Below are 70,245 nucleotides of genomic sequence, written 5' to 3'. Positions count from 1 at the left end.
GCCAGCCGGGTCAGTCCAATGGCCCGTGAGCCCGTCTTTCTATCATGAACACATGAAGCTGCCTTATACTGAATCGGACCCTTGGTCCATCCAAGTCAGTATTGTCTACTCAGACTGGCAGCAGCTCTCCAGGGTCTCAGGCAGGGGTCTTTCACATCACCTACCTGCCTAGTCCCTTTAACTGGAGATGCCGGGGATTGAACCTGGGACCTTCTGCATGCCAAACAGATGCTCTACCACTGAGCCACAGCCCCTCTCCATGGCTCTCTAGGGTCTCAGGCGGAGGTCTTTCACATCACCCACCTGCCCCGTCCCTTTAACTGGAGATGCCGGGGTTTGAACCGGGGACCTTCTGCATGCCAAGCAGATGCTCTACCACTGAGCCACAGTCCCTGCCCATACAGGAACACATGAAGCTGCCCTATACTAAATCAGACCCTTGGTCCATCAGGGTCAGTATTGTCTACTCAGACCAGCTGTGGCTCTCCAGGATCTCAGGGCAGAGGTTTTTCACATCACCTACTTGCCTGGTCCCTTTAACTGGAGATGCTGGAGATTGAACCTGGGACCTTCTGCGTGCCAAGCAGATGCTCTACCACTGAGCTACGGCCCTATCTTCCAAGGATGGTCAGCCTCAGGCAAAGCTCACAAGCATGGCAGGAAGGATAAGCGAGGATGAGGAGGGAACCCCGAGGGGGCGTGCACAGCGGGAATCTCAGGAAGGAGGAACTGGGGAGAGTTTGGTTAGGTATGGGACCTCCTTTGGTGAGAGAGAAGGGTATTTCTGGGCTTGGCTTTGAGCAAAGAGGTTGGGGGATGATGTGGAAGGACCCACTCTAGTTGGAATCTGCTTTTGGACTAGGTGGGCCCTGCTAGGCCTTCAGTAACATCCTCTCTACGTGCTTCTGGCCTTTTTGCGTGTTGTGACAGAGCCGCTACGGATTAAATACCGTTTTGTTGTGTTTTCCCCCCCTAAGTGATTTATTCTGCAGCCCTTGCTTTTAAGCTATTTCATTGTGCCATCGTTGTAAGAACACAGTGTGTGCTGTTGGTGCTGAGGATATTTGATATTCTTTCTTTTTTAATTGCCTTACAGTGCAATCCTAGTCAGAGTTACAGCCTTCTAAGTGCACTGAAGTCAATGGGTTTAGAAGGGTGCCAATCTGTTCAGGATCACATTGAGCGTTACGGATGGTATTTTGCCGGGAGCTCATCGAGTTGAGAGCGTGCCTGAAAAAGGAATTTAAATCAATGATGTTATAGTTTCTGTGTGTGTCAGTGAATTATTAGATTTTTTTTTAATAGCAAGCTTCTCTCGGCACTAATGAGAAAAGCAGGGGGTATAATTTTTGCTAAATAATGAAAACGATTAATCTGCGGATCCTGCTTTTAGTCCCCGGCTGGATGAAATACCATGCGGTCCTGTGCAGAGTTACTCCAGTGTAAGCACGGTTATTTCAGTGGGGTTACACTGGAGTAACTGCATAGGAGTGCGCTGAGAATCATTGCAGAATTTGTACTTCTGACTGTCTTGCCCTGCAGTTCACAGCAGACGCATTTACACATCGTATCTTTAGGTTTTCAGTGTTTCACCCGGACCTGCAGTCTCCCCTCTCCAGTGCTATTTAACAAAGGAATCCTTTGCAGAGTTACTCCAGTATGATTTTCACCAGAGTAACTCTGTATGGGATTGCACTGAGAAGCATCGAATGCAGAATTTGTACTTCTGTCTATATTGCCTCACATATTTACACGTCGTATCTTTAGGTTTTCAGTTTTTCACACAGACTTGCAGTCTCTTCTCTCCAGTACTATTTAACAAAGGAATCCTTTGCAGAGTTCCTCCAGTATGATTTTCACCGGAGTAACTCTGTATGGGATAGCACTGTCCAACTCACCCCACCTCCCAGCACAAGATTTCCGCAGCTAGTCTTGTTTTCTCTGAATGCATACCGTCTACACTTTATGGTATTTAACCGCAAGCATTGACGTGTGTGTGTGTGTTTGGACAGAGTGAAAGAGTGAATAGTTTTTCACAATTTCTTTATTTAATTTAATTTTTCAAAATCCATATCCCATCTTTCTGCCTATGCAAAGCCAACAAGGTGGCTAGCAAATTAGGAAGAATTTCCTAACAGTCAGAGTGGTTCCTCGGTGGAACAGGCTTCCTCGGGAGGTGGTAAGTGCTCCTTCCCTGGAGGTTTTTAAGAAGAGATTAGATTGCCATCTGTCACCCTTAGGCTGATTATGAGAGGGAGGGCATCTTGGCCATCTTCTGGGCATGGAGCAGGGGTCACTAGGGGTGTGTGTGTGGGAGGTAGTTGTGAAATTCCTGCATTATGCAGGAGGTTGGACTAGATGACCCTGGTGGTCCCTCCAACTCTATGATTCTATGAAATTAGCACATAACAAAATCGCATTTTAAAACCAATATAACCAACCCCCCAAAAAAGAACCCACACACAATTTCCTTTATCAACATCCGTTTCACAACTTGTGCGCTGCCAGATGAATGCAACCAAGATGTGCTGGGCATAAAACAGCTTGTCTGTTTTCAGCTGGAATTTGTCTCCATGCCTGACACTCACCTAACTTGGGCTCAATAGAGAGTGGGAGTCTATCTTTCTCTCTCACAGACCCTTGGTCATGCTTTGTCAGTTTAACACCCGTGATTAGATCTTTCTTTTAACCAAGGTGGTTTTATGCCGCAATAATCCTCTTTGTATTTGGTAAAGAAATTGTTTATTTATAGGCCGCCTTTCAACCAAAAGTCCCCGAGGCAGTTGACAAAACTGTAACATACAATAAATCAATCAAATGCCCTTAAGATACAGTAAAAAAAATTCAATTACTACAGTAAAGGTCAATAAAACACTACAGAAATCCATAAAATGCCATCGAACCAATCAAATATAAAAACTCTGCTAGCACCAATCTCCTAAAATACTGTAGTGGAAAAGAGCAAGAGTCCAGTAGCACCTTAAAGAGTGCTGTAGTGGTTAAGAATGGTGGTTTGGAGAGGTGGACTCTGATCTGGAGAACTGGGTTTGATTCCCCACTCCGCATGAGCAGTGTAGGCTAATTTGGGGAACTGGATTTGTTTCCCCTCTCCTCCACAAGAAGCAAGCTGGGTGACCTTGGGCTAGTCACAGCTCTCTTAGAGCTCTCTCAGCCCCACCTACCTCACAGGGTGTCTGTTGTGGGGTGGGGAAGGTGATTGTAAGCCAGTTTGATTCTTCCATAAGTGGAAGAATCAAATCCAGTTCGCCAGATTAGCCTCCGCCACTCATGTGGAGGAGTGGGGAATCAAACCCGGTTCTCCAGATCAGACTCCACCGCTCCAAACCACTGCTCTTAACCACTACTCCACGCTGGCTCTCAATGAAGGGTCACCATAAGTCAGCTGTGACGTGACAGCCCTTTACACCCACAGACAGGGTGGGAAAATGCCCTGACCTGGATGGCCCAGGCTAGCCTGATCTTTCAGATCTCGGAAGCTAAGCAAGGTCAGCCCTGCTTAGTACTTGGATGAGAGACCAAGTAAGAAGTCCAGAGTTGCTATGCAGAGGCAGGCAATGGCAAACCACCTCAGAACTTCTCTTGCCTTGAAAACCCTGGGGGGTTTACATAAGTCCACTTTGACTTGATGGCATTTTTGCCTTGACCTGTATGGCCCAGGCTAAGAAGAAGAAGAGTTGGTTTTTATATGCCAACTTTCTCTGCCACTTAAGGGAGACTCAAACCAGCTTACAATCACCTTCCCTTCCCCTCCCCACAACAGACACCCCATGAGATAGGTGGGGCTGAGAGAGCTCTAAGAGAGCTGTGACTAGCCCAAGGTCACTCAGCTGGCTTCATGTGTGTAGGAGCAGAGAAACAAACCCAGTTCGCCAGATTAGCCTCCGCCACTCATGTGGAGGAGCGGGGAATCAAACCCGGTTCTCCAGATCAGACTCCACCGCTCCAAACCACCGCTCTTAACCACTACACCACGCTTGCTAGCCCTATCTGGTCCACTCTGGGAAGCCAGGCATGGTCAGTCCTGGTTAGTCCTTAGATGGGAGACCACTGAGGAAGCCCATGGTTGCTACGCAGAGGCAGGCAATGGGAAACCACCTCTCTTTGTCTCTTGCCTTGAAAACGGTACGGGGTCGGCATAAATTGGATGTGACTAGACAGGGAAAAACATTAAAATAAAATAAAATGTTGCATATTATAATTAGGATGGCTAAAATAGTCAATTTATTGGATAGGGTTTTGGATAGATTCAAAGGTGCTCCTAATTAATTGGGCAACAGATTTTTTAGCTATTTAAAATCTTACTCCTAATGTAAGAGTTTGATTGTTTGTTTCATACAATTATATACTGCCTTTCTACAAACTTTCTACAATAAGTTAAAAAAGACCATTAAAACTCTTTAAAACACAATTCATCCTGTACACCAGCAATAAAAAGATGAGAGTAAAAGCTAAAACCATCAGCTATAAAACCAAATCAAAATAAATAGGAATCATGGGTGGCAGATTCTGTCCTAGAAGTGGCATCTCTCATTCTATGACCTCAGGACAGAATTCCTCTTCTCCTTTATCCCTTAGAAGCTCCTTGATCTTGAGCAGCGTGATTTTAAATCTAATGTTTGAGGGATATGAGGACTGAAATAAATCTTGCCACTGACAATGTAGCCTTGGGTTCCCTGTCACTTAATAAAAAAGGCATTATGTCAGATGCAGAGGCATTTGATTTACATGTTACAAGGGGAGAGATATAACGTGATCTAAATTCCTCATAAAAGTGGTGTTCCAAGAGGGCATGGAGCTAATGAGTCAATAGAGCCAGAAGAGCAAGGACAGGTCCTGTCTGGGTACGGTACATTGAAAATTCTGCCTTGCATGACCATAGAGGGGTTTGCATTCAGTCTAGCTAAGCAGAAGGCTCTAGAAAGACGAGGAGTTGTCAAATGATAAGTATAAGCGGGCAAAACAGCATGGTGGTGGTATTCCGAAAAACTGAGATGAACAAACACGGCGAGCACGAAAAGTAGTGCTGTTATAATCATGCTCTTTAATGCGCTTTTTAATTTTGGCGAAAGCTTCAGTTTTCCCAAGATCTGAATTCCTCTTCTGTGCATCTCAGAATTTCCCTTTGCCTCACTCACAGAAGGGAATGCCTTTTATTGTACACATTAGCAGAGGCATTCTCCTTTCTCTCACATACAGGAGGGGATTCTTCTTCTTTTACCTGTCAGCAAAGGTATCCCTCCTCCTCTCTGGCTCAGGGAATGCCTCTCCCGAGATGTGGTTTGGGGTGACCCTTGGATGCCTCGTCCCAAATGGAACGCCTTCTTTTCTCTCTTATAATGATTCTTTTCCTCACATGTGCATCAATGCCAGTTTAATGGGTTCAGTTAAAGCTCACTTGATCAATTAACTAAGATTTCTTTAATTGAAATCAACTAAGATTTCTTTTGAAGCAGAGGCTAGATGGCCGTCTGTCAGCAATGCTGATTCGGTGACCTTAGGCAGATCATGAGAGGGAGGGCACCTTGGCCATCTTCTGGGTATGGAGTAGGGGTCGCTGGGGGTGTGGGGGGAGGTAGTTGTGAATTTCCAGCATTGTGCAGGGGGTTGGACTAGATGAGCCTGGTGGTCCCTTCCAACTCTATGATTCTATGAATAAGAGCCCCAAACATTATTCAGTGAACACCCTGAATGAGAAATTGCTTCCTAAAAGAGAGACGTGCTTATTCAATCTTCCCTGGTATACTCCTCTTTGGCTGGTACGGCATCATATTTAAGTTGCTGAGCTGCGACCAAACATCTTGCCCGTCTGATAAACTCACTTGGTGGTCTTTGCAAGCTAACTTCTCTCATCTCAGTTTCCCCCTCCCCACCATCCTCACATCACTGGGCTAATAATTCTGGCCTACCTTGCAAAGTTAGTGTAAGGATTACATCTAATGATGCATATGAAGTACCTGAAATATTCACTAGCCCAAGTTAATTCATGCCATGGAATTCCCTATTACTATGTATGGGTGCGAAAGCTGGACAATGAAGAAAACTGACAGGAAGCAAGTAGATTCCTTTGAAATGTGGTGTTGGAGGAGAGTATAACAGATACTGTGGACTGCCAAAAAAACACACCAATCAGTGGGTTACAGATCAAATCAAGTCTGAACTGACCCTAGAAGCTAAAATGACTAAGCTGAGGCTGTCGTACTTTAGTCAGATCATGAGAAGACAGGAGGCACTGGAAAAGACAATCATGCTAGGAAAAGGTGGAGGCAGCAGGAAAAGAGGAAGGCCCAACAAGAGATAGATTGACTCTATAAAGCAGAGGTTCCCAAAGTGGCCAGTACCACCCCCTGGGGGAGCTACCTAGGGAGCAAGGGGGCAGCAGGGGGGTGCTAGAGGTAGGCCCCTTCAACTGTGTTGTTCACTAATTTACAATAGATCAAGCTATGGCACCATACAGGCAAGTTTGGTGGAAACGATCTGAATTCCCCCCCCCCCAGACTTTGAAGAGCTGGTGCCACAGAATCAAGTTCATCAGTTTTGCAGAATAAATTTCAACTAAAAGTTTTAATTTGATTTTGAAGAGATGTGCAATTAATTGTTACTGTTTTGAAATTTTGTTGTTATTATCTTCTTTAGTGCGTCATGCAAACCCCTGTTTTGAATAATGCTTTTTATAGGATAGGGAAGGGGGTGTGCTGGGATTGAGTTTGTGGAACCAAGGGGGCGGTGGCCCGAAAAGTTTGGGAACCACTGCTATAAAGGAAGCCACGGCCCTCAATTTGCAAGATCTGAGCAAGATAGGACGTTTTGGAGGACGTTGATTCATAGGCCATGAGTCGGAAGCGACTTGACAGCACTTAACACACACACACATTGATTTTCTAAGGGAGAGAAAGCAGTGAAACCTGTCTTTCACATATAGCAACAGGAGAGAGAAAAGAGGTGAGGCAGAGTGGCAGAGAGTGATCACTGGGTCTTCAGCAAGCCTTGGCGGTAAAGGAATGCTTATGATACAGGGGGTTTAATGGGGCTGCAGGGGAGATCCTAGCGCCAGCAACCTTACTGTGTCTTCAGTCAGGATTACTTCCTGCTTCCATTATTCCCCTCCACTCTTCCCCTTTATGTGATCCAGTTTTTTCCCCCCTTGTCCTCTTGCCTTTGTTTTCTACATTTAACTCCTCTGGTGGTGGCGTAAAGTGCAGTCCGGTTGCTGCTGACCTATGACGACCCCATAGTGTTTCCAAGGCAAGAGACGAACAGAGTTGGCTTGCAGTTGCCTTCCTCTGTGCAGCAACCCTGGACTCCCCTGTGGTCTCCCATCCACATACTAACCAGGGCCAATCCTTCTTAGCTTCTGAGGTCTGATGAGATTGACATCAGGAAAATCACACACTCACACACACACACACACACAAAGCACCCCGTGTATTCTTACATGGAGATAGATCACGAGGATAGATCTGAAGAATAGATAGATAGGAGATAGATCTGAAGAAGTGAGCTGTGACTCAGGAAAGCTCATACCCAACAGAAATTTTGTTAGCATTTAAGGTGCTACTGGACTCTTTCTCTTTTCTGTGTCTTCTTACATGGGCTTGACTCATTCATAAGTAGGGTATAATTTGGTTTGCCAACTGCCTGGAAAGGGGGGGGGGGGAGTCCTGTCCCTTTAATAGAGGCTTACTAGAATGTTATTTTACCAGGGGATATTATCAACAAAAGGGAGACAGCAGCCAAGAAATCAGAAAGAGATTGAGACTGGGAAGGGCAGCCTTGAAGGAGCTTGAAAAGATTCTTAAGTGTAAGGCTGTGTCACTGACAACCAAGATCAAGTTAATTCATGGCCATCATATTCCCTATTACTATGGATGGGTGTGAAAGCTGGACAATAAAGAAAGCTGACAGGAAGAAAGTAGATTCCTTTTAAATGTGGTGCTGGAGAAGAGTTTTACAGATTCCGAGGACTGCCAAAAAAAAAAAAAATCAGCTCAAATCTACCGTAGATTTGATCAAGCCTGAAAGGACCCTAGAAGCTAAAAAGACTAAACTGAGGCTGTCGAACTTTGGTCACATTATGAGAAGACAAGAGTCACTGGAAAAGACAATCATGCTAGGAAAAGTTGAAGGCAGCAGGAAAAGAGGAAGACCCAACATAGAATCATAAGAGTGGGAAGGGACCACCCAGGGTCATCTAGTCCAACCCCCTGCACAATGCAGGAAATTCACAACTACTTCCCCCCTCATCCCCAGTGACCCCCTACTCCATGCCCAGAAGATGGCCAAGATTCCTTTCCTCTCATCATCTGCCAAAGGTCATAGAATTAGCATCGCTGACAGATGGCCATCTAGCCTCTGCTGAAAAACCTCTAGGGAAGGAGAGCTTGAGGAAATAACTGGGAAAACTGAGGCATCCAGCTGAAAACAAAACCCAAGGCACAGAGATCCCCCAGATTTGTCAGGAAAAGGCACAGAGATGGATCGACTCTATAAAGGCCGCCACGGACCTCGGTTTGCAAGACCTGAGCAAGGCTGTTAATGAGAGGACGTTTTGAAGCACATGGATTCATAGGGTCACCATGAGTCGGAAGCGACTTGACAGCAGTTAACACACACATTATTATCTCCATGCCATGCAAAGCTTCCTCTGCCCATTTCCACACGTTAAACCTCCATGAAAGGACAGGGCATTTTTCTCCAGATCTGTTGACAACCCTGTGTAGAATTAAGGGGAGGCATGATAGAGGTCTATAAAAATTATGCATGATACAGAGAGGTCTTTCACGTCACCTACTGATCCGTTGAACTGGAGATGCCGGGGCTTGAACCCGGGACCTACATTCTACCACTAAGCCATGGCCCCACCTCCAATCGGAGGACTGTTGTCTGCTCAGCTGGTTGCAAGTGACGCAGGGGCCTTGAAAACCCAGAGGGTTTTTTAAAACTCAAGTAGAAAGAGCAGGGACAGATTCTGTGGGCGCTGGGCCCAAAGGTCCATTCATCAGTCTCTCCCCGATGAGTCCATGAGGCATCCTGGCAAGCGCTCGAGGTTGGCACCAGAAGGAGATCCGCGGGTGACGGCACATGCTCCCTCCTTGTCCTCGCTGGAAATATATTTTCCGTACAGAGCATTATGAACCACCCTCCAATCCCGGATCAATACTTTAACAGGCCTCTTCATTCAAGCGAGGCCCGTATTTTGTAGCTCCCGTCAACCCACTTCCCCAAATTGCAATTAAGCTGTCAGAGAGCAGGGAAACGTTTGCGTTTACAGCTTCGCCGGGAAAGGGGTGATAAATCGCAAAAAACTGGAGTCGCAGGGGAGAAGTCTGGCTGACTTTCCCCTCTCTTCCAGGGCTCCCAAGCCAATGTGGTATACTGGTTAAGAGTGGTGGTTTGGAGCTGTGGGCTCTGATCTGGAGAACCAGGTTTGATTCCCCCACTCCTACACACAAGCGGCGGAGGCTAATTTGGTGAACCAGGTTGGTCTCCCCACTCCTACCCATGAGGCCAGCTGGGTGAACTTGGGCTAGTCACAGTTCTCTTAGAGCTCTCTCAGCCTCACCTGCCTCACAGGGTGTCTATTGTGGGAAGGGAAGGTGATTGTAAGCCGGTTTGATTCTTCCTTAAGTGGAAGAGAAAGTCAGTATATAAAAACCAACTCTTCCTCTTCTTCTTCTTCTCCTCCTTCTCCTCCTCCCCCCCCCATAGAGGGGTACATATGGGAATATTCCAGGATCAGACCAAAGGCCAGAATCCTGTCCCACAGTGCCTAACCCAAGCCTCCTGCTGGTGTTTTCACCACAGGAACTGCTAGTCAAAGGTACACTGCCCCTGAACATGGAGGTTCTAATAGCAGATCGCCCTCTCCTCCTCCATGAATTGGCCTGATCCTCTTTTAAAGCCATCCTTGCTAGTGGCTACCAGCGGTCATACGACATTGAATTGCATGGGTTTATTGGGTTGTTCTGATCTGTATCAATGGCTACTGTCCATGTGCAGAAAGGCAGGATACCATTACATGCCTGCTGCTGGGGGTGGGGGCTTTCTGCCCTGCTTGGTCGGCTTCTCAGAGGCACACCTGGCTGTCCTCTGCTGGAAACAGGATGCTGGACTAATGCGGTCAGCCCAAAGTCACACCCTATGACGTGTTTCAGAAGGCAGCCGAGTTGGTCTGTAGTAGAAGAGCTGGATTCAAATCCAGTAGCACCATCAAGAGGAGGGAAGGCAGCATGGTACAGCCCGATCTCGTCAGATCTCGGAAGCTAAACAGAGTCAGCCCTGGTTAGTATTTGGATGGGCGACCACCAAGGAATACCGGGGTTGCTGTGCAGAGGAAGGCACTGGCAAACCACCTCTGTTAGTCTCTTGCCATGAAAACCCCAAAAAGGGGTCGCCATAAGTCGGCTGTGACTTGACGGCACTTAACACACACACAGCACCTTAAGAGGCCAACAAGATTTTTGAGAGTAAAAGCTCCCTTGGTCAGACACCATATCTGATGAAGGCAGCTGGGTGAAAACGCACGGTCGCTTTAGCCTCCTTTATTCCCTGTTTCAGCCAGGATTTAGCCAGGATCGAACGCATGCGCGTTCGATCCTGGCTAAATCCTGGCTGAAACAGGGAATAAAGGAGGCTAAAGCGACCGTGCGTTTTCACCCAAAACTGTTGAAAAATCTTGTTGGTCTCGAAGGTGCTGCTGGACTTTGATCTAGCTTATCCTAGGACATGGAAACTATTCCTGCCTAATCCCAGATGTAGGGGGACTGACTGTGCCTGGGGAAAGCACTTTGCAATGAACTTGGAGGTTCTCTTTATTCTCATTCTCATCTTCTCGAACTAAGCCCTGACACACACAATATATCAAGAGTCTTAACTTTTCTTCTTTCCTGGCAAGGTGGCGGGGTGGCTCCTATGTCCTGGACCCATTTTGCCCAGAGTGCATAATTAACCTACGGAACTCACTGCCACAGGATGTGTGGATGGCCACTGGTATTTTTTTTAAGGTTAGGGATTTCATAGAGGAGGAAAGGTCTCTCCAGTGGCTACTAGCCATAATGGTACTTCCCTCATCAGAGGCAATCTACCTCGGAACACCAATGGCTGGGAAGCAAACAAGAAAGAGTGCTATAACCTTTTTGGGTGGTTGATGTGGTTTCTGAAAGTACCAACATAGTGTAGTGGTTAAGAGCGGTGGTTTGGAGTGGTGGTCTCTGATCTGGAGAACTGGGTTTGATTCCCCGCTCCTCAACAGGGTAGAATGCCATAGAGTGCCATTTTCTCCAGGGGAACCGATCTGGGTCAATTGGAGATCAATGATAATAGCAGGAGTAGGGTTGCCAACTCCAGATTGGGAAATATCTGGAAATTTTGGGGGGCGGAGCCTGAGGAGGGTGGGGTTGGGGGAGGGGGGACTTCAATGCCATTGGGTCCAATTGCCAAAGCGGCCATTTTCTCCAGGTGAACTGATCTCTGTCGGCTGGAGATCAGTTGTAGTAGCAGGAGATCTCCAGCTAGTACCTGGAGGTTGGGGAAGATCCAGACAGCACTCACAAATTGTAATACAAAGGTTTAGCTTTATCAAAGTGTGAAATAGTGCAAAAGGTGCAAAATATATATACAAGGATGACGAGGATACACTAGTGATTATGCACTAGTTCAGCTTGAGACCTATAACTTGCTCTGGTCCTGTTAGAGACTTTAATGAAATTTTGCTGTGCATCCTTTTGATACATGTTGCTGATGAAGCCATGTGCGAAACGTGATTTGAATCTAGACAACACATCCGGTCACCTTCCCTTTGTGGTTCTCGCCTGGGACATCTGCTCCTTCAGCTGTCTATAAGTACAACAGAAGTCCATGCTGGATTATAAATATTGACTTACCTGATTTTCAGGATATTTACTTACTTTGTGCCTTTGGACATTTGAACTTGATATTATATTGGACTTCCATTATTTATTTTGTATGTGTATCCTTGTCATCCTTGTATATATATTTTGCACCTTTTGCACTATTTCACACTTTGATAAAGCTAAACCTTTGTATTACAATTTGTGAGTGCTGTCTGGATCTTTCCCATTATCCATACAGCTCTGAGCCTTTATCTTTTCCAGCAGTACCTGGAGGTTGGCAACCCTAAGCAGGAGTTCTGCAGCCACCACCTGGAGGTTGGCAACCGTAGGTGTCATGTGGGTGCCAGGATCGAAAGAGCCGACACACACACACATCCCCCACTTTGCTCAGCTGCAGCCCTAGCTGTGAAGGAGGGTTGCCAGACCAGGAGGGCCATAATTCTGAGCCGCTAGGAGCCAGTGACATTTTAAGGGCCTGTCGAAATGTACTCATGAATGCCCGGATTAGCTATTCATCAGGAGCTGAGCTTGGAAAACAGCCCACTTGGAGAGCCTGGTTTCTGGTCAAGAAACAGCCAGCCCTCAAACCCGGTTTCAGAAAAAGCTCACCTGGAGTGCAGTTCTGGAGGCCCCACTTCAAAAAGGATGTGGACAGAATGGAGCGGGTGCAGAGGAGAGCGGCGAGGAGGATCAGGGCAGGGGCCTGGAGACCAAGCCCTTCCAGGAAAGGCGGAGGGAGTTGGGAATATTTCGTCTGGAGAAGAGGAGGTTGAGGGGGGACAGGATGGCTCTCTTGAAGCATTTGAAGGGCTGTCACTTAGAGGAGGGCAGAGGGCTGTTCCTGCTGGCAGCAGAGGAGAGGACTCGCAATAATGGGTTTAAATTGCGGGCGGAAAGGTACCGGCTGGATATCAGGAAAAAATATTTTACAGTAAGAGTTGCTTGACAGTGGAATGGGCTGCCTAGGGAGGTGGTGAGCTCCTCCTCTCCGGCAGTCTTTGAGCAGTGGCTGGATGAACGCTTGTCAGGGATGCTGTAGGCTGATCCTGCATTGAACAGGGGGTTGGACTAGATGGCCTCTATGGCCCCTTCCAACTCTAGGATTCTATAAGTCTTTAAGTCTTCTATAGTTCTCATTTTAACCAACTTTGCTCCATTTTTACTATTACTACTACTACTATTTTACTAAAGCATTTGGAGAGGGGCCGTGGCTCAGCGGTACAGCATCTGCTTGGCATGCAGAAAGTCCCAGGTTCAATCCCCGGCATCTCCAGTTAAAAGGATCAGGTCATAGGTGATGCACAAATAGGATTGCCAAATCTGGGCTGGGAAATGCCTGGAGATTTGGGGGTGGATCCTGGGGAGGGCGCAGTTTGGGGAAGGGAAAGACCTCAGTAGGGTATAAGGCGATAGAACTCACCTTCCAATGCTGCCATTTTCTCTAGGGGAATTATCTCTGTTGTCTGGAGATCAGTTGTAGTTCTGGGAGGTCTCCAAATCCCACTAAGGGGCTGGCCACCCTATGTGAAAGGACCCAAACCCTGGAGAGCCACTGCCAGTCTGAGTAGGCAATACTGACCTTGATGGATGAATGGCCTGATTCAGTATCTGGCAGCTACATGTGTGTCTCCAAGGAAAGCCATCACTGTGTGTTCTTAGGCCAAAACTGACAGATTGGAGTTCATGTACAGAGTTGACACTCAGTCCTGGGCTCAATAGAGACTGGGCTGGTTAGCTCACTCGACAAAGTAATTATTCCTCTTTAATTGTTTCTCTATACGATTCAACTTGTTCTGCCCGTCCATTACCGCTTGGGAGCGGCCCAAGTGGAATCCTTTGGTCTGGCGCTTCTGTTTATTGCATTAGCAATCTTGCATCCCTGTCTCCAAGAGCATTAGGACTTCCAGACTCATTTTGGAATTAACTTCTCCCTCCCTTCTGGTTGTACCAGAGCATTTGTGTACATATACACAGAGCTGCCATGGACACTGGTGCCCAATCCATCTGATAGCTAGGGTTGCCAACCTCCAGGAGGGGCCTGGAGATCTCCTGAAATCAGAACTAATCTTCAGGCGACAGAGATCAGTTCTCCGGAGAAAATGGCTGCTTTGGAAGATGGACTCTATGGCATTATTCTCCGCTGAGGTCCCTCTCCTCTCTAAACCCTGCCCTCCCAGGCTCTGATCACCAAATCTCCTAGAATTTCTGAACTTAGAGTTGGCAATCCCTAGAGTTGCCAACCTCCAGGTACTTAGTAATCAAAAGCAGGCAACAAGTACACAAAGGAGAATGGAAACTCAAAAATATGTACTCGTAGAAAGCTCAATAAAGCAGCTACAACACAGATGGTAAATTGCTAAATAGGATATATTAAGAGGAGCAAGCCTCTAAAAGACAAGAGCAACAAGGGACAAAGTCCAATAAATACAGACACAGTTCTAACATCCAAATAATCAGGTAAGAGTTACAAAAAACAACGGGGTTTTTAGGCGCCAAGGCGCTCACAACAAGAGGGTGTAGATACACAGGTGAATATCACACAAAGCAACGGAGTAAGTTTCAAATGCAATGGGCTTCCGGTAGAGTCCCCATTTCACAGATTTTTTTCAAGCTTCAAGTGCTATTGTCCTTCTGAATAAAGAAGACGATATCAAAGAAAATCTCAGACAACTTTCAGAATCTAGGGTTATAAAAAATTGTTGATAGATCCTACAAATCAAATCAAGCTCAGTATAAAAACAACTGTAAATGAAGGGTTGGCTTGGGATTATATCACCAAACGTGAAGCCGATTTACCATCTGTGTTGTAGCTGCTTTAATGAGCTTTCTTCGAGTACATATTTTTGAGTTTCCAACCTCCAGGTACTAGCTGGAGATGTCCTGACACAGACACATGACACAGAGGTACATCTTGGGTTGCCAAGTACCTCTTTGCCACCGGCGGGAGGTTTTTGGGGTAGAGCCTGAGGAAGGGGGTTTTGGGGGAGGGACTTCCCTAGAGTCCAATTGCCAAAGCGACCATTTTCTCCAGGGGAACGGATCTCTGTCACTTGGAGGTCAGTTGTAATAGCGGGAGATCTCCAGCCACCATCTGGAGGTTAGGAAAACAGTACAGGTCTTTGGAATCATTTCTGCTTTATGCAGATTGTACATATTGTATATATTTGTGCTTTGTATGTGTCATGTATATGGTCCTTGTTTCATCTCAGTAGCTTATAAAATTTGCACTTTGTGTATATATATCATCCTGTACTGTTTTCCTAACCTCGTGGTATTAGTACAGAGGTGCCTTTTTTCTCCCCACCATCTGGAGGTTGGCAGCCCTAGTTGGACCTGGCAATGGCTGGTATACAACGAAAAGAACAAGACCCTGCAGGGGGCAGCAAGAAGACAATTTGAGAGGATAGTGAGCTCAGCACCTTTTCTCCTGTTAAGTGTCATCCCTTCTCCATCTCCAGATTGCTCCCCGTAGGGCAATAATGGTCGTAGGTGCATGGGAGTTTTACCTGAGGTTCGTTGCTCGCTGGATCCACACTTTAGAGTTGCCAGCCTCCAGGTACTGGCTGGTGATCTGCTATTACAACTGATCTCCAGCCGACAGAGATCAGTTCCCCTGGAGAAGATGGCCGCTTTGGCAATTGGACTCTATGGCGTTGAAGTCCCTCCCCTCCCTAAACCCTGCCCTCCTCAGGCTCCGCCCCCAAAACCTCCCGCCAGTGGCGAAGAGGGACCTGGCAGCGCTACCACTTTTTTCTGTTGGGAATCTATGCACCAGCAGTCTCCAAGCTCAAATCAAGTCCCCGCCCCTTTAAATGCTGCTTTATAATTGTAGAGCTTACTCACTGGTCTTTTACGCTTGGTAATTAGCAGCATGTTCCAGCCTGAAGTGCCCCGCATATTTTTTAAGTTTCTTCACAGTGAACCGTCATTCCAGACATCCCTGTGAAGCTGGCGCATACCTGCTTCGCATTTCTTAAGAACCCCTTTAACGCGACCTTTTGTATTTGCTCCGCCCCCTCATCCAAGCATTCACTGAGGGAAGCATGCAGAATCCCAGCCGTGAGGCTTAGCTATGCAAACGACCATTGCTAATGGCTATGCAAATGAAGGAAAGAAGGAGCAGGTGAATGGGGGTGTGTGTGGAATTTGTTTGACTTTCTTCTCTTGTATCGGGACCGTGAATAGTCATTTTAAAGGTCGGGTTTTAAAAAATCAGCATTGAGCGAGGAGCAGAATTGACCCTGCATAAATGGCCACAATCAAGTATGATAGTTCCCATGTGAAGCCCTATCGACGCTTGAATCGGGTCGTCGTGCCCCTTTGCGGTGTGAATTACTCCGCCAACCGCCAGGGCTCTGTCTCCTCGGCAGGGAGCCTGGGGACGGACACGGAGGAGCGGCTGGTGGAGCATCTCCTGGACCCGTCCCGCTACAACAAGCTGATCCGGCCAGCCACCAACGGTTCCGAATTGGTCACGGTGCAGCTGATGGTGTCCTTGGCCCAGCTCATTAGCGTGGTGAGTACAGGGGTGGTGGTGGTGGGAGACAAGAAAAGCCAAACCCTGCAGCTAGTGTGGGGGAAGCCTGCCCTTTGTGGGGCGAACCTGCAGAGGATGGAGACAAGCTGGAACGTCTCCATAGGAGGGCAACGAAGATGGTGAGGGGTCTGGAGAACCAGTCCTATGAGGAAAGGTGGAAGGAGCTGGGTACGTTTAGCCTGAAGAGGAGAAGACTGAGAGGGGATATGAGAACCATCTTCAAGTACTTGAAGGGCTGCCATATAGAGGAGGGTGCCGAGTTGTTTTCTATTGCCCCAGAAGGTCGGACCAGAACCAACAGGTTGAATTTAAATCAAAAGAGTTTCCGTCAAGACATTAGGAAGAACTTTCTAACCGTTAGAGCGGTTCCTCAGTGGAAAGGCCTCCTCGGGAGGTGGTGAGCTTTCCTTCCCTGGAGGTTTTTAAGAAGAGATTGGATGGCCATCTGTCAGCAATGCTGATTGTATGACCTTAAGCAGATCAAGAGAGGGAGGGCATCTTGGCCATCTCCTGGGCATGGAGTAGGGGTCACTGGGGGTGTGGGGGAGGAGGTAGTTGTGAATTTCCTGCATTGTGCAGGGGGTTGGACTAGATGACCCTGGTGGTCCCTTCCAACTCTATGATTCTATGATTCTTGCAAACCTGAAGCTCCTCCCCCTAAACTTGCAAACTCCACACCTTTATGATCTGGGGCTGAGTAAAGGACCAACTGCAGGATTTCCTTGATTATTATATTTTTTTGAAGGGGGGGGTCTGAAATCTGAACTAGGGACTTCTTAGCGTCATTGCGCCAGGAACCGCAACCCCATGTCTAGGGTTGCCAGCTCTGGGTGGGAAAATACCTGGAGATGTTTGGGTTGGAGCTTGAGGAGGGCGGAGTTTGGGGAGGGGAAGGACTTCAATGTCATAGAGTCCAATTGCCAAAGCGGCCATTTTCTCCAGGTGAACTGATCTCTATCGGCTGGAGGTCAGTTGTAATAGCAGGAGATCTCCAGCTACTACCTGGAGGTTGGCAACCCTACCTATGTCTCACACCCTTTCCTTTCACTTTACAGTGTGTTGGGTTGCCAACATCCAGGTGGTAACCCAAACAGCACGTAGGCTCACACTATAATTTTAAAACTCCAGATTCTCTTAGATAAATCACAAAAAAGGATTGTTCGAATCTGTTGCATTATAAACTAAATGACAAACTAAACATACCAGAATATGCGCACATAATACACCTTATATGCACTAATATACTCTAATAATAATCTACCACTTAAAGCAAAGATTTATTAGAGTATATTAGTGCATATAAGGTGTATTATGTGTGCATATTCTGGTATGTTTAGTTTGTCATTTAGTTTTTTTGTGATGATTTATCTAAGAGAATCTGGAGTTTTAAAATTATAGTGTGATCCTACGTGCTGTTTGGGTTACTAACTTTGTTATTGCAGCATAGGTATCTGTTGTTGTATTATTAACATCCAGGTGGTGGCTGGAGATCTCCCGGGATTACAACTGATCTCCAGCCGATAGAGATCAGTTCCCCTGGAGAAAATGGCCGCTTTGGCAATTGGACTCTATGGCGTTGGAAGTCCCTTCCCTCCCCAAACCCCCTCCTCGGAGACAGTACCACTGACTACCCTTGTCTTTTGTTCTCTCGGCAGCACGAGAGAGAGCAGATCATGACGACCAACGTCTGGCTGACGCAGGTGAGGACCATCCCCTGGATCCCTCCATCCAGCGGGCGTAGAGCAGGGGTCCGCAGACGACAGCTCTGGAGCCACCTGGGCTGGCTCAGTGTGGAACAAAACGTGGCTGGTTAAAAAAAGAAAGAAAACCAGATCTGATAGAGAGGTTTAAATTTAACGTTATTTTGGACACCATGCCATATTTCAGATTTATTTGTTTGCTTTATTTGTATATCGCCTTTCAGCCCAATCGGGGCCACCAAGGCTCTTTGACCCATCCATGAATCCACTTAACTGCATGGTGGACTTTAGAACCAGAGGTTCTGATTTTTAGAATCAGAATCAGCATGGTGTAGGAGAGCCAAGGCAGTGTGGTGGTTAAGAGCAGTGGTTAGGAGCCGTGGACTCTAATCTGGCGAACCGGGTTTGTTTCCCCACTCCTCCCCATGAAGCCAGCCAGGTGACCTTGGGCGAGTCACAGCTCTCTCAGCCCCACCTGCCTCCCGGGGTGTCTGTTGTGGGGAGGAGAAGGAAAGGTGATTGTATGCCGGTTTGATTCTTCCTTCAGTGGTAGAGAAGGTCGGCATGTAAAAACCAACTCTTCTTCTTTTAAGGGGGAATGCAGGACAGAACAAACCCACAGGAGAATGAAAGGAATTGGACTGGGGGAGGGGGGAGAGAAGGAAACATCAGCTCATTTGTAACGTTGCTCCAAAGAGAAGAAACCCCCCCCCCACCAAACCTTTTCATTTCCAAAATTGGCATGCACTTAAACAAAACTCTGGACTTATATTCATTTTCAGCTGCCGCCATTCTATCCACCTACAGATATAAACAGGGAGGGAAGGCGGTGTGGTATAGCCCAATCTCGACAGAGCTCGGAAGCTAAGTAGGGTTGGTCCTTGGATGGGACACCACTAAGGAGGCTCTGCAGAGGAAAATAGTTTCAGAGGTTCGCTGTGTTGCAGTAGGACCACAAGATACTGCAGTAGGATCTGCAGTAGGACCACAAGATTCGAGTCCAGAAGCACCTTCGAGACCAACAAGATTTTGGGGGTATAAGCTTTTGAGGAGCTTTGACTCTTGAAAAGAGAGCCAGCATGGTATAGTGGTTACGAGCGGTGGTTTGGAGCGGTGGACTCTGATCTGGAGAACCGGGTTTGATTCCCCACTCCTCCACAGGAGCGGCGGAGGCTAATCTGGTGAACCGGGTTGGTGTCCCCACTCCTCCACACGAAGCCAGCTGGGTGACCTTGGGCTAGTCACAGCTCTCTTAGAGCTCTCTGAGCCCCACCGACCTCACAGGGTGTCTGTTGTGGGCAGGGGAAGGGAAGGTGATTGTAAACCAGTTGGATTCTTCCTTAAGTGGTAGAGAAAGTCAGCATATGAAAACCAACTCTTCTTCTTCTTCCCTGACAATCTTGTTGGTGTCTAAGATGCCCCTGGACTCGAATCTAACTTTTCTGCAGAAGGCACTGGCAAACCACCTCTGCTTCTCACTTCCCTTTAAAACCCCTTGCTGGGGTTGCTGTAAGTTGGTTGCAACTTGATAGCCCTCGCATGCATAGATATAAATGTCTAGATCAGGGGTGTCGAACTCAATTGTTACGAGGGCCGGATATGACATATATGTTTCTTGCTTGGGCTGAGCCATACCTTGCCAGCCTCTGGAGGCCTCACTTCAAAAAGGATGTGGACAGAATGGAGCAGGTGCAGAGGAGAGCGACAAGGATGATCAGGGGCCTGGAGACCAAGCCCTTTCAGGAAAGGCGGAAGCAGTTGGGAATGCTCAGTCTGGAGAAGAGGAGGCTGAGGGGGGACAGGATTGCTCTCTTGAAGTATTTGAAGGGCTGTCACTTAGAGGAGGGCAGGGAGCTGTTCCTGTTGGCATCAGAGGAGAGGACTCGCAATAATGGTTTTAAACTGCAGGCGGAGAGGTACCAGCTGGATATTAGGCTGGATATTATTTACAATAAGAGTTGTTTGACAGTGGAATCGGCTGCCTGGGGAGGTGGTGAGCTCCCCCTCTCTGGCCGTCTTTAAGCAGAGGCTGGACATGCACATGTCAGGGATGCTCTAGGCTGATCCTGCATTGAGCAGGGGGTTGGACTAGATGGCCTTCTATGGCCCCTTCCAACTCTAGGATTCTATGATTTTTGCCCTGATTGAGAGCGGGGTGGTGGTGGCTGCCTCGGCTGGCTCGCAAGCCGGATAAGAGCTCTCAAGGGGCCGGATCTGGCCCGCGGGCCTTATGTTTGACACCCCTGGTCTAGATGCTGCCTTATATAGAGTCAGCCCGCATAACTCAGTACTGGCGAATCTGATTGACTGTGGCAACTGTTCACCGGGGTCGAGAGAAAGGCCTCTCAGCACCTGAGACCATTTCACTGGAGATGCCAGAGAGTGAACCTGGGCTATTCTTCTTCCAAAGTGGGGGGGTTCTGGGAAGGCGTTCCAAGTGCAGTGGGTTGTGGGGGTGGGCTCAATCTGTGCCTGGCTGCCAGCTGGCTTCCTCTGTAACCCCCCTGCAGGAATGGGAAGATTACCGCCTCACGTGGAACCCCGAGGACTTTGACGACATGAAGAAAGTGCGGCTACCCTCCAAGCACATTTGGCTTCCAGATGTCGTGCTGTACAACAAGTAAGGTCCTTGCAAGTTCTCTTTCCGCTACCCAGGATTTCCGTATATGGACAGAGCAGAGATGTAGCGGGGGGAAAGGGAAGGGGTCTGTGGACAATGAGGTTTTATGAGAGAGTGGACAGAGTTGCCATCTGGGAGATCCCTTTCTGATGAATGCCTGCGAATGTTTGTGGCAGAATCCCTTCACACTTCAAAAGAAGCAGTGCTATTTTCTAGAGAATGGCCAGCGTTGTGTTGTGCAAAGGGAAAGTTGTCCAGGGGAAGAACGTACTTCGTTTTCTCTGAAATTCCCGCAATGCGGGAGAACATAGATTTGGGTGGGCCAATTTTTTGGGGGAGCTGCCATTGGTTCAAGGACTTCAACTGTGCCTGTTGACCAAGGACTGTTGCTACTTTCTGGTCCTTATCCTCAGGGGAATTACTATCCTTATTATCCTTTATTTCCCTTTGAGGGGACTGTTGCTACTTTATCTTGAACACACAACACATGAAGCTGCCTTATACTGAATCAGACCCTCGGTCCATCAAAGTCAGTATTGTCTACTCAGACCGGCAGTGGCTCTCCAGGGTCTCAGGCAGAGGGTCTTTCACATCACCTACTGTCTTGTCCCTTTAACTGGAGATGCTGGGGATTGAACCTGGGACCTTCTGCATGCCAAGCAGAGGCTCTACCCCTGAGCCACAGCCCCTCCCCTCTCTTCTATATCCTTTGGGGATTACTGTCCTTATTATCCTTATTTCCCTTGAGGGGACCACAGCTACTATCTGGTCCTTATCCTCGGGGGAATTACTGTCCTTATTGTCCTTATTTCCCTTTGAGGGGACCAGTGCTACTTTTTGGTCCTTATCCTCGGGGGAATTACTGTCCTTATTGTCCTTATTTCCCTTTGAGGGGGTCAGTGCTACTTTTTGGTCTTTATCCTTGGGGACTTACTGTCCTTATTATCCTTTATTTCCCTTTGAGGGGACTGTTGCTACTTTTTGGTCCTTATCCTCGGAGGAATTACTGTCCTTTATTGTCCTTATTTCTCTTTGGGACTGTTGCTACATTCTGGTCCTTATTGTTGGGGAAGCAATGTCCTTATTTACCTTTGGGGGACTGTTAAGACTTGCTGGTCCTTAAGCTTGGGGAATTACTGTCCTTCCTGTCATTCTTTGCCTGTGTGTGTTGTTACTTTCTGGTCCTTATCCATGGGGCATTACTGTTCTTTTTTGCCTTTGGGGGTAATCTTAATGCACTGTTAGCTTGACGTACTGGATGTTTTAATAGATTGATCCAACCAAGGCATTAACTAAACCTTGATGCCCTACAAATTGCTGATTGATATATATTCCTTTAAAGAAGTGGTGTGGCCAGAGGTTGAAAGGGTAATGCATAGCTAAAAGGAGGAAGGATACAGTTAGTGGACCAACCATTTCCTGCAAAACATATTCCTCCTTGCCTTGGCCGACTTATTATAAACAAGGGCAGATATAGGGCAAGGGCAGATATAGGGCAAGGGCAGATATAGGGCAAGGGCAGATATAGGGCAAGGGCAGACAAGGGCAATATAAACCTTGGGCAGATGATGAGAGGGAGGGCATCTTGGCCATCTTCTGGTCACTAGGGGTTTGGTGGGGGTGAGGTAGTTGTGAGTTTCCTGCATTGTGCAGGGGGTTGGACTTGATGACCCTGGTGGTCCCTTCCAACTCTATGATCTATGAAGGCTTTCTCCTCTTCTGCAGTGCTGATGGAATGTACGAGGTGTCTTTCTATTCCAACGCGGTGGTGTCCTACGACGGCAGCATCTTCTGGCTCCCGCCCGCCATCTACAAGAGTGCCTGCAAAATCGAGGTGAAACACTTCCCCTTCGACCAGCAGAACTGCACCATGAAGTTCCGCTCGTGGACTTACGACCGCACGGAGATCGACCTGGTGCTGAAGAGCGAGGTGGCCAGCTTGGACGACTTCACGCCCAGCGGCGAGTGGGACATTATCGCTCTGCCGGGGCGGCGCAACGAGAACCCCAACGACTCCACCTACGTGGACATCACTTACGACTTCATCATCCGCCGCAAGCCCCTCTTCTATACCATCAACCTGATCATCCCGTGCATTCTTATCACCTCCTTGGCCATCCTGGTCTTTTACTTGCCCTCCGATTGTGGGGAGAAGATGACCCTCTGCATCTCGGTGCTGCTAGCCCTCACCGTTTTCCTCCTCCTCATCTCCAAAATCGTGCCCCCCACCTCGCTGGATGTGCCCCTGGTGGGCAAATACTTGATGTTCACCATGGTCTTGGTGACCTTCTCCATCGTCACCAGTGTCTGTGTGCTGAACGTGCACCACCGCTCGCCGACCACCCACACCATGCCACCGTGGGTCAAAGTGGTGTTCCTGGAAAAGCTGCCCACACTCCTCTTCATGAAGCAGCCGCGGCAGAACTGCGCACGCCATCGGCTGCGGCAGAGACGTCAGAACCAGGAACGCACCACCAGCAGCTTCTTCCGGCGAGAGGGGGCTCATTCTTGCTTGCGTTACATCAACCCTGCCACCGTCACTAAGTTGGGGACAGGAAGCAACGGTAACAGTGGTGCCGGCGCCAGCAGCAGCGGAAGACCCTTCACAGAGACATCCGAAGGGGTCAACGGTTACCGAGACAGGCCGGGTCAAGTGGCGCCCCCCGGCTCTTGCTGTTGTGGTCTGGAGGAAGCTGTGGATGGGGTCCGTTTCATTGCAGACCACATGAAAAGCGAGGACGACGACCAGAGCGTGAGTAGAGCCGCTGGGGGGAGTGAGGGGTGGTCTTTGCGGCTGACTTTGGCACACGGGGCTGTTCTCAGCAAAGGCCTGCAGTGCAGTTTGTCTGAGCATTTGAGTCTGAGTGGCCAAGTTGAAACTCAGAAAGATAAAACTATTTATGTAGAAGAACAAGATTCAAGTCTAGTAGCACCAACTGAATTTCCAGCCTGTAAGTTTTCCAGTGTCAAAGCTCCCTTCGTGTGCTATAGTGGTTAGGAGTGGTGGACTTTAATCTGGAGAACCAGGTTTGATTCTCCGCTCCTCCACATGAGCAGTGGACTCTAATCTGGAGGACCAGGTTTGATTCCCCAAGCTGGAACGTGTCCAGAGGAGGGCAACAAAGATGGTGAGGGGTCTGGAGACCAAGTCCTATGAGGAAAGGTTAAAGGAGCTGGGTATGTTTAGCCTGAAGAGGAGAAGACTGAGAGGGGATATGATAACCATGTTCAAGTACTTGAAGGGCTGTCATAGAGAGGAGGGTGCCGAGTTGTTTTCTGTTGCTCCAGAAGGTCAGACCAGAACCAACGGGTTGAAATTAAATCAAAAGAGTTTGTATCTAGACATTAGGAAGAATTTTCTAACAGTTTGAGCGGTTCCTCAGTGGAACAGGCTTCCTCGGGAGGTGGTGAGCTCTCCTTCCCTGGAGGTTTTTAAGCAGAGTCTAGATGGCCATCTGTCAGCAATGCTGATTCTGTGACCTTAGGCAGATGAAGAGAGGGAGAGCATCTTGGCCATCTTCTGGGCATGGAGTAGGGGTCACTGGGGGTGTGGGGGGGAGGCAGTTGAGAATTTCCTGCATTGTGCAGAGGGTTGGACTACATGACCACTGTAAGATGGTGTGTATATGCGTCCCAATTCCTCCACCTCAAAACATCAGCAGAAAAAAATGGTCCCTGCCGGCTGGTGGATCGATCAAATCAATGTTGAGCTGATTCTGTTTAATCTGGCAGGCTGGCGAGAAAAGGAACATGCAAAAAGACCCTGACCTGTTAACAGAGAAGCTGCAGAAACATTCCCTCCCCAAACCCACTCGCAGGGAGACGCGGACCCCTCCCTCGGCCCGCCAAATCACGCCAGAGCAGTGAGTCAGGGAACGCTGTCCTTTGCTGACCTGCCTCTCTCCCCGCCGCCACCCTGGCTGCGCCGCAGCCGCTCTCGCCAACCTCGCTGCAAAGCTCCAGAATCGATATTTCCCTTCTGCTCGGCTGGGTCTCCGTGTTGAAGGCCCATGAAATATTCATGCACGGGGAGGTGCGCGTGTGCGCGCAGGGAGGTGAAGCGAGCGGAGAGAAAGGGACTTTGCTCTGCTCTGTGGCATGTCGGCCGGCTTAATGGGCACTGCCATCTTGTCCCGTGGTACAAGGACGCGATTATCTGGGAGCTGTCTGATACCCCCTTCCCCCTGGAATCTGACCCCCAGGCATCGCACAGGTTCCCGTCTCCCCCAGCAAAAGCAAATCACCTCATAACCCTCCAGGCCTTGCCAGACCCCCCCCTTTTAGTGGTGCAGTTACGTTAGGGTTGCCAACCTCCAGGTACTGGCTGGAGATCTCCCGCTATTACAACTGATCTCCAGCCGACAGAGATCAGTTCCCCTGGAGAAAATGGCCGCTTTGGCAATTGGACTCTATGGCATTGAAGTCCCTCCCCTCCCCAAACCCCGCCCTCCTCAGGCTCCGCCCCAAAAACGTCCCGCCGGTGGTGAAGAGGAACTTGGCAACCCTAAGTTACTTTGTGGATGCTGGAAAAGGGGTGCCAAGCTTTAAACGGTCGCCAGAGGAACCAGGAATGGAGACTCTGGAAACGACTGGGTGATGAGGCGGCACTGTAAGATGGCAGTTATGAGCAAAGAAATCAGAAGGAGATCGAGACTGGGAAGGGCAGCCATGAAGGAGCTCAAAGTAGGGTACAATTAGGGTTGCCAACTGCCTGGAGGAAAGAAATGTCTGTCCCTTTAATAGAGGCTTAGTAGAATGTCACTTAAAAGGTAAAGGTCCCCTGTGCAAGCACCGGGTCATTCCTGACCCATGGGGTGATGTCACATCCCGACCTTTCCAAGGCAGACTTTGCTTACGGGGTGGTTTGCCAGTGCCTTCCCCAGTCATCTTCCCTTTACCCCCCAGCAAGCTGGGTCCTCATTTCACCAACCTCGGAAGGATGGAAGGCTGAGTCAACCTCGAGCCGGCTACCTGAAACCGACTTCCGTTGGGATCGAACTCAGGTCATGAGCAGAGCTTGGACTGCAGTACTGCAGCTTAACCCTCTGTGCCACGGGGCTCCTAGAATGCCATTTACCAGGGGATATTATCAACAAAAGGGAGACCTCCACCAAGAAATCAGGAGGAGATTGAGACTGGGAAGGAACTAGAAACTATTCTTAAATGTACATAAGAACATAAGACAACGCTGGATCAGACCCAGGCCCATCAAGTCCAGCAGTCTGTTCACACAGTGGCCAACCAGGGGCCTCTAGGGAGCTCCCAAACAAGACGAGTGCAGCTGCAATTATCCTGCCTGTGTCCCACAGCTCCCAGTATAATAGTCCTGCTCCTCTGATCCTGGAGAGAATAGGTATGCATCATGACCAGTATCCATTTTTACTAATAGCCATGAATAGGCCTCTCCTCCATTAGGATAAGGATGTGTCACTGGCAACCAAGATCAAGTTAATTCATATCATACTATCCCCTATTACTATGTATATGGATGTGAAAGATGCATCTGGAGATCAGTTGTCATTCCTTGAGATTTCCAGGCTAGGGATGCCAGGCTGCAGGTGGGAAAAGGTTGGTTTTTATATGCCAACTTCGTCTACCTTTTAAGGGGAATCAAACCGGTTTACAATCTCCTTCCCTTCCTCTCCCCACAACACACACCCTGTGAGGTAGGCGGGACTGAGAGAGTTCGGAGAGAACTGTGACTAGCCCAAGGTCACCCAGTGGGCTTCATGTGCTGGAGTGGCGAAACCAACCCGGTTCACCAGATTAGAGTCCACCGCTCTTAACCCCTACGCCATGCTGGGACTGGGGATTCCCCCGGAAGTACAGCTCTTCTCCAGACTACAGAGACTGGCTCCCCTGGAGAAAATGGGTGCTTTGGAGGGCGGGCTCAATGGCATTGTACCCTACTGGGGTCCCTGTCCTCCCCAGGCTCCATCCCCAAATCTCCAAGAGTTTCCCAACGTGGATCTGGCGACCCCTTCCCCCAACCCCGCCGGTGGCCAGGGGGGACCTGGCAACCCTAGACCACCAGCATAAATCTGATAGACATAGCTCTGCTCCCCTGCGATCCCAAAAGCAGATGGGCCAGCAGAGCCAGCGTGGTGTAGTGGTTAAGAGTGGTGGTTTGGAGCGGTGGACTCTGATCTGGAGAGCCAGGTTTGATTCCCCACTCCTCCACATGAGCGGTGGAGGCTAATCTGGTGAACCAGGTTGGTTTCCCCACTCCTACACATGAAGCCAGCTGGGTGACCCTGAGCTAGTCACAGCTCTCTCAACCCCACCTACCTCACAGGGTGTCAGTTGCGGGGAGGGGAAGGTGATTGTAAGCCGGTTTGATTCTTCCTTAAGTGGGAGAGAAAGTCGGCATGTAAAAACCAACTCCTCTTCTTCTTCAGTGCAAAATGGCCACCGCCGACTGGTGTTGACTCTGTCTTCTTGTTCTCCGGTCCAGGTGAGCGAAGACTGGAAGTACGTCGCCATGGTGATCGACCGCCTCTTCCTGTGGATCTTCATCTTCGTCTGCGTCTTTGGCACCGTCGGCATGTTCCTGCAGCCGCTCTTCCAAAACTACGCCTCCAATACCCTCCTGCAGCTCAACCACGGGGTCCCAGGCTCCAAATAGCAGGAGGGCACCCCCATCTCTTCTCTGCCAGCCCTCAGTAGAGAAGAGACACCCGCTGGACCCTTCTAGGGACTGTCGAGAAGGGACCGTGGGCCCTCCCCTCCCTTTGGATCTTGCTTTAGTACCAGGAACAAAGCCTGTTTGGGTAAGGGGGGATCCTATCAAGAAGGACGCCATCGGAGCGCACCAGTTCCTCGCCAATGGCCGCAGGGACTCATCAAAGTTTCGCGACAGCTCTTAGTATGCGTTTGATAGTGGCCGGACAGTCGCTTCTATGGGGGTCTCGCTGCCACATGGGACATTTCGGAAGAGGACTGTAGCGTTCCCCATCCCCACCGCGCCCTGGCTCGTGCCAATTATGGGGTACCAGCTCCCAAGCTCAGGGATTTTTTTAAAAAAAACCCTACATAGTCAAGAAACAGCAACCGAGTTGCGTAGGGCAGGTTTCTGCCCCAGAAGATCCAGCGCCGCACTCGCTTCGGCGACAGCCGCGGCTACCTTCGTGGCGGCTTCGCCAAAGGGGCATTTAGTAGCCCCCCCCCGGGGAGTCTAGGGGGCTCCCCTCATTTCCCATGACACGACCAGTCAAACTGCAAGGTAAGGGGGTGAAGGAAGAGTCTGCTCCACCCCCGTCCCCTCCCTAGTTTCTTCCATCTCCCTGACCAGATTGATGCCAAGGTCAACCTTACCCGGAGCGCCCTCTTGGATGAATAGATACAAGCGCTCCGGTTCTCCCAGGAACAGAGGATTTCGCCACCAGACGACCACCAGCGGCCTCGGCAGAGAGACCAAAGCGTTATCACCACATAGCCATTGACTGTGCCCCCCTCTCCCCCCCCCCGAAGCCGACGCTGTCACAGCTAAACCAATAAAATAGGTCACGTAGAAGGAACCTGGTCATCTTTTTGGTTCAGATTTTGGGCGAGGGAAGGGAATCTGAGGAGGGGGGTTTGAAATCCTGCTGAGGGTCACTGGTTTCATAGTTGGGGGCTACGCTTCATAAGAAGAAGAGTTGGTTTTTATACGCCGACTTTCTCTACCACTTAAGGGAGAATCAAACTGGCTGACAAGCGCCTTCCCCTCCCCACAAAAGACACCCTGTGAGGTAGGTGGGGCTGAGAGAGCTCTAAGAGAGCTGTGACTAGCCCAAGGTCACCCAGCCGGCTTCATGTGGAGGAGTGGGGAAACAAATCCAGTTCACTGGATTAGTGTCTGCCGCTCATGTGGAGGAGTGGGGAATCAAACCCAGTTCTCCAGATCAGAGTCCACCGCTCCAAACCACCGCTCTTAACCACTACACCACGCTGGCTCTGTCAGTGGGATGAGCCAAGCTCTCAACCACACACAGATGCACAGATAACGGCTGTCTGTTCTGAAGGTCTTGGCTCTTACACGTTTTGCTTTAAGTTTCTAGTCCTCAGTGTTGTAAGACAATTCTTGAAAATGTGGAAATGGATTTTAAGGGGGGATTTTAAGGGGGGGCCAGAAAGGGGTTGTGAGCGTAAGAAATCCCGTCAAGTCCTTTGGCATGACAGCCGAAGGATATGGAAAGAAAGAAAAATTAAAAGAAGTTACCTCCAGATTTAGGAAGGATTATAAGCAGGGCCTCACACCCTCTGTGCTAAAATAAATAACACAAAAAACATAAATTATAAACTCCTGGACCATTAAAAAAAGGAATTATGTGGCCTGCATTAGTTATGCCCAAAGAAAATATGCCTAACCCTGGCGTAAGAGCGGCAGACTCTAATTTGGAGAACCGGATTTGATTCCCCACTCCTCCATATGAGCGGCGGACTCTAATTTGGTGAACCAAGTTTGTTTCCCCACTCATCCACCTGCAGCCTTCCAGTTGATTTTGGGCTAGACACAGTTCTTTCCAAACTCTCTCAGCCCCACCTACCTCACAAGGTGTCTGCTGTGGGGAGGGGAAGGGAAGGTGATTGTAAGCTAGTTTGATTCTTCCTTAAGTGGTAGAGAAAACCGGGGTATAAGAACCAATTGTTCTTCCAGCACCTCCTTCTTGCATTAGCAGCCCCCTCCAAACTTTCAAAAGATTCAGAATCCCTCCTTCACTTTGACCTTCCAAACTGCTGCATTGCTCACTTCCTTCCAATCGAAGCCATCAATCATCCCCCAAACCCGGAGCATGTTACAAGCCCCAGCCAAGGCACCTGGAAAAGGGCCTGCTTTGCCCTCTCCCTTTCCAAGGTGGTGGCAGTTTCCTGGCCTCTCTGAAAGGCAGCAGATGGCTGGCAGGGCTTCCTAAACTGCTGTCGTTTCCCCGCTTCGGTTCAGCAAGCCAAGGCGCTCCAACACACCCCAGGTAACCTGAGACCCCCACACATGAACACAAGAACACATGAAGCTGCCTTATACTGAATCAGACCCTTGGTCCATCAAAGTCAGTATTGTCTACTCCAACCTGGCAGCCGCTCTCCAGGGTCTCAGGCAGGGGTCTTTCACATCACCTACCTACCTGAGAGCCAGTGTGGTGTTGCGGTTAAGAGCGGTGGTTTGGAGCAGTGGACTCTGATCTGGAGAACCGGGCTTGACTCCCCCACTCCTCCACATGAGCGGCGGAAGCTAATCTGGAGAGCTGGATTTGTTTTCCCGCTCCTCCACATGAAGCCAGCAGGGTGACCCTGGGCTAGTCACAGCCCTCTCAGCCCCACCTATGTCACAAGGTGCCTGATGTGGGGAGGAGGAGGCGATTGTAAGCCAGTTTGATTCTTCCTTAAGTGGTAGAAGTTGGCATATAAAAACCAACTCTTCTTCTTCTTCTAGTCCCTTTAACTGGAGATGCCGGGGATTGGACCTGGGACCTTTTGCATGCCAAGCAGATCCTCTACCATTGAGCCACGGCCCCTCCCCACATCCTGTGCCTGGCCAGCTTTGCTATCACCGGAGTTCCACTGGGACCGATTCTCCAGCTGAGCTACGGCCTGGCTCACTTCCACCCATCCGTGAGTGGCATCGGTTTCTGGGCCCGTCCTTCTACTGGCTGAATCCGTACCAAACGCAGCTGGGCCGCAGCTGGGGCCACTGCAGCCCTGGAGGCGTTGGGGCCAATAGGATGGCTTGAACTGGCCCTGGGGGCTGCTTTAGCTCGCATGAAGGACAGCAAGGGCTGAGTTATAAAACTATAAGCCCCCCTCCTGCATGGTGCAGCTGTTCAGTTTCTACTGCTTCACGTATAAGGTGAGATTGAGGAGGGAGAGGCAGATGGAGGAAAAGGACTTGTCCTGGTCTCCCTGCTAGGGCAGAGAAGAGACGGTCATGCCTATGTACGGTCTGTGGCAGCTGAAAATGAGTGCCAGCGTGGTGTAGCGGGTAAGGTGTTGTGCTAGGATCTGGGAAACCCAAGTTCGAATCCCCACTCTGCTATGCCATACCCTTGAAGTACTTGAAGGGCTGTCATATAGACGATGGTGCCGAGTTGTTTTCTATTGCCCCAGAAGGTCAGACCAGAACCAACAGGTTGAAATTAAATCAAAAGAGTTTGAATTAAATCAAAAGATGGTGGCAGTTCTACCCAAAAGCTGAGGATCCCTAATTAGTAGGCATCATACAAGAAGGCGTCTTGTAATGTACAAAGTGGGAGAACCACCCTCTCCCCTGAGGAATCTGGGGAAACTATAGATCTGTAAGAGGGAGGAAACCTCTCGACACTCCACTGTTAAGAAAATTCAGATTGGCTTATCAAGAAGGGGCTCTTGGATGTCAGCGTACCACACTTGTGATCAAAAGGAAGTGCCAGCATGGTGTAGTGGTTAAGAGCAGTGGTTTGGAGCAGTGGAGTCTACTCTGGAGAACCGGATTTGATTCCCCACTCCTCCAGATGAGCAGCAGACACTAATCTGGAGAACCGGGTTGATTCCCCACTCCTCCACATGAGCGATGGAGGCTAATCTGGCGAACCAGATTTGCTTCTCCACTCCTACACATGAAGCTAGCTGGGTGACCTCAGGCTCTCTCAGCCCCACCTACCTCACAGGGTGTCTGTTGTGGGGAGGGGAAGGAAAGGTGATTGTAAGCTGGTTTGATTCTTCCTTAAGTGGTAGAGAAAGTCGGCATATAAAAACCAACTCTTCTTCATGTCTGTGTCCAATGGAAGTCTGCGAGTGACAACCGATAGTACGGGTTAAAACTTTTTTGCTGTTTGCATACTTCAGCTTTTAAGTAAAAGAAATTTAAGTTTCTAGCCACCTTGCTCCAAATGGAGCTCCTAGACACCCAATTCCCCCCTCCCCTCCTATTGCAATTTTTTTAAAGACAAGCCACCCGCTGTTATCTTGCGCATCATATGGGCTTTGTGCTTTCATTACCTGAACTGTTTCCCAATCATCTGATGGGAGTGTCTTTTAGCACACCTGCCTCCCTGCCAATTCACACGTTTTTGCAAAGGGGAAACCTGACCCCTTGTGGGAAGGAGCGAGCACCGCACCGACGAAACCTTGAACAGGTGCTGTGGGAATGGGCCGCAGGGGTAACCAATGATCGAGCAGACGCATTGGAGCGCTGCGAGGTTTACATCAGAGGTGTCGAACTCATTTGTAACAACGGCCAGATATGACATCACTGTCACTTGGTTGGGCCAGGCCATGCCTCGCCAGCCCGGATCCGGCCTGCGGGCCATATGTTGCACACCCCTGGTTTAGAAGAGTTGGTTTTTATATACTGACATTCGCTACCACCTAAGGAAGGATCAAACCGGCCTATAATCACTTCCCTTCTCCATACAGACACCCTGCGAGGTAGGTGGGGCTGAGAGAGTTCTAAGAGAGCTGTGGCTAGCCCAAGATCACCCAGCTATCTTCATGGGTAGGAGTGGGGAAACAAATCCAGTTCATCAGATTAGCCTCCTCTGCTCATGTGGAGCAGTGGGGAATCAAACCTGGTTCTCCAGATTAGAGTCCACTGCTCCAAACTACCGCTTTTAACCACACCACGCTGGCTTTCACTGGTTTAAATGGTTAATCTAGCTGTGGCTCCTAGTGTTTTTCCTCTGCTGCTCCAAAGTTTCAATATTTTATTAACTTCATCTATACCCAATGGGGACTCAAAAATGGCTTACGTCATCCGCCCCTTTAATTCGATCCTCACAACCATCCAGTGGGATTGGTTAGGCCGAGTGTCACTGGCCCAAAGCTATCCAGCAGGCTTTGTGGAGTGGGGATTCGAACCTGGGTCTCCCAGATCCTCCTCCGATGCTCTGACCACCGACACACTGGTCCTGGCCAGTGCGAATTTGCCTGCGACATTCCTCGCTCCAGGGCCACTTCTGATTAAATGCAAATCCCTCCGTGCTCAGCTTTCTTTTGTCCATTCACCCTTGGAAGAAAACTACTGCACAGAAGTGGACCACAAGTTCTAGGAAAACCACAAACAGCTTCCATCTGGTAAGCCTACTGTATTACCTCCTGGTACTGCCCCCGAGGGAGAAAATAAGGGGCTAGCCAGAAGCTCTTTGAATCTACCCAACACTTACTTGCCCTGCCTTCCTCCGGAGCTCGGGACAGTGTGCATTCCTTCCTGTTTTGTTTCTCAGCCACCCTGGCAAGGCAGAGAGTGAGACTGGTCCAAAAGAACATAGCAAAAGGCCATGCTGGATCAGACCAAGGTCCATCAAGTCCAGCAGTCTGTTCACCCAGTAACCAACCATGTTGCTGGCCCTCCAGAGGAACTGGACACTGTGAGACTGGATGCTGGACTAGAAGGACCACTGGTCTGATCCAGCAGGGCTCTTCTGATGTTCTTAGGAAGGCCTCGGCCTCTATGCCCGGTTGTGGGCCCTCCAGAGGAACTGGTTGGCCCCTGCGTGAGACAGGATGCTGGACATGGTAGACCACTGGTCTGATCCAGCAGGGCTCTTCTCCAGTTCCTGAAACCAGACAGAGCAGGGGAAAGTGGAAGATGGCATTCACTGGCAAGTTGACATTCAAATGACTTTGGGGACCATGTCCAGAACGTCACTCCAATTAGCAAACTCCGGGTTGGCTCACACGGATCCCTCCTGCTAGCAGGGGCAGGCCGCTCACATTAGGGGAAGGCTCCTTGGGCCAGGGAAGAGTGCCCGGGATCGGTGGCACCCAGCCCGAAGTGCTTTTATGGGTTTTTTCCCCAGGAGAATTAACACAGCACAGATGCCGCAAAGAATCACGCCAAGGCAACCCATACAGAAAATTTTTGTTTTGTTTTTAATTTCAGGCGGAATGTGATGACATCAAATCGTCAAACGACGGGATCTAGAGGGACACTTAAAAGCAGACATACAAAAAGGGGAAAAAAAACCTTGAATTACGATGATGGTGGCGGCAAAGGAGGGCACGGATCCGTCATGAATAAATTTACATCTGTTTTTTGATCTAGAGCCTCTGTGACCAGGGAGGGTGACGAACAGTATGGGAGGAAGGACAGCCAGGGCGGAGGGTGGTACGGAAAGGAGAGGGAGAGGGAAACAAAGGGGGGGGGGAAAGGAGGAAGAGGCTGCCTTTTGGTAGAAAAAACATTTTGCATAAGAGAATCTCACCAGCCGAACTGCAGCGGCAAACGCCTGGACACACACACTGATGGGAGGGGAAAGCGGGCAAACGCGAAGCATCCTCTGCAATCTGATCAGAGGCCAGGAACGGTCAGGAACCCTTCACTTGATGAGAGCCCTGGAGGTTGGACCGCTCAGAACAGCTTGGAGCGGGTTCTGTGAACCAGCCAGCCTGGAGTGAGCCACTTCTGGCTTTCTGCCAATTTGGATGACCCCAGAATGGGGTGGCTGGGGGTGCATCTTTGATGCGTTAAAAGAGTCGCCTTTCGTCTCCATCGTCTGTTTTTGTGTGTGTTTTTCCAAATGGAAGGGCCGTACCATTTCAGACACTGGAGTAGAGGGGGTGTTACGTGACTGAACACAAAATAAATTCCCTGAACGTTTAAAACAAAAACAAACCTTATCGTAATATTGTCGAAGGCTTTCACGGTCAGAGTTCATTGGTTCTTGTGGGTTATCTGGGCTGTGTAACCGTGGTCTTGGTATTTTCTTTCCTGACGTTTCGCCAGCAGCTGTGGCAGGCATCTTCAGAGGAGTAACACTGAAGGACAGTGTCTCTCAGTGTCAAGTGTGTAGGAAGAGTAATATATAGTCAGAAAGGGGTTGGGTTGAGCTGAATCATTGTCCTGCAAAAAGTTTCAAAGGTAATGTGCTAATCATTGTCCTGTAAGTATCAAGATAATGTGCTAATGAGGGTGTGGTATGTTAATATGGAACCATTGTATCCTGAAGTGATCTGTTAATGTGTGAAATCCAAAGCTAATCTGCATGGCTATTGTTGACTGTAGTCTTTGTTAGTTGGAGGTTTTCAGGACAGGAAGCCAAGCCTTATTCATTCTTAAACTCTCTTCTTTTCTGTTAAAGTTGTGCTGATGTTTATGAATTTCAATGGCTTCTCTGTGCAATCTGACAAAATAGTTGATATTTTTTTAGTTGGCATACAAACAAGGATAAAACAACATGAAAGATACTGCAGACTTGGCCAACCTGAGAAATCAGCAGTGGCTGAACATGGACTGACACGAACAGGACACAGGGTCTTATTCCAAGACGCTGAAAGACTGGACAATTCTACCAACTATTTTGTCAGATTGCACAGAGAAGCCATTGAAATTCATAAACATCAGCACAACTTTAACAGAAAAGAAGAGAGTTTAAGAATGAATAAGGCTTGGCTTCCTGTCCTGAAAACCTCCAGACTAACAAAGACTACAGTCAACAATAGCCATGCAGATTAGCTTTGGATTTCACACATTAACAGATCACTTCAGGTACAATGGTTCCATATTAACATACCACACCCTCATTAGTACATTATCTTGATACTTACAGGATAATGATTAGCACATTACCTTTGATACTTTTTGCAGGACAATGATTCAGCTCAACCCAACCCCTTTCTGACTGTATATTACTCTTCCTACACACTTGACACTGAGAGACACTGTCCTTCAGTGTTACTCCTCTGAAGATGCCTGCCACAGCTGCTGGCGAAACGTCAGGAAAGAAAATTCCAAGACCACGGTTACACAGCCCAGATAACCCCCAAGAACCAATAAACCCTATCTTATCAGCGAGATAAGGCTACCCTAGCAGTCTTCCTGACTGGCTCGTTTTCTGCATGCGAGCGAAACTCCACCTCCCCCCCCCAACGGGCATATTCCACCATGCACACACCCCTTACCCCCCGCAATACAGAGGGGTGCAGTCCAAGGAGACTCGCTCGGCTTCTGTTTGTTCATGTGAATTAGGCCTAAGTGGCTTCCCCAGATCCCCCAAAGCTTTTTGCCGTCTTGCCAGAGGGCGAAGGGATCCTTCCACTGCCCTTCTGCCACACGACCCTAGAGGAGGACGGAGCAAGTTCACCAAGGCCCGCCAACCCAAGTGCTCAGGGCAGGGAAGGAGCTGCACAGCCCCCAAGCCAGGGTTCCCATTCCCTGGACTGAGAGGTTTTACCCCCTGGAGGAGGGAAGCCAGCTTGCGGCTGACTGGTGCAGTTTATTCCGAACACTAGCCTTGACCCATCTTGACGCCCCCCCCAATCGTCCCCCTCTTGTGGCTACATGACTCTTTGACAGAACAGGAGCGCCACCCTGCTCCCCAAACACAGAGCTTCCCGGATCCTCCTTGACGCAGAGGCTCAGCCGAGGAGGACAGCAGGGACGGGAAGAAGGGGGGGGCAGGCACACGGGATTCGTGCTCGGATGACAAGTTCGACGTCACAGCCTTCTATTAAGCGATAAGGGAAAGAGGCAGCTGCCCTGGTTAGTTAGCGAGAAAGAAGCCAAGCAGCTGCCCGGGCGCACCTGGAGCTCAAGAGGGAGCAGGGCGGGGGGAGAGTCTGGGAAGAGAAGGGAGAACAGCTGGAGCTGAGCAGCGGAAAAAAGTCCGTGGGAAGGCTGGGCGAGATGTCAGGGACCAGCCAGGACTTAGCCTGAGCCAAAGGGGCAAAGGGAGGAACGTGACTGTAGAATGGGACTTTGTCCTGGGGGGGCCTCGAGCCCCGTGGGGAGGAGTGGATGAAGGCCCAATGGGAAGCTCAGCGTTGGGGTCGGATTCGACTGACCGAGAAGGGGAATATCTCTGTACGCTCCAGGGAAGGGAAGGCGCTGCGAGAACGGGGTCGGCTGCTGCAGAAAAACAAAAAACATGCACCTCGAACTGATTCACAGCTTGAAGGAACTTTTGAAAGGGTTTTTTCCCCCCTGGGAAGGCGGACAGCTGGCGAAGGGGAATGAGAGGCAGCCTCCTGAAGGGAAAAGGGACACAGACAACATGTGTGGATGCTGGTGGATCGCTCTTTCTTTCTCTCTCTCGTGAGCACACGCACCTTCTCAAATGTTCGCCAAGGGGGGGCATAAAGGGAAGTGAGGGAAGAACCCCGCCTCCCTCCCAATCGAGCTTAAAAACGTACTGTCGGCTTTAACTGGAAAGGAAGGCCTCAGAGAAATCCAGAACCCAAATTAACATTCCTTGCTTCAGTTTAAAAAAAAAATTAAAAAATCCCTTTCCCACCCCAGCCAGGAAAAAAAACAACGAACCCCCCTCTTCCCCTATACAGCTCTCGCTAGACTTCGGCCAGACAGAAGGTCTTCTCCTCTTGGGGTTTGCAGATCCAGCTTCCGTAGCCCATCTCCTGCAACGCCCAGAAGAAGCTCCGCTTGGCACTCTGGTACGTTTCGGCCGCCTCCTTGGCCTCCGAGTAGACCGTCAGTTTCTGCAGGCCCTTGCGATCCATCTTGGCACACAGCTCTTGGAACAGCACGAAGAGGTTCCTCTTAGTGACCCGAGAGACGTCCAGTTTCGGACTGCAGAGAGAGGGGAAGGGGCGTGAGAGACCCTGTGGGGAAGGCGCGAGAAAGGAACCCCTGGCTTACTGCGCAACGGGGTGGGCAGAACAGGGGTGTCGAACTCATTTGTTATGGGGTCTGGACAGGACATAAATGTCACTTGGTCGGGCCGGGCCTTGCCAGCCCAGGAGCAGGGTGGCTACCTTGGCTGGCTCACAGGCTGGATAAGAGCTCTCAAGGGTCTGGATCATAAGAAAAGCCCTGCTGGATCAGACCAAGGCCCACCAAGTCCAGCAGTCTGTTCACACAGTGGCCAACCAGGTGCCTCTAGGAAGCCCACAAACAAGACAACTGCAGCAGCACCATCCTGCCTGTGCCCCACAGCACCTCATATAACAGGCATGCTCCTCCGATCCTGGAGAGAATAGGGATGCGTAATGACTAGTAGCCATTTTGACTAGTAGCCATGAATAGCCCTCTACTCCATGAACATGTCCACTCCCCTCTTCAAGCCTTCCAAGTTGGCGGCCATCACCACATCCTGGGACAGGGAGTTCCACAATTTAACTATGAGTTGTGTGAAGAAATACTTCCTTTTATCTGTTTTGAATCTCTCACCCTCCAGCTTCAGCAGATAACCTGGCATTCTAGTATTGTGAGAGAGGGAGAAAAGCTTCTCCCTATCCCCGGGCCATACATTTGACACCCCTGGTGTAGAATCTTTGCGAGGCAAATGCGGCTGGGGGGGATGATGGGGGGTGAGAGGCCCAGCGGAGCGGCAGGCATATTATGCCAAACGCTAGATTGCATCGAGGAGGCAACTGACTGGCGCTGCCTGGCAACGGAGCGAGGTTGCTGTCAATTCTCACCCACTGAGGAAGAAATTGAGCTTCCTCATGCTTATGGCAGCAGGACTCTTATGTAATGTGCCCTAGGACAGCTAGAGGAGCAGTGGCCACATCATGCTGAATGCCAGATTGCATTGAGGAGGCAAACTGACAGGCGTGGCCTGGCAATGGAGCGAGGAGGCTGTCAATTCTCACTCCTTGAGAAAGAAATCAAACTTAGAATCACAGAGTTGGAAGGGGCCACAGAGGCCATCTAGTCCAACCCCCTGCTCAATGCAGAATCAGCCTAGAGCATTCCTGACAAGTGCTTGTCCAGCCTCTGCTTAAAGACTGCCAGTGAGGGGGAGCTCACCACCTCTCTAGGTAGCTGGTTCCACTGCCAAACAACTCTTACTGTAAAAATTTCCCTCCTAATATCCAACCAGTCCCTTTCTGCCTGCAATTTAAATCCATTATTGTGTTTCCTATCCTCTGCTGCCAACAGGAAAAGCCCTTCTCTAAGTGACAGCCCTTTGAATACTTCAAGAGAGCAATCCTGTCCCTCCTCTTCTCCAGACTAAACATTCCCAAGTCCCTCAGCCTTTCCTCATAGGGCTTTTTACCTAATATCCAGCTGGTTCCTTTCCACCTGCAGTTTAAACCCATCATCCGCTTCTGCCAACAGGAACAGCTCCCTGCCCTCCTCTAAGTGACAGCCCTTCAAATAGTGTCCCGGGTCGCCCTCCCACCCAGGCTCCTGGGACGTCCAACCCACCCCCAACAGGAGAGGCAAACCCCGGGAAAGGGAGGACCGGCCCTCAGAGATCCACTCGCCAGAGAGGAGGCCAGGTGCTGTGACAGGCGGCTGGCAGCTGGATTCCCCGCCCCACAAACCGGCCAAAGGCCCCAGCGAATGCCGCAGGGCCCGCTCGTCAACTGGTGAGTGGGGGAAACCAGCGGGGCGAGCCAAGCCCTGCAGCCCCCAGGCCGGTGAAAGAGTCGGGGCCCTGAGGAGCCGCCAGAAGGCCCTGAGGAGCCCATCAGCTGATGGACGGGGGAAGAGACCGCGGGTACAGTGCCGAGGCGCTGAGACCCCAGGGCGGCAGCTGGGCAAACCGCAGCCCATAGCGGCCGCAGGGAAGCAATCAGGGAGGTGGGGAGGGGAATAGAAGCCGGGAGACGGGGCCTGACAAGGGGAAGACTCACCCTGGGCAGGACAAGCCCAGAGGGGGAGAAGAGCGAGGGCGGGGCAAGGACGAGGCCCCCGCCCGCCAGGGAGACTCTCCAACCAAGGAGAGGGAGGGACACAGGGAGGGGCCTTTGTAGCCTTTGTAGACTGAGACATGGGGGGTGGGGGGTGGAGCCATCTATCAGAGGGGTATAAAGCGGTGGAGGCCAATGAGGAGGCTGGCTGACTACTACTCTCACCACTTCCTGAGAGCTATCAAGCTGGCAAACTCAGGGGAGGAAGGTTTGTCCTTCTCCTCTGAGTGGTCTGAGGCTGAGGAAATCCTCCCTGCTAAGGCTTCAGCAAGTGCGGGCAGGGCCCAGACAGGGGAAGCCCCTCTTGAAGGTGCAGCGGCACCGGAGGGGACACGACAAATAGTTCAAGAGAGCAATCATTAAAGAGAGAACTTCCTCATTCTTATGGCAGATCGATGCTCACGTAACCTGCCCTAGGACACCTAGATTCCAGTCCAGGAGCACCTTAGAGACAAACAAGATTTTTGGGGTACGAGTCAAATCTCCTTTCATCAGATACAGAGATCTGTGAGTTCTGGTATTGAAGTCAGAAGATGGGATGGGTGTCGAAAATAAGGGAGTCAGGATGCAGAGGCGCAGTGCAAAATGTAATCAGCCGGATCGGAGCAGGGGAGAAATGCTTAGGGGTAGAAATTAGCATCTGTGGCGTTGATAAGAATCTGGCTGTTCTTCTGCAGACCAACACGGCTACCCTCTGAAAACAACCTGTACTAGGTGATAAGGATGTGTCACTGGCCACCAAGATCAAGTTAATTCATGCCATTGTATTCTTTCTTACTATGTACGGGTGTGAAAGCTGGACATTGAAGAAAGCTGACAGGAAGAAAGTAGATTCCTTTGAAATGTGGTGTTGGAGGAAAGTGTTATGGATACCCTGGACTGCCAAAAAAACAAATCAGTGGGTTACAGATCAAATCAAGCCTAGAAGCTAAAATGACTAAACTGAGGATGTTGTACTTTGGTCACATTAGGAGAAGAGTCACTGGAAAAGACAATCATGCTTGGAAAAGTTGAGGGCAGCAGGAAAAGAGGAGTTAGGAAAAGACCTAACAAGAGATGGATGGACTCTATCAAGGAAGCCACAGTCCTCAATTTGCAAGATATAAGCAAGGCTGTTAAGGATAGGGCGTTTTGTAGGACGTTGATGCATAGAGTTGCCATGAGTCAGAAGTAACTTGATGGCACTTAACACACACAAAGGTTATATTGTCTCTAAGTGAAAGATGGGAGATCCCAGCTGCATTCTCTTTCTACTAAGAGATGGACATGGGGTACACTCTACTCTCTCTCCCTCATGGAAATGAACAGACGCCCACGTTAAATTTCAAGGTGGCTTGATGCTGTCCAGGTATGCACGCATACATGCCAAGATGAAGAAGAGAGGAGGAAGAAGAGGAGTTGGTTTTTATATGCCGACTTTCTCTACCACTTAAGGAAGAATCAAACTGGCTTACAATCACCTTCCCCTCCCCACAACAGACACCCTGTGAGGTAGGTGGGGCTGAGAGAACTCCAAGAGAGCTGTGACTAGCCCAAGGTCAGCCAGCTGGCTTCATGTGTAGGATAGGACATTTTGGAGGACTTTGATTCATAGGGTCGGAAGTGACTTGACGGCACTTAACACATACATAATTCCTATTGGTCATTTTGTTTCAGTTAAACTTCATCGCTTGATCCTCGAGCGTGCCGATAAAAAGGCCATCAGAGGAGGCAAGAGGCTAACCCAAAAACCCCACCTCCCCATAGCAGGGCCTCCTCTGGGCTTGCTCTGCCGATGCTCAGGCGCCGACCCTGCCGGGTCTCCCTTACCCATCTACTTTGCCTTTTGTGCCATCCAGGACTTCCACGTCGGTGTCGTCGGGCAGGCTCCAGTTCACACTGGACTCCTTTGTTTTGCCCGTCTGCCTCGCGGAGTCATAGACGCTGACTCGGCCAACCTGGAAAAGACAAAAGGGACGAGGGGAGCTTAGGAAAGCTCCTTCTATAAAAGCAGACTTATGGCGAACCTTCAGAGTGTCAAGAGATAGGTCTTTCCCGCATGCCCAAGACCCTTAAACTGGAGACATCGGGGACCGAACTGGCAAAGCGGCTGCTCTACTTTATTCACAGGGGACAGAACTGCTGTTCTTCCCCACACGAAGCACTTGCTTTGCCACAGAGATATGTACCTTCCTTCCTCTCACTTGGGAGAGAAGCATCCTCCAGCGCCGCACAAAGCCTCAGAGAATCATAGAGTTGGAAGGGGTCCATAGAGGCCATCTAGTCCAACCCCTGGCTTAATGCCGGGTCAGCTTACAGCATCCTTGACAAGTGCTTGTCCAGCCTCTGCTTAAAGACTGACAGTGAGGGGGAGCTCACCACCTCCCTAGGTAGCTGATTCCACGCTCGAACAAGTCTTACTGTAAAATTTTCCTAATATCCAGCCGGTACCTTTCCACCCGCAATTTAAATCCATTATTGTGTGTCCTATCCTCTGCATGTCCTATCCTCTGCTGCCAACAGGAACAGCTCCCTGCCCTCCTCTAAGTGGTAAAGGTAGTCCCCTGTGCAAGCACCCGTGGGATGATGTCACATCCACCGTTTTCTAGGCAGACTTTGTTTATGGGGTGGTTTGCCAGTGCCTTCCCCAGTCATCTACACTTTACCCCCAGCAAGCTGGGTATTCATTTTACCGACCTCAGAAGGATGGAAAGCTGAGTCAACCTCAAGCCGGCTACCTGAACCCAACTTCCGTCGGGATCGAACTCAGGTCATGAGCAGAGCTTTAGATTGCAGTACTGCAGCTTACCACTCTGCGACTACTTAAACAGAGCAATCCTGTCCCCCCCCAACCTCCTCTTCTCCAGACTGAACATTCCCAACTCCCTCAGCCTCTCCTCATAGGGCTCAGCCTCCAGGCGCCGGATCATCCTTGTCGTTCTCCACTGCACCCGCTCCATTCTGTCCACATCCTTTTCGAAGTGGGGCCTCCAGAACCCGTATGAGAAGGCCACATATGACCCAGTTAAGACCAAACAGCAACGGAATGTGCTCGGGAAAGGCAAGGCAGTGCCGAGCGAGCGAGAGAGCTCAGGACGTACCTCTGGGTGGTTGATACAATACGGCTCCGGGAGCCCCGCCTGAAACGTGCTGCCGTCCCTCGACATGCGGCAGCAGATGGCGCGCGTCAGGTGGCCTTGGCTGTACAAGTAGCCTGGAAAGGAGAGGGTTGAAAGGAAACCTGAAGGCACAGGGGAGGTGGTCCCAAGGAAAACAGCAGCAGCTTTGCCAGCCTAGGAGTCACAACCCGCCCCCCGGACACACTCGGAAGAGGCCCACTGCTGGAAGCAGCGGCTTCTGTGTCGAGAAAGGCAGACAAGCTGAGGATCTGCAGGATACAGAGAGGCAGTGCCCTCTCCTGTTCCTGCATGGAGGTACCATGTGTTATTCAGGCCCGTTGTTTTTAAGACTGGGGATGGGCCGTGGCTCAGTGGTAGAGCATCTGCTTGGCATGCAGAAGGTCCCAAAGTAGAGTCCGCTGCTCATGTGGAGGAGTGGGGAATCAAACCCAGTTCTCCAGATCAGAGTCCACGCTGGCTCTCACAGAGTGTTAACGCGCTCTTGTGGGCATACCAGGGTGTCAGAAGCACACACTCGGCAAACTAAACAAAGCGGTACCAGAAAGACTAACTCCATTGTGCCTTCCTGCCCCTCCCAGATGGCTTGGTTCCCCTCCACAATAAGCTTTTTTGTTTCATAGCTACAATCCAAGAGGCAGAGCGATCCCAAGCACTGCTCTTGGGGAGAGGAGGGGAAAGAGAGAGCTTCCTACCCAACGTCACAGAGCGGAGATAGACCGGCTGCAGGAAATGCGACAGCAATGCCCCCTGCAGGCCCAGCACGTTCCAGCGAAGGATCTTGTCGCTGCAGGACATGGTGCGGAGGCGCTCGCCATGCTGGATCCCGTCCCATGTTGGCACAATGTCACTCGATTCCACCGGGATGGTGCCTTCGCCTGTTTTGAAAACCCAACATCAAACAGCAGCACCCCAAAAAACTTAAGAGTGCAAGCAAAGGTGCAGCAAAGAGCAACCAAAATGATCAGGGGACTAGAGCAACTGCTCTATGAGGAGTGGTTAAAACGCTTAGGGCTGTTCAGCTTGGAAAGAAGGCGGTTAAGGGGGGAGACATCATAGAATAGAATCATAGATCTGGAAGGGACTACCAGGGGCATCTAGTCCAACCCCCTGCACAATGCAGGAAATTCACAACTACCTCCCCTGCATACCCCCAGAGACCCCCTACTCCATGCCCAGAAGACGGCCAAGATGCCCTTCCTCTCATGATCTGCCTAAGGTCACTGAATCAGCATTGCTGACAGATGGCCATCTAGCCTCTGCTTAGAAACCTCCAGGGAAGGAGAGCTTACCACCTCCCGAGGAAGCCTGTTCCACTGAGGAACCCCTCTGTTAAAAAATCCTTCCTAATGTCTAGATGGAAACTCTTTTGATGTAAGTTCAACCTGTTGGTTCTGGTCCGACCTTCGGGGGTAACAGAAAACAACTCAGCACCCTCCTCTCTATGACAGCCCTTCAAGTACTTGAACATGGTTATCATATCCCCTCTCAGTCTTCTCTTTAGGCAGCTCCTTCAACCTTTCCTCATAGGACTTGGTCTCCAGACCCCTCACCATCTTCGTTGCCCTCCTCTGGACACGTTCCAGCTTGTCCACATCCTTTTTAAAGTGCGGTGCCCAAAACTGAACACAGTGCTCTAGGTGAGGTAACCAGAGCAAAGAGATCTATAAAATTATGCATGGTATGGAGAGAGTGGACAGGGAGAAGCTTTTCTCCCTCTCTCATAATTGGAAAGGAATATGTAATAAATACTTCCTAATCAATAGTCATTGGCGGAGGCAGGCAATGGCAAACCACCTCTGAAAGTTGCTTGCCTTGAAAACCCTACAGGGTTGCCCTAAGTCAGCTGTCACTTGACTGCACGAAAAAAAGTCATCTCCTAGGAGGAACCAGATACACATCCTGCGAATTTGACACTCAAGGACGAGTTTAGTCCCAAACTATTTATCAAAGCTTTGCATCCCAAAGGGCTAAAGGGTGGGTGGTTTCCCCCCATTTTCAAATCCAAATTTGAAGTTCCCAGGACACCAAACCTAACTTGATTACGGACAGAAGGAAAGCCCATCCGAAACACCTAGCGGAGCCTGGCTCTTGTGGCACTTACCGTTTTCCACCTTGGTGCGCAGTTTCCCCTGCTTGGGGTTTTCGAACAGCGGCTGGTGGGGGCCGTCTCCCTCCGTGTTTGCCTGGTCGGTGCAGGATTTGTCGAAGAGAGCCCCGTCCCCGCAAGGCGCCGTGCTGGAAAAAAAGCAGAACGAGAAATAAGCAGCTGGGATGGACAGGGAGAAGCTTTTCTTCCTCCATCGTAATACCAGAATGCAGGAGGTCATCTGCTGAAGCTGGAGGGTGAGAGATTCAAAACAGAGAATAGGAAGCATTTATTCACAAAACGCATAGTTAAATGGTGAAACTCCCTGCCCCAGGCCGTAGTGATGGCTGCCAACTTGGAAGGCTTGAAGAGGGGAGTGGACATGTTCATGGAGGACAGGGTTATCCATGGCAGTGAGTTAAAATGGCTACTAGTCATGATGCATACCTATTCGCTCCAGGGTCAGAGGAGCGTGCCTATTATATGAGGTGCCGTGAAACACAGGCAGGATAACACTGCTGCAGCAGTCTTGTTTGTGGGCTTCCCAGAGGCGCCTGGTTAGCCACTGTGTGAACAGACTGCTGGAATTGATGGGCCTAGGTCTGATCCAGCAGGGCTGAACCACTCTAACTGTTGGAAACTCTTCTGATTTAATTTCAACCAAATCTTGTTCTAAGTAAGAAGTATCGTAAGGGGCGTGTAAATTGTATGTTTGGTGGATCTGTATTTGTGTTGTATTTGTTTTTAAAAAATAATACAATATTATTTTTTTTAAAAACCACAACAAAATCAGGCCGCTATTACTGAGGCGGTCCTCTCTCTTGAGATATTCCACCTCCCCAATCCCTGAAGGCGCAACCGCTGGCAGGGCCTCGCTGCAGGTGGGAACGGACCTGATATAGAGGTGGAAGGTGATGTCGTCTTTGATCTTCAGCTTGCTGTCATCAGCCGGCTCAAAAATGCTGTCTTCGGGGGCCGAGGGGTCGTACTTCATGAGCTCGCTGTACAGAAACCTGGAACAGAAAACCCCAGAGCTGCTGTAGCGCCATTGGGAAGACTGGGTTTACGTCTCCGCTTAAATTTCAACTTCGCCCTGAACTCACCAGGATGTCTGAGGCAAACCGCTCTCTCACAGCCTCAGCTTCCTGCCAGCATTTATTCATTTACTTTAGAACAGTGCTGGCCCGCTTAGCCTCTTGAGATCTGACAAGACCGGGCTAGCCTGGGCCATCTAGGTCACAGTGGCGTGAAGAGTGCTGCCAAGCCCCGGCTGACTTATGGCTGGAGGTTTTCAAGGCAAGGGCCGTTCAGAGGTGGTTTGCCATTGCCTGCGCGTGGGCTGAGAGAATTTGGAGAGAACTGTGACTCGCCCAAGGTCACCCAGCGGGCTTCATGAGGAAACCAATTTGGTTCTCCAGATTAGAGTCCACCGCTCATGTGGAGGAGTGGGGAATCAAACCCGGTTCTCCAGATTAGAGTCCGCCGCTCTCAACCACTACACCACGTTGGCTCATCCAGGTCACACCCCTAGCATTGCATGGGGGATTGCCATACATAATTAGGGCTTCATATGTTCTTAGCAGCACAACTGCTCTGCGAGGAAGGCCACAACTGCTCTGCGAGGAAGGCCGCAAAGGGGCTGGGGCCTTCTAAGCAGCCACTTTGGATCGGGACCAAACCAGGTGCTGGAAAGAAGAGGAAGGAAGGAAGGAAGGAAGGAAGGAAGGAAGGAAGGAAGGAAGGAAGGAAGGAAGGAAGGAAGGAAGGAAGGAAGGAAGGAAGGAAGGAAGGAAGGAAGGAAGGAAGGAAGGAAGGAAGGAAGGAAGAAGACAAAGAAGAAGAAGAGTTGGTTTTTATACGCCAACTTTCTCTACCTGTTAAGGAAGAATCAAACCAGCTTACAATCACCTTCCCTTCCTCTCCTCACAACAGACACCTTGTGAGGTAGGTGAGGCTGAGAGAGCTCTAAGAGAGCTGTGACTAGCCCAAGGCCACCCAGCTGCCTTCATGTGGAGGAGTGAGGAATCAAGCCCGGTTCTCCAGATCAGAGTCCACCGCTCTTAACCACTACACCCCACTTCACGGAAGCCCAACAGGTCCCCACCACTCCCCTGCTGGCCTCCCTTCACCTAATGAAGCCCCTTCTGGAAATGATCTCCGCGTGGCAGTCGTTCACCGTCTCCCCTTTCAGGCTCAGCTCCTCCCCTTTCACGCAGCGATTGCCTAGTGGGTGGAATAAAAAAAGAAAATGTCACGCCAGAGACTCCAAGGGTACGGACGGCATTGGCAGTTGCCATTTTGGCACACCTCTGTGATGGCGGGAGCTTTGCCCGTGTGGGAGAGGGGGGTGCGTCCCTACCTGTCCCGATGCTGACCACCACTCCCAGGCCCTCCTGCCCCCGCCGCATGATGATGGCGGCCAGGATCTTGCGCCCGAGCAGGCTGTGCTGGATGCGGGCCGTGAGCGTGTTGAAGCGCTGGTGGCTCAGCATGGCGATCTGGTCATGCAGGGTGCTTCCGCTCACGGGGAGCTGCCGCGGGGAGAAGAGGGATGGAGGGGGGGAGAGACCGTTCAGCTGTGCAAGGAACCCAGGACGGGAAGGGAAGGCAAAAAAAAGCAAGGAGCAAGAAGCAGAGTGCGAGACACCCCGCCCCCAAGGACGGGAGTTGCAAAGAAACAGAAACCACAAAGCTGAATATTTTATTTTGCTCTGCTGCATTATTGTCTAGCGTGGGATCCTCAACTTTTTGGAGCCTGTGGGCACCTTTGGAATTTTGACACCGGGCGGCGGGCGCAACCACAAAACAGCCATCATAGAGGCAGAGCCAACCACAAAATGGCTGCCCAGAAGGCGGAGCTGATCACAAAATGGCTGCCCAGAAGGCGGAGCTGATCACAAAATGGCCACAGTGGAAGGCAGAGCCCTTGCTCCCCTCACAGTAAGCCTGGGTGCAGGGGACAAGAGGAATAATGTTTTAAAATACACTGGGAAAGGGGAGAGAGAGAAAAAATAAAACAAGAGTGTGGTGTCAGCGGCTGCCAAAACATTGTTTTCATCTGTGGGTTCCATGTTGAGAATCACTCATCTAGCGTATTTGCATCCCACCCTTCCTCCCAAGGAGCTCAGGGGTGGCGTATATGATTCTCCCTTCCCCATTATACCGTCACGCTGACCCTCTGGATGTTAGCGAGGGCCACAAGAGAGGAAGTCTGGTCCAAGTTTCATGGCATGGGGGGGGGGATTGGAACTCAGGTCCCACCTGAGCCAGTCAAGCACTCCAACTACGACAACATGCTTCAAGTATTGCACAGGAAAATGCTGCAGGTGCTTTTTGGGGAGGGGCTGTGGCTCAGCGGCAGAGAATCTGTTTAGCATGTAGAAGGTCCCAAGTTCCATCCCCAGCATCTCCAGTTAAAGGGACCGGGAAAGTAGGTGATGTGAAAGACCTCAAGCCTGAGACCCTGGAGAGCAGCTGCCAGTCTGAGCAGACAATACTGACTTTGATGGACCACGGGTCTGATTCAGTAGAAGGCAGCTTCATGCGTTCATGTGTTTTCCAAATGGGGTACTGATTGCAAGATTGATTCCCTGAGCCTCGGAACTGGGAGTACACCCAGGGTTGTATAGATGCTGTGCAGAATGAATGTGGCACATTAGCAAATTCAGGTTCTGGGTAAATCTTATCCTCTCTTTAAAACACCCGTGCTATGATGAACTCAATTCCAAAAGTGGTTTGACAACACATGAATGACACCTGGTGAAACTTCAGAAACCATTTAAACTGCTAGCAAATCCAAAAATACTCGTGGAACAGATACACATCAGTAACAGACCCAGAAATCATCAGATACCCCTGACGCGAAAGACTCACAGAAATCGTAGAGTTGGAAGGGGTCATTACAGGCCATCTAGTCCAACCCCCTGCTCAGTGCAGGACCAGCCTAGAGCATCCCTGACAAGTGTTTGTCCAGCCTCTGCTTAAAGAATGCCAGCGAGGGGGAGCTCACCACCTCCCCAAGTAGTGGATTCCACTGCTCAACTATTCTTACGGTAAAAAACTTTCCCTAATATCCAGCTGGTACCTTTTCACCTGTAATTTAAACCCATTATTGAGAGTCCTCTCCTCTGCTGCCAACAGGAACAGCTCCCTGCCCTCCTCGAAGTGACAGCCCTTCAAATACTTCAAGAGAGAAACCATGTCCCTCCTCAATTTCCTCTTTGCCAAACCAAACATTCCCAACAACCTTAATACCCAAGCATTAGTCACAGGGAAGTCAACCCATTCGGATGGGCAAAAAAAAGGAGGAAGATGACAACCTTTGTCCCCAGCGCTGGTAATAAAACAGCTAATGAAGCTGGTTGTGCCCAGAGGACAGAGCATGCCCTGCACCAGCAGGAGCGAGGCAGGAGGAAAAGGGAAAGAACTTTAAGAGACAGCTCAGGAGTAGCCAAGGGCTGAGGAGGGAGGGCCGCGTGAGTCGCACCTCTGTGATAGCCATCCCTTCAAGGTGTTCGGCTTTCTCCGTCTCCCCGATCAGGACCCGGAGCGCCGCGTCAGCCGCCTCCTGCTTGCCCTGCTTCTTGCTGTGTGCGTTGACGGCTGGGAACCAGCGGCCTCCCACTTTGGCTTGGAAGATGAACCTGGCGGGAGGGAGAAGAGATCATAAGGAGATCTTACAGACAGCTCGAATTTGCCTACCTAGATTGGTGGGAGGACAGAGAGAGCGAGCATGAAAAATTAGATATGGCTCCCTGGGAACTGCCTGGTGGCATGGGCGCAAAAGACCCAAAAGGATGTTCAGCAAGGGAGACACCGAGGGGGTAGTGTCAAAAGAAGGAAAAGAGAGCCAGCATGCTGCAATAATCTGGAGAACTGGGTTTGATTCCCCCCTCCTCCACACAAAGCCTGCTGGCTGACCTTGGGCCAGTCACCGTTCCCGCCGAACCCTCTCAGCCCACGCGGAGGCAGGCAATGGCAAACCACCTCCGAACGTCTCTTCTCTGATGGGGGTCGCCGTAAGTCAGCTGTGACTTGACGGCACTTCCCACCACCCAGAAGAGCTAGGATGGGGTCCGGCGGTGACTCAGAGTCCAATAAGATTTTTTGGGGTACGAGCTTTTGAAAGTCAATGCTCCCTTCATCAGATACCAAGGCAGGTAGAGGCATTTCATAAAATCATAGAATCCTAGAGTTGGAAGGGGCCATACAGGCCATCTAGGCCAACGTCCTGCTCAATGCAGGGCCAGCCTAGAGACAAGTGCGTGTCCAGCCTCTGCTTAAAAACTGCCAGGGAGGGGGAGCTCACTACCTCTTTAGGTAGCTGATTCCCCTGTCAAACAACTTTTACTGTAAAAAAATAATTTCCTACTATCCAGCCGGTACCTTTCCGCCCGTAATTTAAACCCATTACTGTGAGCCCTGTCTTCCGCTGCCAACAGGAACAGCTCCCTGCCCTCCTCTAAGTGGCAGCCCCTCAAATACTTCAAGAGAGCAGTCATGTCCCCCCTCAGCCTCCTCTTCTCCACTCAGCATTCCCAGGTCCCTCAGCCTTTCCCTTGCAGGGCTCGGTCTCCAGGACCGGACCATCCTCGTCGCTCTCCTCTCCCACCTGCTCCGTTCTGTCCACATCCTTTTTGAAACGAGGCCTCCAGAACTGCACACAGCACTCCAGGTGCGGCCTGACCAATGAAGCGAACAGAGTATTTGCAGCAGTGTTATTTGCTACAGCCGATTCCGGCAGGTCAGATCGACGTAAGTGCAGAGCAGACTCCATCGCTCTTAGCCACTGCACGACGCTGGCTCTGATGAGGGCTGGATAGCCAACGACAGGAAAGCCCACACGTTCAGCTCAGGCCAGCAGCTGCAGGACAGCCGCTGTCCTGAACTATAGGCCTGGTGAAACGTCTCTTCCTTACGGGCACTTCGAAACTGGGCCAGATCTCTCAAGGCCCGGGCCTATTTAGACAGAGTTCCACCAAGTTGGGACCACAGCCAAAAAGGCTCTGGCCCTAGTCGAGGACAGCTGGGGATCACCAGTAAGTTGTCTGTAGATGAGCGTAATGCTCTTGGGGGGGGGGTGTATTGGGAGAGGCGGTCCTGTAGCCCCGCCCCCCATTAAAACTATATTTTACTCCAAAAGAACATTGTGTTTATCTGATGATGATTTACTGGTGGTTCCTGGCCCTAAGAGTGTGTGGCTGTCCTCGACAAGAGCCAGGGCCCTTTTGGCCCTGGCTCCAGCCTGGTGGAACACCCTCCCAAGTAACATTAGGGCCCTGTGGGACCTTAGAGAGTTCCGCAGGGCTTGCAAAACAGAGTTGCTTCGCCAGGTCCACAAGTGTGGAGAGCCGTGATGTCATCCGTGCTGGCCTCCCCTTCCCCGTAAGGGGCTCTTTGGCTGCCACAGTTAAGCGAAAATTGTATTTTGGCGCCATCTGTTTCATGTTTTGTAGCTTTTAAACATTTATTGAAAACTGTTTTAATTGGTATTTAATTTTAAAAAATGTTTATTGTTGCAGGCTGATTTCAATTGTTGTAACCCGCCCTAAGCTTGGTTTTAGCTGGGGAGGGTGGGATATAAATTGAATATAATAAATAATAATAATAAAAATATCTTGGGGAAGCACAACTGGGAGACATTTTTGCTCAAAGCCCCAGAGAGCTGCTTCCAGTTAAAGGGGGCCGACCATCGGGCCAGATGGAGCCAGTGATACGATTTCTCTGTTCCACCGGACAGGACGGACGACTCACTTAGGATCATGGGGCGGCCCGGTCTGATCGATCATCTTGAATTCAGCAGCGAAACCGTTGGCTCGGGCATACTCCAGCAAGCCGCTGACGGGGTTGGAATTCAGGTACTTAATCAGCTCTCCGACACCCTTTGCGCTCGCAGCCTTCGTCTCGTCCAAACTAAGAGGTTGGCCGGGAGAGACTTCCGACGGCGGGTCAGCCTGGGGCTCTGCCTAAAAGTCCAGTGAAACAAAGAGACAGAGGCGGCCGTTAGGAGAGCAAACAGGCGCTAGATCACCATTTTGCCAAAGAGAAGGGAAGGGGCACTAAATCTGAGACCTGTTGTTTCTGTGGACCTCAAGCTGCGACTTATTCAGCAAATAATTACCTTTAGGATATACTGAACACCACAGTGCCTTTTAAGAAAAGGGCTCAGTAAAGTGTCTAATTCAGGGGTGGGGAAAGTCAGGCCCAGGGACCGTTTAAGGCCCGCAAAGTCATTTGGTCTGGCCCTTCGTGGGTCCTGGCAGATCTCCAGCTCAGAAGGATCGAAGACTGGCGATCCGCCCCCTCCCGCGGACAGGAATAGCCTCTATTCAAGGCGGATGTGAGTTTGTTTTGCTGAGAAAAGGAACCTTTTTTCCCCCTTGCAGAAGAGTCCTTAGCTATGGAGCTGCTAGGACGGCCCAAGAAACTGCGTTAACCCTTTCCCACCTGGGCCGTGGAGAAACGTATTCCCTCTGTACTACAAGAAGGCTGGGGCCGGAAGTGGTGACAATGGAGGGGTTAAAGGGGGCAGGGCCAGAATGCGCGTGGGGGGGTGAGTTCTTAGCCAGTGTATCCTCATTTTACCCCTAATTTTTAAGTTCATAATTTTGTATGGCCAGCGAATGATGTTATAAATATCCAAATGGCCCTTGGTGGAAAAAAGGTTCCCCGCCCCTGGTCTAATTGCTGGAGTTCTAACTCACACGACATGTCTCAGTTTTAGAAGTATATAAAGCATCCTCAAAAATCAATACGTATTCTAATAGAAAATTAGAAGGAAAAGAGTTGGATTTTATACCCCGCTTTTCTCTACCAAAAGGAGTCTCAAAGCAGCTTACAATCACCTTCCCTTTCCCTCCCCCCCCCCACAAAAGACACCTTGCGAGGGAGGTGGGGCTGAGAGAGTATGGAGAGAACTGTGACTGGCCCAAGGTCACCCAGCAGGCTTCATGCGGAGTAGTGGGGAATCAAACCCGGCTCTCCAGATCAGAGTCCTCCACTCTTAACCACTACACCACACTGGCTCTGGGAGACTGGAGTATCCTGCCAGTTTTTAGGGGCAGAAGAGTGGGCTTTTATACGCCGAATTTCTCTACCACTTAAGGAGGAATCCAACCGGCTTACAATCGCCTTCCCCTCCCCACAACAGACGCCCTGGGAGGTAGGTGGGGCTGACAGAGTGTGACTAGCCCCAGGTCACCCAGAAGGCTTCATGGGGAGGAGCGGGGAATCGAACCCAGTTCTCCAGGTTAGAGTACACCACTCTTAACCACTACCCCACGCTGGCTTCCCAGGTTGGGAAGGAATATGCAAAGGCCGTGTGGGAGAAACGAAGCTACCTGTTCGGATGAGCCACTGGTGTCCCCCGAGAGCCCCTTCAGGGCAACCTCGGCCGCCATCTGCTTTGCTCCCTTCTTGCTGTTGGACACCACGGCAGGAAAAACGTGGTCGCCCACCTTCACGCAGTACTTGAACCTGAACGGAGGCCACGGAGAGACAGAGACTTCAGAAAGCGGCTGTGTGTATGGTAAACGGTGGCAGTAGGAAGGCAGAAGGATGCAGGAAAAGGAGAGGAAGTCTCAGCTCCCCTCCTTTGGGGCTATCCTCATTTGGCTGTAGAGCACACACTTGTACTATCTGGGCCATCTTACTCCAAAGATCTTACCTGCTTATTGTAAATTTTTAATTGCCCTCAAATACAGAATACTTTTCACCAAGGCTAGATTAAACGTACGACTGCTGGGGGAGTTAGCAGGCAGGCTTTCTGGGATCTCTTTGTGTGAATGATTTTGCAATTGTAAATCAGGGAATTTGGATACTGTTTGGCATTTTTTAAAGTTGATTGTAAAATGTATGATCTCGCCAGAGATAAATGGATTACAGTAGACATTCGCAAATGGGGACCTGCTCTAAAGCAAGAGATAGTTGCAAAGTTATTGGCTGATACTGATCCAAATGTAACTCTTACCATTGCAAACTTTTTATCTAATTGTATATTCTGGATTTTGTATTTCGGTGTTATCTCTTTATTACCAAGCTTACTGAATTTGTTCTGCTCATGATCTGTTAGTCCACGAGCATGAAGAACAGAAATAAAGGGGGGGGGAATTTCCTCATCTCTCAACTGGGACTCTGCTAGAAAGGGTCAATGGAGCACTTGTACACGGAGCAAACCAGTGGAATCCAATGTTTACCCAGCAGTTACACCAAGTGTCAATCTAAACCACAGTTCCCAACTTCCCATCATGCTGTGCTGTAGCCAAGAAGCTGAAGCCGTGATACGGCTACCCAGATGAAGGGGTGGGGTCAGGAGTGGATAAGAGCAGGTATTCTTCTCAATGGCTGGGGAACCAATAGGGACAGGGAGTCATTTCAGACCCCACTCCAACACTGTTGTGAGAAAAGTTAAGCACTGCGTTTGGTGCCTCCCTTGGGGAGGTGGGCGAAACTAAACCTCCGAGTTGGTTTTTCTATGCCGACTTTCTCTACCTTTTAAGAAGAATAAAACCGGCTTACAATCTCCTTCCCTTCCTCTCCCCACAACAGACACCCTGTGAGGAAGGTGGGGCTGAGAGGTCAGAGAGAACTGTGACTGGCCCAAGGTCACCCAGCTGGCTTCATATGCAGGAATGGGAAAACCAATCTGGTTCACCAGATCAGAGTCTCATAGGGAGGAGTGGGGAATCAAACCCGGCTCTCCGGAGTAAAGTCCACCGCTCTTGACCACTAAACCATGCTGGCTCTCTTTTTAGATATTTGGGAACAAGAGCCCTGCAACCCTAGGAGTCCCCGTCGAATGCAAATCAAGCCTACTACACACCCCACCCTAAGGACAGGTGCTTTGCTGGTTTATCATATATATATCATATATTTACCATCAAATCACAGCTGACTTAACGGCGACCCCTGGTGGGGTTTTCAAGGCAAGAGACGTTCAGGGGTGGTCTGCCATTGCCTATCTCCGCTTCACACCCTTGGTATTCCTTGTAGGCCTCCCATCCAAATACTTGCCAGGGTCGAGGCTGAGAGTGTGTGATTGGCCCAAGGTCACCCAGAGAGCTTCCGTGGCAGGGCGGGGATTCGAACCTTGGTTCGCCAGATCCTAATCTGACACCTTAACCACTACGCAATAAGGCAAAATCAAGCGACGACAGCGGTTCTCAGGCTGTGGGCTGTGACCCCAAACTAGGTTGCGATCCAGATGCAGGTAGATTGCAAGGCTCAAACTCGTGAGCTGATAGGCAGTGGCAGCTCAAGGTACCCCCCTCCTCCAGGCCGTGAGAAAAGGAGGAGTGAAGCGGCTATACTTTCTCTTCCTCCTGGTTTTCCACTGAGCGAACAGCCTGCTGGACTCGATGGGCCTTAGTCTGATCCAGCATAGCTTTTCTTACATTCTTATGAGTGGACATGTTCATGGAGGAGAGGGCTATTCATGGCTGTTAGTCAAAATGGATATTAGTCATGATGCATCCCTGTTCTCTCCAGGATCAGAGGAGCATGCCTATTATATGAGGTGCTGTGGAACACAGGCAGGATGGTGCTGCTGCCGTCGTCTTGTTTGGGAGCTTCCTAGAGGCCCCTGCTTGGCCACTGTGTGAACAGACTGCTGGACTTGATGGACCTTGGTCTGATCCAGCAGGGCCTTTCTTATGTTTTTATGTTCTTATGTTTATGGGTTGTGATCTTGGTTCAGGCGGATGGCAAGGCTCAAAACCCGTAAGTGGGGAGATGATGGCAACTCAAAGCACACCTACTCCCGGCCGTGAGAAAAGGAGGAGTGAAGCGGCCACACTCTCTCCTCCTCTGCCCTGCATCCCCGTGCGTCCTCAGGGGCTTGGCTCTCTCCCAGCAGTGCAAAAATCAATGGGCAAGGTTTGCCAAACCCTCAATGGTGGCAGCCTAAGGTGGTCATAGAATCAAAGAGTTGGAAGGGGCCATCTTCTGGGCATGGAGTAGGGGGTCACTGTGTGTGTGTGTGTGGGGGGGGGAGGCAGTTGTGAATTTCCTGCATTGTGCAAGGGGCTGTACTACAAGAAGAGTTGGTTTTTATACCACGCTTTTCTCTACATTTAAGGAGTCTCAAAGGAGCTTCCTTCCCCTCCCACACAGTCACCTTGTGAGGTAGGCAGGGATGAGAGCCCAGGGTCACCCAGCACGCTTCATGAGGAGTGGGGGGATCAAGCCCGGTTCTCCAGATTAGAGTCCACCACTCTTAACCACACTATACCCCACTGGCTCTCTAGATGACCCTGGTGGTCTCTTCCAACTCTATGATTCGACAGGCCATCTAGTCTAACCCTCTGCTCAATGCAGTATCAGCCTAGAGCATCCCTGACAAGTGTTTGTCCAGCCTCTGCTTAAAGACTGCCAGAAAGGGGGAGCTCACCACCTCCCTAGGCAGCCGATTCCACACAACTCTTATTGTAAAAATTGTTTTCCTAATATCCAGCTGGTACCTTTCCGCCTGCAATTTAAACCAATTATTGAGAGTCCTCTCCTCTGCTGCCGACAGGAACAGCTCCCTGCCCTCCTCTAAGTGACAGCCCTTCAAATACTTCAAGAGAGCAATCCTGTCCCCCCTCAGCCTCCTCTCCTCCAGACTGAACATTCCCAAGTCCCTCAGGCTGGGTCCCCACCCACCCCCCTACTTCTCTGGAATAGGACTATGTGGGGGACACTGCCTGCTCCATCGGTCTTCGGTACCTGATACGCTCTGAACGAGCGCCATTTTGTTGTATATTGCATTTGATATATTAATTCATTGGTACTTTTAGAATTTTAATGCAGATGTAATGAATTTTTATGGTTTATTATATGTATGTCATTTAACTCTGTTGTTTGTTGCCCTGAGCCTGGCCTCGACCGGGGACTGAGGGCAGGATAGAAATTGAACAAACAAACAAACAAATGGGAAAGTTTAGAAGTGGGCCCCACTTCAAAAAAAAAAAAAAAAAGTTTGAGAACCACCAAGTTCCTGCCAGCACAGCTTGCCACATTTGTGTGTGTGTGTATGGTCTATTCCCCTTATGGCCCCGTATCCTTAAAATAAAAAGCATTTGTTTGCTGTAAACCCCCGAAGGCAAGCTCAAGTTGCACCAGGAAGCCTTACTTTGGGTCGTGGGGGGGACCCTCCTGGGAGAGCAGCTGGAATTCACAGACGCTCCCCGACTTCTGGGCGTATTCCATCAGTGCACTGACTGGGTTCTTTCCGGAAAGCACGTTTGCTTGCGGCGTGGAGGACGGCTCAGGCTCCTCAGGCTGTGGTGGGGAAAGGGTTAGAGAGAAGAAAAAGAGGTTAAGGGGAAAAGCCGAAGAATGCAGTATCGATGGGGAGGCTGGGGTTGATTGCCGCTGATTCTACGTGGTTCCTGAGTGCAAAAAACAGTGTTGCTTACCTGTAACTGTTGCTCATCGAGTGGTCCTCCTCGCAGTCCCACATGGGAATGAGCCTTGGTTACTAACCGTGAAGGCTTCTTCTGCTCAGAGGGACAAAGGGCATCTTCAGAGTGGGTGTTTCCGTTTCCTCTTAACTTGGGAGGCAGGAATCAATTATTCAAATTTTTCCCTCCCAGCCTACTGTGGTAAACGCCCCCTATAGCCATTTCAAAACTTTCCAAGCCTTATATCGTTAGAAAGGACATTGAAAGAACAAGTCAACTGTAACCCCAAAATGGAACCCAAACCTGGCACACTAAACAAGAATAAAAACTAGAATTAGGACTAGATCTACCTAAGCAACAGATGTCTGGGAGGGCAAGATGCCCTTCGTCCCTCTGAACAGAAGAAGCCTTCACGGTGAGTAACCAAGGCTCATTCTCGCTCAGAGGGCCAGAAGAGAATCTTCAGAGTGGGACATACCAGAGCAGTCCCGTATCAGGGAGGGTTAGACGTCTTGGACTACACTCTTAAGAACCCTTCAGCCGAAAGCTGCATCTGCTGAGGAATAAAGATCTAGCTTATAGTGTCTAACGAAGGTGGAAACTGAGGACCAGGTTGCCACCTTACAGATTTCCTCTATAGGAGCCTGCCTGTCAAAAGCTGTGGACGTGGATGCTTCAGACTGAGTGTGCAGTGACGCCACCTGGGACAGGAAGCTTGCTTTCCTGATATGCCGATTTTATGCAGGAGGCGATATTGCGACTGATAGAGGCCCTAGACATGGGTTTACCTTTGTTTGGAGGCGAAATGTTAATGAATAGAGAATCAGATCTCCTGATAGATTGAGTGCGAGTGATGAAAATATGCAGAGCCCTGAGTAAGTCAAGGGTGCGCCATGACCTTTCCTTGGGAGTTTTTGGATTGGGGCAGAAGGAGGGTAAAAGTATGTCCTGCTGCTCGTGGAATCCTGTGTTGAATTTTGGAATAAAGGAATGGTCGTGCCTTAGAACAACTTTGTCCTTGTGAAAGGTAAGGAGTCCTGGTCTAATTGAAAGAGCACATAATTCAGAAACCCTGAGAGGCGAAGTGACTGCAGTCAAAAACAGGGTTTTCATTCTGAGCCATATGAGACTTATTTGCGAAATAGGCTCGAAGGGTGGCCTAGAGAGAGCAGTGAGAACTGTGTGAAGACTCCACGTGGGAAATCGGTGTCTGACCGGAGGGGAGATAATGCTTAAGCCTTTGAGGAAGGCCTTAATGTGGGGATGTTTAGTTATTCTATATCCCACTACTCTAGGAACTATTGTGGCTATTGAAGCCAGTTGTCTGCGAAGTGTAGGAGATAGGCCCAGTTTTTGCCCTTCATGAAGAAAGGATAACACTCCTGCTGTTCTAGGTTTAAGTGGGTTGATTGCTTTACGCCTGAACCATCTAGTAAACGCCATCTAGACACCATGTGCCCTTGAAGTTTGGCTAATGACGTGAGTCTTTCTGGCTAAGGAAGCTATCAGATCTGTCTTGTCCTTCGGTAGAAAGAGGGAGTTTCTTTGTGTGTCTATGTCTACTCCGAGGTGTTTTAGCCTCTGGGAGGGCAAGAGCTGGCTCTTTCTGTAGTTGATTAAGAAGCTGTGGTTTGATAGGACCTCTATTACCTTCTGAGTGTGTTCTACACTTTGAAGTTCTGAGTCTGCACATATGAGAATGTCGTTTAGATATGGCAGAATTCTGATTCCCTCCCTGCGTAGGTGCGCCACTAGAATGATTAACACTTTGGAAAATACCCTCGGAGCTGAGGTAAGCCCGAATGGGAGGGCCCTGAACTGATAATGCCTTCCTAGGTAGAGGAATCTCAGGAAGCGTCTGTGAGCAGGAGAAATTAGTATGTGAAGATAGGCTTCTGTGAGGTCTATGGACATCATGAAGTCCATAGGCCTTAGAGCCTCTGTGACTGACCTCAGGGTTTCCATGCAGAAGCGTTTTAGTGGTATAAATTTGTTGAGAAAGTTGAGGTCTAGTATTGGTCGGCAATCTCCATCTCTTTTGGGAACTGTAAAGAAAAGTGAATAAACTCTGGAGGAGCGTTCCAATGGAGGGATGGGCTCTATGGCTTTGATGTCTAGTAAGTGTTGGATGGCCTGAGATGTTCTTTGAACTTTGAATTTGTTTTTTGAACCTGGGGAGACGACCAACCTGTCGGGCGGAATGTGAGAGAATTCTAGACTGTAGCCCTGTGTTGATGTTTTCTACCCACCAGTCTGGATGGGAGTCTAACCATTGAGGTATGAAAAGACTGAGTCTTCCCCCCACAGGCTGAGACCTGGCGTCATTGTTTAGATTGGCGACTGGGTTTATCCCCTTTGCTGCCCTGAAAGGAAGGAAACTTGGGAGACCTGAATTTGCCTCCTCTACGAAAGGAGCTACAGTTTTGGCCCCACTGAGCTCTGCGCTGCTCTGGTCTGAACCTTTGGAGGGTGTGATACAATCTAAAGGTAGTAGATTGTGAAAAAACCCTAGACTCCTTAGGGAGGCTCTTGGGTAAGGCTTTTTTCTTATCCTTAGTTTCAATGAGTATTGGGTCCAATTTATCCCCAAATAGCCTTTCCCTTGGTAAGGAAATCCCAAGAGCACCGACTTTGAGCGGTGTTCTATCTGACATGGGAGCAGCCAGAGAGCTCTTCTGGCCGCAGAAACCGTAGCTAAGGCTCTGGCTGCGAAGGACATCGTATCTAGAGTAGAATCCGCTACGAATGATACAGCTCTCAATATCCTTGATACCCCTTCACAAGCCTGTTTCTCTTCCTGTGGGATAATTTGAGCAAGTTTTCTGGCCCAAATAATAGCCGCTCTGGAAACTAGAGCAGAGGTGATTGAAGCGCTGACTGCTAAGGCAGAAGCCTCGTGCGCCTTTTTACATGCCAGCTCTGCTTTCCTATCAGCCGGATCCTTAATCATAGTCTGGCCTTCTTCAGTGACAATATCAGAGGTGTGCAGTGCATTTACAGGGTCTTCCACTGGGGGAACCTTAAGAAGTTCTGAGGTATTTTGGTCTAAGTTATAAAACTTCTTGGCAGCAATTGGGAATTGTTTAGAGGCCATGGGTTTCTCCCATTCTGACCTCATAAGTGATAAGAAATAGTCGGGTACTGGGATAACCCTTTCCGGTGTGTCATGCATATGAAAAAATTCTCTAGAGCCTTTTATTCTTTGAGAATGAGTGGGCTCTGAATCCTCAGCTAAGTCAAGAGCTGCAAGGGTCTTAGATAATAATAGAGGGAATTCCTCTGCGTTGAAAACCCTAGATTGCTTAGGTTGCTCAATGAGATCCTCTCCATCAGAACTGAATTCGCCCTCCTCTTTTTCCTCAGCTTCGTCTCCTGAGGAGGCTAGGGAGTCACCTCTCTGAAACTGGAATGCTTGAGACCCAGAGAGATCTTTCATGGCTGCCTTAGTGGGCCATCTCCCCTCAGAATAGGTATCTGCCCAGCCCTGTGGGCAACTCTGGGGCCCTTGATATGCTCAGATTGGGAGGAACTGGACTGGGAGGAGGGGGAAGGAGTGGGGGGTTGGGCTGCCCTTAGTCCTTCAGAGAAGGCTGTCTTAATCAGGTTGGAAAGTTCTGCCTTTAAAAAGGCAAACCCAGCGTCCTGCGGAGGGGGGAGAACAATCCTACCAGCTGATGGAAGCTCCGGAGTTCCGTCCCGTCCCTGACCTGGAGGCGAGCCGCCTGTGGATGGAAGATCAGGAGGCAATGGCGAGCCGCCGGCCTCAGTGCCCTGTGTTTTTTCAGGCTGCGCAGGAAAAGCAGCTGCGGCTGCTGTGGACTCCCTGCCGCAAGCCGCCGCGGAGCGGACCCCGCTTTTGGTCGGCGCGGCTGCAGAGTGCGTGGCAGCGAGAATGCGCTTGTTACTGTTGGCCGAGTCGGCTCTCTTTCTCTTGCTGGTGCCGCTCACGCCTCCTTTGTTTTTTGCTTTCGCTTTTGTTTCCCCTGAAAAGCTGCATGAGGGAAGGTTAGGATCCTGAGGTGAGCTCCTTGGAGCTGCCGTGAGGAGGATGGGGTCTAAATCACTCTGCGCAATAAACGCGTCATCATGCCTGGCCGCCATTTTGTGAAGCAGCGCAAAAGGCTAACTTCTCCCTCCTTTCACTTTCCCAGAAAGAAGAAAACTAGAAAAAAATTGAAGAGAAGGACAGTGAACGAAGAAAACAGAAGTAGATCCAGAAGAAAAGGAATAAGAAGAGTAAGGCTGGTTATCTATCCCTGTAGAGCTAAGACCTGCGAGAAGGCTGCTCTCCCGATAAAGGCAGGAAATAGAATGGCTATAGGGGGCGTTTACCACAGTAGGCTGGGAGGGGAAAAATTTGAATAATTGATTCCTGCCTCCCGAGTTAAGAGGAAACGGAAACACCCACTCTGAAGATGCCCTTCTGGCCCTCTGAGCGAGAACTGTGCATGCACAGGCCTTCTGGTCTGTGCCGTTCCTATGTGGGACTGCAAGGAGGCAGCGAAGATGAAAACAGTGTTGCTTACCAGTAACTGTTGTTCATTGAGTGGTCCTCCTTGCAGGCACACCTGGGAACTGCGCGTGTGCAGGCCAGCTGGCCTCTGCATGCGCAGTTCCCATGTGGGACTGCAAGGAGGCCACAAAGATGAACAGGACTTTTCTGCTGTAGGAGTGAAGGAGAGTAGGCTTTTCAAAATGCCCGGCTTTTCTCTTCCTTCAGGAGTCTCAAAGCGGCCTGCGATCACACATCCCCTTCCGCTCCCCACAGCAGACACCTTGCAAGGACGGTGGGGCTGAGAGTTCTGAGAGGGCTGTGACCAGCCCAAGGTCACCCAGCAGGCTTCATGTGGAGGAGTGGAGAATAGAACCCTGTTCTCCAGATTAGAGTCCGCCGCTCTTAACCACTGCGCCACGCTGGCTCTCACCACGCTGGCAGGAGTGGCAGATGGGAAGGAGGTCCCTTTCACAGTGCACAGCTCGCAGCGGGACACTGAGGGCAAACCATTCCTCCCGGTCTTCTGAAAAGGCAGGAAGGATCAGCCGACAAGCCAATCACCACCTGAAACCTCTTCATGCCTCCAATGCCCCAAAGGGCATTTCCCCAACACTGCTCGCTGGAGTGCATTAGCCAGCAGTTGACTTCTTTCCCCCTTCAGGGAATGCTTTGAGCGCTGGCTTGCTGGCCAGCGAAATCTTCAGCAGTAGCAGAGGATTCTAGGACATATCTTAAATGCTACACTAGGTTTGTTAGGGGCACCAGCCAGGTACACCCATCGCCCTGCATCAACTTGTGTGTGTGTTAAGTGCCGTCAAGTCGCTTCCGACTCATGGCGACCCTATGAATCAATGTCCTCCAAAATGCCCTATCTTTGACAGCCTCGCTCAGATCTTGCAAATCGAGGACATTTCCCCAACATATGAGGGGTGAGGGGGTTTGTGTGTGTCAGGGAAGCTGAAAGCAATACTGTAAGGGGCCTAGATTCTATCAAGAGACTCAGCTCTTAGCAGAGTCACTCAAGATGGAATGGGCAGAGCTGAGACACCAGACGAAGATGCGTCCACCCTCTTCAGTGATCAATGGCCATATCCGCAGAAGAGAACAGGCAGTTCCAGTGGTGATGGGGGAAGAGGAATCCTGGAAGGTTAGCTACTGGGCAGCAGCAGTAGTGGAAGGAGACACTGGCGGAGGAGCTTCCGTATACAACGGCGGTGCCACTACAGCTAACCCTGGTTAGTAGTGCGCAGAAGAAGGCACTGGTAAACCACTTTTGGCCAACCTTTACCTTGAAAACCCTATGATGCATCAACTTAGAGGGCGCTATAGATTCCCTCGAGCTGTCCCCTCAAAGAAGAATAGGCAGAGTTGGTTTCTATACCCCGATTTCCTCTACCTTTTAAGGAGTCTCAAACTGGTTTACAATCTCCTTCCCTTCCTCTCCCCACAACAGACACCTTGTGAGGAAGGTGGGACTGAGGGAGTTCAGAGATAACTGTGAGTAGCTCAAGGTCACCCAGCAGGCTTCATGTGGAAGAATGGGGAAACCAACCTGGTTCATCAGGTTACAATCCGCTGCTCTTAACCACTATACCATGCTGGCTCTCTAGGGGAGGTTGGCCAATCAGTGGAGGCGAGGAAGAGATGTTTCAGGAAAAATCTACTTCCCTTGACCCACCTCCCCGAGGAATCCCCAACAACCTTCCAAGGAGGACCAGGGCTGTTCTAGAACACAAAGAAAGCCGCCAGCTTACGGCCATTACGACAGGGGCAGGAAGGAGGGCAGCCACTTGAGTCCATCCAACCTCCTAAAGTTTGGGGCCTGGGAGATTAAAAGCCACAAGCATCATTTGTGGAAAACACTGCCTCCTCCCATGTGATCCTAACCAACAACAGATTACAGATGGAGCACAAAGGCCTTCTTTGCACAACGTGCGACCGAACTAGTGATGGTCAAAGGCGTAAATGGTTTCCGGAGGGAATGATACAAAACTCACGGACGATGAGATCTACCAACATTTCAGAGCCATGAAGGATAAATGGAACCTCCTGGTTCAGAGGCAGTCTACCTCTTAGTACCAGTTGACGGGGAGAGGGCTTCATGCCCAGTTTATGGGCTCCGTAGGAAGATCTGGTTGGCTGCTGCTGGAAGCCAAAGTGTCCCGTCTTTCTTAAGCTGTTATTTTTACACTCTGATTCTCGGCCTGTGGCCTGTTTTATGAACAGCAATTTAAGCTGCTGGAAATTGTTTTATGAAGGTGTTCATGCCCTTTGTCGGCTTTTGGGCTTGGTTTTATATTGATAATTTTTAAGCTTTTTTAAACGATTTCATCGCTTTTACTTTGTGAACTGCTTTGAGCAGGTCTTGGGAGAGGCGGCACAGATATTTTCTAAAAAACAAACCGGACAGAAGAAGAGTTGGGCTTTATATGCCGATTTTCTCTACCTTTCTAAGGAAGAATCAAACCGGCTGACAATCACCTTCCCTTCCCCTCCCCACAACAGACACCCTGTGAGGTAGGTGAGGCTCAGAGAGCTCGGAGAGAACCGTGACTAGCCCAAGGTCACCCAGCTGGCTTCCTGTGGAGGAGTGGGAAAACCAGCCCCGTTCACCAGATTAGAGGCCGCTGCTCTTAAGCACTACTGGACTAGATGCCTCCACAGCCAGCTCTAGCCAGGACCTTCATAGGTCCTTGGGGGGGGGGTCAAAGGACATGGACTGAACAGGGGGGAGTACCAGGCCTTTCGATTCCGGCAGCGGCCCTGAGGAACCTGTCTGCCTTTTGTACACAAGGGCAGGAATCGCCAGTTGCAGGCGGCCTCTGTTTTCTGCCCAACCCACTGGCCGTCCCACTGCCTGGAGCCCCTCACCATTTCTTCTTCTTCCTCCTCCTCCTCCTCCTCCTCCTCCTCGAGGGAGGTGTCCTCGTAGAAGGTCTTGTGCAGTTCCAGGCCATCTTCCCCCTCATGCACGAGGATCTTCATGGCGTTTGCGGCGGCTTCCTGCTTGGCCAGTTTCTTACTGCCCGCTTCTGCTGGTGGGAACCGGCGGCCGTCAATCACAGCCTGGAACTTAAACCTGGACGGAGAAAACATTTAAAGTAATGGGGTAGGGTAGGGGGTTAGGAAGCCTGTCCCTTCCCTCAGCTCTTTCCTGCTCAGGTGGAAAAAGACTAGCCGGAAGGGGTTAGTAATGCAATTTTTTTCCTTTCCAAAATTTGATCATTTAGGGAGGATGTAGAAATCATGGAACATATTCTTATCTGCTTCCCTTACTACAGGAGTGGGGAACCTTTTTTCCGCCAAGGGCCATTTGGATATTTATAACATCATTTGCGGGCCATACAAAATTATCAACTTAAATATTAGCTGACCAATACGTTTCTCCATGGCCCAGGTGGGAAAGGGTTAACACAGTTTCTTGGGCAGTCCTAGCAGCTCCATAGCTAACGACTCTTCTGCAAGGGGGAAAAAAGGTTCCTTTTCTTGGCAAGACAAACTCACATCCGCCTTGAATAGAGGCTATTCCTGTCCGCGGGAGGGGGCAGATCGCCAGTCTTAGATCCTTCTGAGCTAGAGATCTGCCAGGACCCAAGAAGGGCCAGACCAAGTGATTTCGCGGGCCTTAAACGGCCCCCGGGCCTGACGTTCCCCACCCATGCCTTACTATGAAGAGATCCATGGCAAATCTATCCAGCCTAGGACTAACAGGCTTTCAGTTAACTCAGAGTCATAGAATCACAGAATTATAGAGTTGGAAGGCACCACCAGGCTCATCTAGTCCAACCCCCTGCACAATGCAGGAAATTCACAACTACCTCGGAGAGGGTAACCGCTAAATTTTGTGCCGCTGCGTCTAAAATTAGGCGCAAATTGTTGGGATGGCCTGTCTTACTATCTATGCAGATAGTAGTGTCCTCTTAGGATTTTATGCAGTCACCAGTGTATTTTATACTTGGAATTTCTGGTTTTAATATTGATGGGATTTTATACAACTGCTGACTATTCTTTTCTTTTGTATATATGTCTGTCTATGTGCCATATTAATAAATGACTGGCTGACTGATCATTTAGGGAACTTATTCAGCAAATGATTTGGGTTGGACCCTTGACGCAGAGGGAATAGTAAAGTATCTTCAAAGCCTTAACTTTATTTAGAACAACAACAAAAAGATGCTTTCATCATCCACAAGGTTGACACTTAACACTAACTATAAAAACAAAATTAGTTAACTTTGCCAAAGTAAAAAAAAAAGTTCACAAAATACTATAGCATAAAAAGAAGAATGATTCTTTGGCTTTTATCTGGGACCAGGATTAAGCCTACCATTATTTCAAAATTTAAAAAGACAAGAAATGAAAATTAAGAAAATCTTTAAAGACAACATCCAGTTTTTAGAAGCAGTTATTGCTCAGTGGGCAGCCAGGAAGTTCTGCAGTGATGGAGGGGGGAACAAGAGAAACTGTGCTCTACTGCTAACCCTCCCCCCCCCCCAACCGCTATAAGGCTGGAGGGTGGGGAGAAGCCATCGTTCCTGGCCTGACTGACAAACGAAACCCTCATAAACTAATGGATGGAAGCTATCACGGGGAATTCTTCGCTGCAGATAATCTTCGACTGGGATCAAACTGTTGGTGGTCAGCTAACAACGGCCTGTTGCATTCCAACCCCCTCCCCAACACCTAGCAGAGGATTCTGGGACATGTTCTAAAGCACATCCTCTGTTTGTTGGTGAGGTTTACCGGTCTTCACCTGCTGCTTCTCATGCACTGAGGGTGCAGAATGTTTAGAACAGGAGTGTCGAACTCCATTGTTACAAGGCCAGATATGACATAAATGGCACTTGGTTGGGCCATGCCTTGTCAGCCCAGATCTAGAGTGAAGGGGTGGCTGCCTCGGCAAGTTCATGGGCCGGGTAAGAGCTCTCAAGGGGCCGGATCTGGCCCTCAGGCCTTATGTTTGACACCTGTGGTTTAGAATGTATCCCCGTACGTTCTCTGGAGGTTGCCTGCTGCAGCAGGAAATCAGTGGCAACCTGCAAGCCGTCGTTCAAAGGAGGCCTGGACTCTGATCAGGAACATAAGAAAGGCCATGCTGCATCAGACCAAGGTCCATCAAGTTCAGCAGACGGTTCACACAGTGGCCAACCAAGTGCCTCGAGGAAGTCCACAAACAAGACGACTGCAGCGGCATTATCCTGCCTACGTTCCACAGCACCTAATATCATAGGCATGCTCCCCTGATCCTGGAGAGAATAGGGATGCATCATGACTAGTATCCATTTTGACTAGTAGCCATGAACACCCCTCTCCTCCATGAACATGTCCACTCCCCTCTTAAAGCCGTCCAAGTTGGCAGCCCCAATGAAACCCCAAGGGATCCCAGGTTTGTCCCGGGCCTGTTTGAAACCAGGTCTGCTGCCCCCAAGGCCTTTCAAGAATCTCTGTTCTTCAAAACTTCTCTGTTTCCTGTGGATTGCAAAGAACAAATCTGCTTTTCGTGTTGGTCTGGGCTAGGAGGGATGGGGGGAGGAACGTGCCGATTTTCCTGTCTAGTGAGTCGAATGACACACCACTGAGTGGCACACACAGGGCTCCTGGCTGGTGCTTGGAAAAGACAAAAAAGAGTCTGCCCCCTGTTTTTAACACAACGTCTATAAAAAGCCACAGACTTGCAAAAAAGAAAATCCGAATTCCCCAACTGTTCTAAGTGACTGGCAGGTGATGCTGCAGGTCTCCTGCATAAGACAATAGACGCCTGCCGCTGAGAACCAGCAGGAACTCCAGGAAGAGAAGGACTTGCAGGGAGAAGATATTTTCTAAGCTACCGAACACCCAGAGGGCAGGCCCTTTCCCCTTGCGGCTGCTCCCAAGGATTGAATTCTCATTCATTCATTCATTCTCGCCCTGGCTCTTGCCCTCCTCTCCTTCACACCTCACACGTTTTGGCCACTAATCCTTTTTCAAATTTGGGAGGAAAAAAAAGCTGACAGTCGTCTCAGCTGACTCCAAAAGGCAGCCGGAGCAAATTCGTGTGTGTGTGTGTGTGTGTGTGTAATCCACCAAAGTCAGTGGGCCCGCAGGAAGCGCTACAACTCTGCCAGCTCCCACATATGCTAGCTGCTAATCATCTGGGGCTCACAGATAGGCAGATAGCGTAGTCATCTAGCGGAACAAAAGGCTTCCCTGACAGCTCATCCTTAATTTTGAGGAGTACACCCCTGGGCGAGGAAACAAGGTGCAAAAAACTCCAATTACGCCCCCCCAAAGTACTTCCTTTCCTTGGGACTCGTTTGCCCCTCTCAAATCCATCTATCCATCCGACCTATGCCCCCTTCCTTTCCACGCAAAGCCCTATATCAGGGGTGTTGAAGTCAATTGTTACAAGGGTCGGATGTGACATCAATGTCACTGGGTTGGGCCGGGCCATGCCTCGCCAGCCCAGATCGAGAGTGGGGGGGTGGTGGTGGCTGCCTTGGTTGACTTGCAGGCTGGATAAGAGCTCTCAAGGGGCTGGATCTGGCACCTGGGCCTTATGTTTGACACCCCTGCCCAATATGGTCCATTACAGACACCGTTAATATGGCGCTTTACCTAGTGCGAGAAGCAGAAGCCACTATTCGAGAGAGAAGAAGAGCTGGTTTTTAATGCTGACTTTGTCTACCACTTAAGGCAGAATCAAACCGGCTTAATCACCTTCCCTTCCCCACAACAGACACCATGTGAGGTAGGTGGGGTTGAGAGAGCTGTAACTAGCACAAGGTGGCTTCAGGCAGGCATCTTTGCCATTGGGAGGAGGGCATCTTGGCCATCTTTTGGGCATGGAGTAGGGGGTCATTGGGCGAAGGTGGACTAGATGACCCTGGTGGTCCCTTCCATATGATTCTATGTGGAGGAATGGAGAAACAAATCCAGTTCCCCAGAATAGCCTCCGCCGCTCCTGTGGAGGAGTGGGGGAATCAAACCCGGTTCTCCAGACCAGAGTCCGCCACTCCAAACCACCGCTCTTAATCACTACACCACGCTGGCTCCCGATCTAAATGGAGACGCTCCCAGGACAGCGGAACATTCGTCTACAATTACTTAATGGACAAGGTGTCAACGTAACCACCTCGGCATTGTTACACAAGACAATGACTGTTAAACCGCTTTCCTCCAAAGAAAGCCTCCCGCCCTCGTCCCGGAGACCTTCTCTTACCGTGGCTCGTGCGACGGACCGCTCTGTTTCAGCAAGACGAACTCGCAGTGCTGGTAGGTGTACTGGGTATACTCGATCAGGCCACTCACGGGGTTCTTCTTCTGGCAGGCCATGAGCTTCTCTAAAGGGGTGCAGAGGAAAGCCGTGTCGAACTGAGCCGTGTAGCTGGGGGACAGGGGAGACTCCATGATGCACCGCGACTCGTCCTGGTTGCTGATGGCATTCAGGTCCTCTGGGATGTCGTCCGTGGCCCACTTGCCGTTCTCGAAGTTGTCGTAGTTTTGAAACCACTGGTACCGGGCTCTCTTGCTGCGAGGGGGGCCAATCCGGAGAGCAGAACCGTCTCCCTGCGGCTCTGCCGGCTCGGACAGCTGCTGCCCGTTCTCAACTTTCTCCTCTTCGCCCTCCAGCAGCGGAGGAGGAGGTGGAGGAGGAGGAGAAGAAGGAGGAGGAGTCGGCACAGTGGCGGGCAGCTCTTGCTGTATGACAGGGGATGGAGCCTCCGAATCCGGAACGAGCAGGGCCACACCTTGGACTTCCTCGGCCCTCAGTTTGAGCTGCATGCGCCTGCGTTTGTTGTCAGTGAGAGACCACTTTGGGGGGTTTGTGTTCTCCCTGCACACATCTCCCGCCTTCTCCAAGGTGTAGAGGGAGCCATTCACATCTTTGGCCTTGGAAAAGCCAATGTTTTTGGCAAGGTTGAGTGCGGTGGAGTCCTGGATGCCAAACAGATAGCTGCAAATCTTCTCCTTGACCTCGGCCATGACGGAAGAATCAGAATCGTCTTCAGAATCTGTGGCAGAGCTCTGTTCTGTGGACCCGGCTGCCCGAGGTCTACACAGATACCCCTGGCTGGCGCAGCGGCCTTCTCCTGCCGCCCCCTGAGACTTGGGGCTGTCGGCCAATCTCCACAAAGGAGGGGTCCCTTCTGTTTTGCGCAGTTCCCCTCGAGCGAGAAGCCTGTAGAGATGATGGTTGACCTCCTTCTTTTCGATCTGGAGCTTACGAGCAAGTCGGAGAGCTGTTTCAGTGTCCCTGGGCCCGAGCCGCCTTAAGATTTCTAGCAGCCGTTGCCCAACATCCGGGCCGGTGAGAGTCAGCTCCTGGAACTGAGATACAACCCCGCCAAGTCCGTTCTTGAAGTTCCTGCCGCTGTGCCTCGGATGAGGCTGGAAACGCTGGGTCTGCTCCTGCCAGCCGTTATAAGGAGGCCTACTGGCTGCACCCCGGCAGTTGTATGAGCTTGGGGGAGCAGGGGGGCTGGAGGGTTTCGGAGCTGGGCGGTAGCCCTGATACGCCTGGGGTCTCTGTGCCTGCGACGGCCACAGCAGTGCTTCCTGACACTGCCCCTTTAGGAAGAGGACCTGTTGCTGCTGGAAATCACTGAGGGCTCCTGCCGGCGGGAAAACAGGGCTGTTGAAGAAAGCGGAGTGAAAGCGGCTGTGCGGTTTGGGGACTGCCCGATCTGAACTTCCGCCTTGAGAGACACCTCTGCTCATAGCGTGCCACTGGGGCTCGGGGGGGAATGTGGGCGCTCGAGAGCTGGAGAAGGAGTTGCGGTTCGCTCTAGTGGGTGCCAACGTGCTGAGGCCTGGCAGAAAGGACACAGAGAGAATTAAGCATTTTTCAGACGCTGGTTATACGCTCCATACAGCCCCAGCGGGCACACCTGACAAACCTCCCTCCGTCTC

The 70,245-nt window shown here is 50.2% G+C and overlaps 2 protein-coding genes across 2 annotated transcripts; one reads left to right on the top strand and one right to left on the bottom strand.

Annotated features, from left to right (window-relative positions):
• The first annotated feature begins 16,246 nt into the window (after positions 1–16,246).
• On the top strand, positions 16,247–27,352 carry CHRNB2 (cholinergic receptor nicotinic beta 2 subunit). Its single transcript, XM_056852270.1, has 5 exons — positions 16,247–16,386; positions 18,063–18,107; positions 20,618–20,727; positions 22,453–23,479; positions 27,182–27,352. The coding sequence occupies exons 1-5, from the start codon at positions 16,357–16,359 to the stop codon at positions 27,350–27,352; spliced, it is 1,383 nt and encodes a 460-aa protein (XP_056708248.1). The 5' UTR covers positions 16,247–16,356.
• Positions 27,353–36,963: 9,611 nt separating this feature from the next.
• Positions 36,964–69,338, bottom strand: ADAR (adenosine deaminase RNA specific). Its single transcript, XM_056852269.1, has 14 exons — positions 68,555–69,338; positions 64,228–64,435; positions 56,591–56,724; positions 52,821–52,956; positions 51,235–51,446; positions 48,968–49,124; positions 46,841–47,012; positions 46,611–46,704; positions 45,375–45,494; positions 44,497–44,630; positions 43,088–43,270; positions 42,357–42,469; positions 41,086–41,213; positions 36,964–37,204 (listed from the first exon to the last, which is right to left on the bottom strand). The coding sequence occupies exons 1-14, from the start codon at positions 69,316–69,318 to the stop codon at positions 36,964–36,966; spliced, it is 2,796 nt and encodes a 931-aa protein (XP_056708247.1). The 5' UTR covers positions 69,319–69,338.
• Between the last annotated feature and the right edge of the window lie 907 nt (positions 69,339–70,245).

The sequence above is a fragment of the Euleptes europaea genome, chromosome 7 (genome assembly GCF_029931775.1).
Source record: "Euleptes europaea isolate rEulEur1 chromosome 7, rEulEur1.hap1, whole genome shotgun sequence".
Taxonomy (NCBI): Eukaryota; Metazoa; Chordata; class Lepidosauria; order Squamata; family Sphaerodactylidae; genus Euleptes; species Euleptes europaea.
Note: the sequence above shows the minus strand (reverse complement) of the source record. Positions and strands in the feature narration are given on the sequence as shown.

Coding starts and splice junctions, on each gene's coding strand:
- CHRNB2 (XM_056852270.1), top strand. CDS start 16,357: ATGGTGTCCTTGGCCCAGCTCATTAGCGTG. Junction 16,387..18,062: donor TGGCCCAGCTCATTAGCGTG/GTGAGTACAGGG, acceptor TTCTCTCGGCAG/CACGAGAGAGAGCAGATCAT. Junction 23,480..27,181: donor GCGAGGACGACGACCAGAGC/GTGAGTAGAGCC, acceptor TCTCCGGTCCAG/GTGAGCGAAGACTGGAAGTA.
- ADAR (XM_056852269.1), bottom strand. CDS start 69,318: ATGGCCGAGGTCAAGGAGAAGATTTGCAGCTATCTGTTTGGCATCCAG. Junction 47,013..48,967: donor AAGGGATGGCTATCACAGAG/GTGCGACTCACG, acceptor TCCCCGCGGCAG/CTCCCCGTGAGCGGAAGCAC. Junction 44,631..45,374: donor ACCTTCCACCTCTATATCAG/GTCCGTTCCCAC, acceptor CTTTTTTTCCAG/CACGGCGCCTTGCGGGGACG.